At 35.8% G+C, this 55,794-nt stretch overlaps 2 protein-coding genes across 3 annotated transcripts; both read left to right on the top strand.

The window, feature by feature from the left end:
- The first annotated feature begins 7,102 nt into the window (after positions 1-7,102).
- EMB2785 (elongation factor family protein) lies at positions 7,103-31,314 on the top strand. 2 transcript variants are annotated; one of them, XR_016056391.1, is made up of 19 exons: positions 7,103-7,455; positions 7,973-8,047; positions 8,172-8,322; positions 8,888-8,956; positions 9,042-9,214; positions 9,645-9,782; positions 9,976-10,101; positions 10,223-10,321; positions 10,434-10,554; positions 10,967-11,030; positions 12,375-12,432; positions 12,548-12,672; positions 23,429-23,502; positions 29,393-29,442; positions 29,729-29,840; positions 30,424-30,474; positions 30,576-30,659; positions 30,850-30,900; positions 30,987-31,314. XR_016056391.1 is itself a non-coding variant. In XM_006852477.4 (19 exons), the coding sequence occupies exons 1-19, from the start codon at positions 7,120-7,122 to the stop codon at positions 31,068-31,070; spliced, it is 2,016 nt and encodes a 671-aa protein (XP_006852539.3). In that variant the 5' UTR covers positions 7,103-7,119; the 3' UTR covers positions 31,071-31,314. The 2 variants fall into 2 exon arrangements, 1 of the variants encoding a protein (XP_006852539.3); XM_006852477.4 differs by having other exon boundaries at positions 29,754-29,840.
- A 10,995-nt stretch (positions 31,315-42,309) lies between these two features.
- On the top strand, positions 42,310-44,273 carry LOC18442253 (pathogenesis-related genes transcriptional activator PTI5). Its single transcript, XM_006852476.4, has one exon. It carries the CDS (start codon positions 43,475-43,477, stop codon positions 44,114-44,116), a length of 642 nt encoding a protein of 213 aa, XP_006852538.4. The 5' UTR covers positions 42,310-43,474; the 3' UTR covers positions 44,117-44,273.
- The last annotated feature ends 11,521 nt before the right edge of the window (positions 44,274-55,794 follow it).

Below are 55,794 nucleotides of genomic sequence, written 5' to 3'. Positions count from 1 at the left end.
GTTTTAATGATAATGATAAGATTTGAAATCAAAAGGCTTAGAATGACCAATAGAATAAATATTACAAATATTCAGATGCACCAAATGCCATCCAAAGTAGGCAGTGGAGCACATTTGTGCACATGATAGAATCCTTATCATCATCATCATTATCATTTTAGTTTTATCTCAATTTATTGGGTCGGCCACATGAATACTAGTTCTCTATTATGCTATATTAAAGGTCATATCTTCAGTGATGTCATAAGTCCCAATATCTTTTCGGACTACTTCCAACCAACATGTCTTTTTGGGCCTAACCCTTGCCCTTTTTCAATCTTTCCATTTGAATTAATTCATACTTCCTAACAGGCGTTGTACTTGATGGGTGCCACACATGCCCAACCCATCTAAGTCTACCCTCTTTCGTTTTATCGCCTATTGATGCCACGACTAATTCTCTCGAATAGATTTATTTTGAATTCTATTCCTTTTTGTCTTACCACTCATCCATATCAGTATTCTTATCTCCGTTATACTCATTCTATAAGTATATTGTTTTTTGTCCACCCAATATTCTACCCCATAGAATAAAGCTAGTCTCATCGTTATCCTATAGAACTTTCCCTTCAGTCTCATTAGCTTGCGGCAATTATATAAAATTCTTGTTGCACATCTGTACTTTGTCCACCCAGCTCTAATTTTGTGTGCAACATCCTTCTAGATTTCTCCATTTTTCTAGAGTATCGACCTAAGATATCGATAGTGTGGTTTTTTTTGTACTTTTGGGCTGTTAATCTTAACTACTTCATAGGCACCTTTGTATTTTTGGGCTGTCATCTCTACTCTGATTATTACTAAACTTGTATTTCATATACTTTGTCTTGGTCAACTAATTTTAAAATATTTAGATGTTAGAGCATCCCTCCAAAGTTCTAACTTTGTGTTGACACCGTTTTGGATCTCATCCATCAAAACTATGTCATCTACGAACAACATGAACCACGATACCTCATCCTGTAGGTGCCTAATTATGTCATCTATAACTAAGACAAAGAGGTACAGACTCAATGTTGATCTTTGATGTAGACCTATTGCTAATGAAAACTCACTCTCTACTAGTTGTTCGTACACTAGTTAGCGCTCCAGTGTGCCAACAACTAATGGAGGGCATGGGATGGGTTAAGATAAAGTTTAATGTCATCACCCTTCTTAAACTTATATGGTAGAACCCTTATAATGCACCTAAACTAACTTGAGAGAAATACACCCAAGTGTTAGAGTAAAAAATCCACTTTCCTGAATCCATATCCATCGAAACGTGGATGTCTTGTGCAAATTTTTTTTCGAAGGTCATTAAAGATGGGAATTTCAATTTGATCTAGATGCTTTATATATTCCTTAACAATTATTATTAATATGAAGGTTAAATAATTGATGTTTTCCAAAATATTTCTCGTTCCCATGGGGGAATACTATCTATTTACTTCCTCGGTTAAAATATATGCTAGTGATACTTTTAGATCTTAAATTTTTGGGATGTAATCTCTACAACCCATAGAATAATATTAGCCAAAAAGGTTTCAGAAATAAACTCTCTATGTACTAGAAAGAAACTAGCACCTTAAGGTTGAATAGAGACCATCTAATTTTGAAGGGCTAGATCTAAGTGTCACAAACCTCAAAAATTCAAATTATTCTTTTAAAAATAATCATCTAGTAATTTTTATATGGTTTCCAAATTTTTAGACTAAAAAATTTAACCTAGTTGTGCGTTTAGATTGAGGGAGTGGAGACACAATTTGCTCCCACCCGAGCATAGTATACGCAATATTTTTTATGGCTAACCGTGAGGATTTCAAAGAGTCATGCTCTCCATGTTGAGTTTATGTGGCCATTAAATGCCTTATAAGAGCTTGTATAAACATTTTATATTATAAAACATAAATTCAGTAGGAGTGTGGTCTTATTGTGGATCATACTAAGTAAATGTTATATGTGATACTCGGACTTAACTCGACGTGCTAGGCCAGTTGAGTTGGAAAACCCAAGGTACCTGAGCATAGAGCTAAACGGATTGGGATTCTGTGAGGCATTCCTTGATGAGGTTGGAGTTGCCTGAATGAGCGAGACGATAGACTGTGTGGCCCCTGTGTATGATGGTTGGGCTTTAGAGACTGGGTCAAAGCCTCATCCATGAACCATCACACAACATATACATTAATAGCCGTATCGAGAAAACAATCCACTTTTAAGGGTGAAGTGTATATATGTGCGAGAGATTACCCCTATGCATCATGGAGCTATGGTTGCATCATAGTCTGGGGGACCATGAATTAGTTTATAGGGGAGAACTTGTAGCCCATGGGCTGAGAGTACGTCCCCTAGCCTATTGACTGAATTTGGTGGCTCAATCATGAATCCTTGCAATGGACTGTGGGTCATGGGAACCGCTGGGCCAGTTTGAGCAGGTGGAGTGCTCGAGTATATTCATAATTTCTAGACCTATATGGATCCAATTCCCATCAAAATTAATTAATTTTATATTATATGATTTTTAGAATGATTAGTTGAATTTTTTTATTATCTTGATATTTTATTTTTTTCCATTCAAATTTATAATATAAGAGAGAATCAATTATCAATGTTTTAAATAATCAAAGAGACATAAAAGCTTATTTCTAAAAATCATTTAAATATTTTACTCACTAAATATGTGGAGCTATGGGCCCACCTTAAATAATAAATCACATGTTGAAATTGGGTGGGGCCCATGAGGGGCCACATAGGGTGGCACTCCCAACCCATAGGAGATTGACCTTATTATTTTGTGGATTGAGGCCTCTTTGCAAGTTGGGTTTTTAAATTTATGTTAAGCCTTTTGTTTTAGTATTTAAGATAATAAATTACGGTATGTCCTGCGAATCAAGATATTTAATTATTCAAAGATTATGTGAGATTATCCATAAAAAGAAAAAGTATGATTATATTTTTTTATTTGAATATTTGATAGTAATAAGTTTTAGAAGTTGAAGATAAAGTTCTAACACTTTCTTTGAAATCTTGATAGTGGATCTAAATAATGAATGACTCACATCTCTTACTCAATAAGTCTCTTTGGATCAATGGTCTAAATTTGATCTCACTAAGATAACAAACCCTAGACATTAGAAAATCTATAAATAGGGGTCCTCATTCTAAATCTCTACACCTCTCCTCTTATCTCTTATCTCTCTAAGCTCTCTCTATTTTCTTTCTGGGAGTGGGAAGGGGACATGCCCACTAAGGTTTTCTCTCTCTAAATAGGGCACGCTCCAACCACTAAGGTTTTCTCTCTCTAAATAGGGCACGCTCCAACCAAGGGAGGTTCTCTCTTTTTAACCTTCTCTCTAACAAGGTAGAAGGGACATGTCCCACCTAGGAGATCTCTCTCTCTCTCATCTCTTTAGGCTAAGCCAATGGGTTTAAAGTAGGCTGAGACATGGAGGCCTTAGTAGTTAGTTTCATATGCTTTTGGAGGCTTTTGCCATACTTAGTAAATTCGAAGATCGACTATTGATCCTGAGCAATATTGGAAGAAGATGAGATTCAGTATGAGGTGTACTAAACCCGATTAAGGTAATCTCTGACAACTTTATTTGTATTATTTTATCTATTTTATTAAGTTCTTTTATTCCTATAAAGCAATGTGTCGAACTTTTATTTCTTGAATAAATGAATTGTATTTAAGTAGTAGTAAGTGAAAACTGCGTGTTTTTATTTGTAATTGGACATTGTAGGTGAAATAAAAGTTAAATCTAAAAATCTAAATTTATATGCACCGTATTTTATAACATAATCCAACTTTCACTCCATTCCATCAAAGTTGCGAGTATAGTCTAAGTTAATTAATTGTCTTGCATTTGTTATGTTAATCATCTCTCTTTCCTTGCATAAGGATGCAACCCTTACATTAACGGTACAATAAACATTTGGATTAATATAGTACCAGCAATTCCTCAACCATCAAAAGTCAATAAGAAATAGTAAACGTGTATAACTCATCTGATCGAAGTCTGGCGAAGTCGTTAATGGTTGAGGCTCTAAACAATAGAACCTCGGCTCTATTCAAACCGCACCCATATGTAAAGTGTGCATTCTTTCTTTAAATGAATTTTTTTTTTTTTTATAAGTGTGAGGCTCTAAACAATCAAATTACGGCGCACTTCAAAAATTTCACTAGAACAAGTTGTTTTGATGCTAAAAAATCCTCAAATTGGTCATTTCTACTTCAAGATGTATAGACAAGATAAAAAAATGGATTTCAAATTTTAGAAATGGTGTATCTTATAATGCATTTTTGGTCCATCAATTTTTTATAGTTTCAAGTTTTTATAAATTTGATCAATTTACACTATTTTTTAATCTTTAAATTTTATAATTAGAGATAAAATAAATTTTAAGATTATAACAAAAATATCCAATATTGAAACCACATTTGTTGATACTATTTGAAGGTACGCTTTACTTCGATTGTTTAGAGCTTTGGCTCTATACAAACCACACCTCTCTTTAAATATCGATGTTATAAAGAGATTTTTATATAATTTTTTTCTATTTATGTTTAATAAATAAGATAATGATGGACACCCATTAAACTTTTTCATTTCCCGCTAGGACGTGTGTATATATGTAAGGTTTTTTTTCTGGAAAAGTTTGTCTGATGAATTTTCTTTTTTTTTAGTGCTTGTATTATACTTCCTTGGGAGCATACACTATACTACTCCATCATGAGGAAATTTTGCCAACAACCTGGTAAGTAATAGATAATTATTTTTCAAAAGAAAAATTTTGGGTTTTGAGTTCTTTAATATTTAGATCTCACCTTCCAAGAACCGGATAATATCTATTCAATTTTGAGGCATTATTTTTTCAAGCATATAGAAAGTGCAATTTTAGATTTATTTTTTAAGGGATTGTTTATAAAGAAACCTTTTATCTTTGGTATTATTTATAAATCTTTGGTATTATTTTTAAAGAGACTACTTATTTTTTGTACATGGAGGTCCCAATCATTTCTACTCATTAGATGTCAAATTAAATTGCTTGAGGTGTGAGTTGAAGAGGCTAAATATCAAAATTTTTCGTCTTAAAAGCATTATTAGATTGAGTTTTACGTGGGGAATAGATGCTTATTTTTCAAAAGAAAAAATTTAGATTTTGAGTTCTTTAACTTTTAGATCCCGCCTTCCAAGAACTGGAAATATCTATTCAATTTTGAGGCATTATTTTTTCAAGCATATAGAGAGTGCAATTTAGATTTATTTTTTATTTATTTTTTAAGGGATTGTTTATAAAGAAACGTTTATCTTTGGTATTGTTTACAAATAGATTACTTATTTTTTGTACATGGAGGTCCCAATCATTTCTACTTATTAGATGTCAAATTAAATTGCTTGAAGTGTGAGTTGAAGAGGTTAAATCTAAAAAATTGTAGTCCTAAAAGAATTCTTAGAATGAGTTTTACATTAGGAAATAACAAGGGAAAATAGAAAAAAAACCCCCCAAAATGGACTTTCTAATCAATTTATCCAAACCTAACTTTTCCTACCAATTTCCTCTAAAAAAATAACCATGTTTCTTAACAAAAACCCTAACTAAAAACCTTCACTTTTTTTTTAAATTTTTTTTTTTTTTATGAAAATACCCTTCTCTTACATAATAAATCATTTTCCCTAGAGAGGGCGGTCCCGCTTTTGGATGAGGTGGTACGGTGATTATATTTGGCTGTTTCGCCTTTCATTGTGGCGGTATGGGGATTATACTACTGAAGAAATGGGTAATTCGGCATTTTGAAAAAGCAGTCTTGCATTTTGAAACAGCAATCCGACGTTTTAAATGGTGGTACGCCATTTTGAAGGGGCATTTCGGCTTGAAGTGGTTGTACGACATTTCGAAGGGGCAATCCGGCATTTTAAAGTGGCAATCAGGCGCATTTTGAAGGGCAGTTTGGCATTTTAAAGTGGCGGTCAGGCGCAAATGAGCAATCCGATGTTGTACAAGTTCACCCGGCATTTCCTTTTATTGGAATCGAAAAATGATTTGTTACGTACAAAAAGGATATTTTCATAAAAAAAAATAAAATTTTTGTATCGGGGTATTTGCTAGGAAACATGGTTTTTAGGGATGAAGTTGTTCGAAAAAGTTAAATGAGAGTAAATTGATTAGAAAGTCCATTTTGGAGGATTTTATGCAATTTTCCCAACTAACTATAGGGAAAGTATAGAATGATACCATTGTACCTTTGATACAAGGTGGTTACTATAATTTTGACCATTCGACGTCAAGTTGAGTGATTGTAATTATTACATGAAAAAGTTTATACGAGGATGTTATCTTATAATGTAGAACTATGGATGCCCCTCAAAAATCCACCAGAAAAGGTAGTTTTAATGTTGAAAAACCATTTGATTGATCATCTCGACATCGAGATGTATGACTAAGAAAAATAAAAAGATTTCATGTCTCAAAAAAGTACATTTTATAACATTTTATCTACACCGTCCATTTTCAAGATTTTCATATGTTTATAGGTCTACTTGATTTTAACCATTTTTAAAATTTAAAATTTTATAATTATATATAAAAATAGATTTTGAGATAATCCTAAGAACATTTTACATCAAAATTATATACCATGATAAATTTTGAAGGTGCACCTTACCTCTACACCTACATTCGTATGCAAACTGCACCCTTATTACATTGACCTAGCTCAAACTTTAAAAGAAATTTTCACGTAACGCATCCAAACTATCAAATTTCATATCAAATAGTTGTAAAGAAATGTGAGGGCCTTGTATCCACTTTTATTTATTTATCTAATATATATGGTTATTATCAAGTAGGTCATAAAGATCCTACATGACAGTGTTCGACGATACACAATTGAAACATCCACCATTCGTTATCATGTACTGTTTCACACATTTTGGGATCGAACGGTTACTAGATGCTGTTCGTACATGAGACTCGAGCATGGGTGGCTTGTGAGTTGTTGTGAAGGGAGGGCACGAACTCAGAGCCCGCGTTTGAGCTTCTGCCTCTCTCTATTTGGTGGCCTTTTGCCGCCTCTATTCCTCTCATCTCTCATTGATAGTAATGGCGGCTCAGCTGCTCCGCTCGGCCTGGCATGCCAGCCGCAGGGTCACCGCCCCGCGTTTCGCGTTGGGCTCCTTCGATCAGCGGCTTCCGTCTGTGTTCTGGGGCCGCAGGCTACTTTCTGCCGCGCCGCAGGTCGCGGCTTCGGGCGCATCGGTGGCGGTTGAGGCGGAGGCGGCGAGGCTGAGGAATGTGGCAGTGATTGCTCATGTGGACCATGGAAAGACCACGCTCATGGACCGTCTGCTCAGGCAGTGCGGTGCCGATATCCCTCACGAGCGAGCCCTTGATTCGATTACGCTCGAACGTGAGCGCGGCATCACCATTGCCTCCAAGGTAATCTACTACTACTACTAATTGCTCCTCTGTCTCTACTACCCTCTCCTCTGTCAATTGTTGACACTCTTTCCAGATTCCTCTATGTCCATTGTTGAGTGTAGGAATTGCGGTATCACCATAGCCTCTCTCTCTTGATTGCTAATAAGTGTGAGATTGAGGTCACCTTGATAACTAGGAAGTGTGTAGCATTGAAGTTCTCTCTTTTACATGAATTTCAAGTATGGGAATTGGTGCTCACAATGGCCTTCCAGGTCCTTAGCTTTGTTTCTCTCTCAACCTGGAGGTTAATACAAATAGCTTCTTCTTTCTACTTTGGTTTCTTCTGCAATTGAATTCTTTTGATCCTTTATTTCTTTCTACTTTGGTTTCTTCTCCAGTTACATCCCTTTGAGTATTTATTTTTTCCTCTTTTTTAATAAAATTGTTTCTTTACTTGGGGGTTAAATGTTATTTTATTGTTCTTCCGTGTAGTTTACCTAGTTTAAACTTCCTTTCTGTTTCTGTTGATTTGCAGGTGACTTCTATATCTTGGAAGGAAAATGAACTTAACATGGTTGACACTCCTGGACATGCTGATTTTGGCGGTGAAGTATGTCCCTTGACAAACAACTGGGCATTGTCGATCGCGTTGTATTTTTGTACTTCATTCCATTATTCATTAGTAGTCCAACTTCTGAATAAACTGTGTTTGATATCCATTACATCAACTCTAGGTTGAGCGAGTTGTTGGTATGGTGGAAGGAGCAATTTTGGTTGTAGATGCTGGTGAAGGCCCACTTGCACAGACAAAGTTTGTTCTTGCAAAAGCTTTAAAATATGGGTTGCGCCCAATACTACTCCTCAACAAAGTAGATCGACCATCCGGTAGAAAAATTCATGCCATTTGTTATCATGCAACTGTTAATCACCAGTAGTCTTTGCTCAAATGAATGATGTGATAACTGCATAAGTTCGTCTTTTAATTTCAAGAGCAGCCTTTTTTTTTTTCCCTTCTTTCTCTTGATTTGTTAATCATGCAACTGTTAATCACTAGTGGTTGTTTCTTCATATGAATGGTGTGATAACTGCATAAGTTCTTCTTTTAATTTCAAGAGTAGCCTTCTTTTTTTTTCCCTTCTTTCTCTTTTATTTGTTAAACAATTACCTATCTTTTTTACCAACAAAGGGTCCAGTTTTTGTGGACTCAATTGAAGTTGGGTCAGACGAGAATATAGTCTTTCTATTTTAGTGCTTGATTGGACTTTTAAGTCATGCTCAGTTGATACCAACAAGATCCGCTTTTTGAAGTTCTGGTTGGAAAAGTGTGGGCACTTTATGTGTTCCTTCATTTAGAGAATGCATTTATTGGATCTCAGATCTTCACTCACACACTTCATTTTTTTATCTTTGCTGATGGTATGATATTGGTTTTCTTCTTTCGTTTGTACAGTTTCAGAAGAGAGGTGTGATGAGGTGGAGAGCTTGGTGTTTGATCTCTTTGCAAATCTTGGCGCCTCAGGTGCATCCTCTAATGTTATTATGTTGCTTCACTGTTAAGATAAATAAGCCTTAGTGATGATTTTTTGTTTTCTTCCATCATGCAGAGGAACAACTAGATTTTCCCGTTTTTTATGCATCTGCGAAAGAAGGTTGGGCTTCTTCCACCTTCACTAAAGCTCCTGCTGATGATGTGAAGAACATGTCACCTTTGCTTGATGCCATTATAAAATATGTACCTCCACCCAAGACAAATGTTGATGCTCCTTTCCAGATGCTGGTATGTAAAACACATTTGTCTCATTTCTATTTGGTGCACAAATCTTTAAAGTGTTGCAGTAATTTAAGTTAGTGAAGAAACTGTTTCTTGCGGATTTTTTGTTGTTGAACATCAGCTTTGTACCAAGCACATTACCAGTGGGAAACTAGACCTCAGATATAAATACTTTGCCACAAATGACAGCATAGCAAGAACATGGCAAATACTAAAAGTAAAAAAAATGTTGAGTTTACATGTTGCTACTACTAGAATGTTCCAAAATTAAGTAATGGCGGTGCTTGATTAATGGTTCAATCTGCTTTATTTGAACTTTTTTGAATTTTTCTCCATAAATGATATACAATTGAACAATCACCTTCACCGGCAGTGAGCATTGGTCTTTAGTTACTTGAAAGTATTGGATAAATATGTTTCAGATTGGTCCTTGCAGGTGTCTATGATGGAACGTGATTTCTATCTTGGAAGGATATTAACTGGTCGCATTTATTCGGGAGTCATTCATGTTGGTGACAGGGTGCATGGCCTTCGTCAAACAGAAACAAGTGTAGAGAAAATTGAAGAAGGAAAGGTTTGTCAATAGTGAAAGATAAATAGGAATTTCCATTTTGAAGAAAACTTAATAGGATATATAAAGATTGTCACTTTCCTGTCTTAGATGTTGAGTGATGATTAGATTTCTTCAAAAGGTTATTTTTTACTGAGGAACATTTTTTTAATATGTTGTCCCTTGATTATTAATGAAATAGAAAGTGTTTATTTAGGTGGTAAAACTTATGAAAAAGAAGGGCACAAGCACGGTTCTCATCAATAGTGCAGTTGCTGGTGATATTGTTTCTGTGGCTGGATTGACAAGGCCTTCAATTGGCTACACATTGTCAAGTGTGGAGGTATATTACTGTCATTTTTATTGTCACTGCATTTCTCAAATGATGGACATTGATCAACTTGTTTGTTGTTCTTTAAATAATGGTTCTCTGTAATCGTGATGAAACACAACGTAACTTTCAGGTTATGTCTGCATTGCCTACTGTTGAGCTGGATCCTCCTACAATTTCCATGACATTTGGTGTCAATGTTTCTCCACTAGCTGGGCGTGATGGAACTCATGTAAGAGATATCTTTCTTGCCATCTTCTGGTTGATATCATGTTTGCTTAGAAGAAAATATGTGAGGTTTGTCAAGTTTCAGATTTCACCAAGTTCTTTTCCTAATTTTGCAGCTTACGGGAGGAAAAATTGGTGACCGGCTAGTGGCAGAAGCTGAAACCAATCTTGCCATAAACGTGATCCCGGGCTTGTTAGATACTTATGAAGTTCAGGGGAGGGGCGAGCTTCAACTGGGTCGGTGCTTGAAAAGTTACTTGTCACCTCATTTCACTTAAATTGTCTTCTATAAAAAAGCTATGTTCTAATTAAGAGAAACTATTAGATGTAATACCAATTACCATGTACATTGTACATCATAGTCTATAAGTAGCCAATTGAGTCTTTCTTTGTAGCAGTTCTCTATATATTGAATGTTAACTAACAAAGTGATGATAACATTCACAATATATAGAAACCTGTCTTAACTGTTGCAACGATTCAAAACTCTGACTTGGCTTAGGACTTGGCCTGGTCCTGAGCTGCCAAGACCATTGCAAAACAGCATATGAATGGCCTGACTCATTCTCATTTACTTTTTGCATGTAACATTTGTTGCAGGTATAGTTTAGACTTCGGAGGATACTTATCTTAATTTTCTCTATTACAGGTATTTTAATTGAGAACATGAGGCGTGAAGGATTTGAGCTTTCTGTATCACCACCAAGGGTCATGTGAGGCTTTCCCACATTCTAGCCAAAACTTTTCATTTCTCAAAAATCTCAAATTATCTCTATTTTGTTATTTTCCTTATTTTTCTATGTGATTAATTGTCTTTTTATCTTTGTTTTCGGTAATTGAAAGAACTTGCTTTTCTTTGGCATTATGAGACCAATGATGAATCCTTTTATTTATTTATTTCCCTTAAAACAATTTCATAGAAAGAGAAAGTGCACAAGAAGTTGCATCCACAGGTGCTAAGGGATAGATTGACAAAGTGAGGAAGAAGAAGTAACCAGCTAACTTGCTCTACTTGGAAGCAGTGTAGGATATTTTAATGACGGGAGTGATTGACTGAGAAATTTTGCTTTAGTTCAGCGATTAAGAACCAGGACCGGGGTCAGGGCTCGGTAGGGTCCCAATTCCAAGTCACCTGGTCTGACTCGGGCGAGGCCTGAGTCAGGCTGGTGATATTTTAACCCCACAAGAAAAGAAAAATTTATATAAAGGTGAGACTACGGGAGATTCGAGGGTCTTTCCCCTGGAATTGCTAGGGTTCGATCTGGGTTGACTCTGGTGAGGCCCAAGTTGGCCCCACAATTTTCAATCACAACTTCAATTAGAAGTATCAATAAGTAGCATCACGGTTTTGATGGTTTGTTTATCTAACACAGCTAAGTGTTGGAAAATTTTGAATATTCTAGAATGCAAGCCCAGGCTTCCTTGTCTATTGGAGAGGTCTAGATAAACAAAACATGCCAACTGATATGCGACTCATTTTCCTATCAAATGTGCGCACTTCACCTGGAAATTGGTAATTATATGGAAGTCATAGCTGCCTTGACACTCCCTAGTCCCTACTTCTTCTCTTTCTTAACATTTGCTTTAATTACTTCAAAACGATTACAGGAAAAAAAAGATAGCATGAGGATTTGAGGGTAGATGTTATGCTTGAGTTGGTTAGGAATAGAACATAATCCGTCAAAACACAACTCATGTCCATTTCTGGTAGATTTTAATCATTTGATCATATTTTCATCCAGCATATGTTTTGCAGTTGACTTGCATCCTACGTGCAAAATAATTGTTTCCTTGTCTGACCTTTATAAATATGTCCCATTGGAACATTTTTTATTTTGATTATTCTTTTATTGCATTTAGAATGGGTTCATACTTATTGTACCCGGGCATGTATTTTTGAAGTCCAAGAATCAAAGAGATAGGAGTTATATGAAGTGTAACTTCTGTTTAACCTTGTACAAATTTGCTCAATTTGGTTTAGTAAACTTTCTCAAAAAGTTTTTGCTCAATTTGTTATTAGATTTTACTGTAAGGTACTATTTTGTCTGGTTGCGTAGGTACAAAACAACCGAGAAAGGTGAGAAGCTTGAGCCTTTAGAAGAAGTGACAGTTGAGGTACTTTAATTTGCCTGCGGGGATCTGATATTGAAGCACTATAATCTTCAAATTTTTTTCTTGATCCATGGGAGGTCTGTCAAGACATTGTTCATGAACAAGGCTCTTCTTTCAGGTGAATGAGGAGCATGTGGGACTTGTGATGGAAGCACTATCGCATAGACGAGCTGAAGTTGTTGATATGGGTCCTGTTCCTGGTCATGTTGGCAGGACGAGGATGTCTTTGACTTGCCCATCACGGTGTGGAATTCTTTATCTCTTTCTTAGCTATTAAGTCCAATTTTATGATAGTTTTAATTGAAATTCAAGTATTAACTTCCAGAATCATTAAGTAGGACACTTGTCTTGCATTTCTAAGTTGTCTCTACTGATCCGCAGATTGTTGCATTTCGTCATTTTATTTTATTACTCTGCGCTTAGTATTCAGTTCTTCACTAAGTTGAATATGTGATTATTTGAAAATATATTCACCAATTTTCTTAATCCTGTGGTTGAAGCATTGTTTCACATCCTAATTAGTTTTTAGTTCTTCTGCATACCATTGCAAACAAGATCTGCTCCCATAATCCATTTCAAACCCAATTTTTTGTTGTTGATTTACATTCCATGGTAGCCTCTATTGTTATTAACTCCTCTGTCCTAAACATCTTCATTGACTCTCTTAACCATCAAAATGAAGGGAAAAAAGAATAAACTCATATGCTCTCTTTTGAGTCTGAAACTCCTCCGTTGATCTTTATATCAGTTTTGTTAATCGGTCCAAAACCTTTGGATTCCCTTGGAATAATTTCCAGGTAGGGCTGACAATGAGCCAATTGGTCCAGACTGCTGGGCCTGAGAAACCAGGCCCGGCTTGGGCCTTAGAAATTGGGCCTGGCTTGGGCCTGAGGTATCATGTCCAGTTGCTTATGGGGGCAGGCCTGGCCTAGCCAATACTTTCATGCATATATTAAATGCTTGAAAGATTGCATTAGTTGGTCCGCACACTCACTGTTTTTCTGCAGCTGCTACATCTTATTGTTGGATCCTACTATAAAGCCTAGATGGATTTGATACTTTAGGGTTTTACAGTGCAGAGAAAAGTAAGATAGAAAATGAAAACTGGACCAATTCACAGTTAAGTAGTGTTTATAGGGAATATGATTACATGTTTGCCCTCTATTCATGCACACTAAGTACATGGGTTCTTGGACTACAGAGATGCTCTTAAGTGCTACAATACATATTATATTCCACCAACTGTATACAGCATTATCTTGTATTGCTGCATGGATGTCAAACATGCCCATCTTGGAACTAAGTGTGTACATTCCAGTCTTTCCCATCTCTTCAATAAAGCAATCAAGTACCTGATATGAACTTGCAATTGCTTTCTCATGAACAAATTGACAATCAACTTCAATATGTTTGGTGCATGTATGGAAACTTGGTTTTATAAGTTATTTGGTACCATACTACGCCACACTGCTAGACTAACTGCTATATTATATGTACTAAATTATTCGACATTATTATATTATATTATTTTGGTATTCTATGTTACTAGCTAGAGACAGTGGAACCCTGTAACTTAGGATCGCAACCCCTAATAGAATAATCAAGAGTCCAAAGTTTAAAAAATGTGGAGTGGGACTCCTTCCTTGGAGCGCAAGAGTGAGATTTTGGAGCGTAAGCGACTGCTTTATTGGAAGATCCTGGTAACTGTGGTAGGAACCATGATGCAATGGTCCACCTCTGTATTGGGACAGTGTTCTAGGCCGCAAAATTGCCTCTAAGAAAACTACAATATCGTGTGGTAGAATGTTATTAAGTTGCCCATACCGTACTTATGGGGGTCCTTCCAAGGAGGGGGTAGCTCCTTGTTTGGGAGCTTGATCCCGTACTCCGAGACACAAGATCTCAATTCCGGCGTTTCATTAATTTAAGGATCTGGATCTAGGAAATGGAGGAACTAAATCCTAGGTTAATGGGATCTAGATCACTATGCCTAAAATCATGGTTCCATGAGTAACTGGAACCGCGATACCACCAATTGGTAATTGAATGTCTTCCACTTTGGGATTGAGTTTCACCTTTACATTTTCAATTTCATAGACAATGGAGTGTGGATCTCCAAATTTTTTTTAGCCGATAAACTTTCTAAAGGCCCTAATTTCCTATATAATTTACCAATGAACGAAAATTTGGCTGCCTTGCTGCCTATGCGGCAACGTCTAGGCTATGTCTGTAGGTGGTGGGTATGCCTAAGGCTCTAGGTGGTGGGTATGCCTAAGGCGCCTGCCTAGGCGGGCTCAAGGCGGGTGCCTAGGCGGCAAGCTCAAGGCGAGCTCCTAGGCAGTCTGGGCTCCCACATAGTGCCATCCTTTAAAAAAAAAACAAAAAAAGGAAATTCAAATCCACCCAAACAAAATTAAGGCCTAGTATTGCCCTTCTCTCTCTCTCTCTCTCTTTCTCTCTCTCTCTTGGGTCCATGTGCTCTCTCTATATATGAGAAGAAGAAGAAGAATATGGATTCCAAGTGTTCGATGCGCGACCTATCTCTCACGCACACACATACACGCACAAAGATATACATGGGCCCATAATCTCCCTCTTTACATGTAAGAAGAAGATGACCTCCAAGTGTTCGATGCGAGATCCCTTTCTCTCATAGACTCTCTCTCTCTCTCTCGACATATCCTCCAAGTGTTCGAGACCTTTCTTTAACAAATACAGAGCCAAAAAAAAAAAAGAAAAAAGGAGGATGAAGTTTAAGAATTTCATGCGAGACCTCACACACATACATGTGCATGCTCTCACACACACTAAATGCATACACACACATTCACAAAACACACACACACACACAAAGCAACATATGGCCCCTATCCCAACTCCTTCCCTTAGGGATGCCTTTGTGTCTGGGCACCCTTCTAGGTGGCCCAGGCCCGTGGCCACCTCCGCCTTTTTGAACATTGTAATTTACAATTTACAACTTCACACGCCTTGTGAATCATGACTTGTGACTAGTTTCGAAGAAAGGCAATAAGAGAGAGCAGGGAAAAAGAAGTAAGAAGATGGAAGGAGATAGCGAAGGTAGTTGAGTTGTGGTTCTATTCAAGGAATGAGGTTGCGATCAATAGGCTTAACTTCCTTGGGGCTAGTTCATTGGGTCATGTCCACCTCTCAAGGTACACCTTTATTGCTTGAGTGGTAATCCAAATTGAGCCACTCATGGGGTTGCCTTATGGGTGATGGAATAACATTTATGATTAGTAATGGAAGGTCTCTCATGTCTATATGTTATTGAGTCCCTAGCAATCTTTGACAAAGGAGAGCTATTGAGAATTATATATAGCAATGTCTTTCCTTTTTTTTCAAGCTTATCTATTGCAGCACTTCTTTTTTGAAAACAATACGTTGCAACATTTGTACATGTAATCATCAATTGATAGTCGAGGGAGAATTATCCGATCCAACCGATTGGTGCAAAAAATGATGCCGTGTGCCTATGTAGGCGGACCGCAGACCAATGTAAGTAGGTGTACAAGTTTTTTAATGGACCCACATGAGTAATTTTTTGGAGCGAATTTGCTTAAATAATTGTTTGAAGGAATTCACTCTTGAAATAGAATACTGTGGATAAGTGATCTTTGGGAGCCTCGATCTTATGCTCGACGGACCGCGATCCCATTCGGTGCATTCATTCTTGGGAAGTTATGGAATGCACTTCCTTAATCTTATGGATCTCCATCCTGTTACCTCACAAAATACAAAACTCGTTCCTTCAATTACAGATCTTTGAGTTTCTCTTGCTCCTGCTTTCCTGCTTCTGAACTTGGAGCCCCCTCGCTCTCATTCCTGGTAACTATGACCCGGACGACATTAGAGTTTCCTACTAACTGTAGTTTTGCATTACGAGATGACGTCAGTCCCTTTCCAATAGGTCACTTGGGGTAGTGCAAGATCCTGGTGACAATATTCCTAGGTGTAGATCGGGGTGCATGCATGAATTGACTAGCCAGATCCACAACATGAGTATATCAGGCCTAGAAATAGTCAAATAGTTGAGTTTCACAATAAGTCCCTGACATTATTCTACATCTTCCACATGAGTGAGATCCAATGTTATATGCATGCATTGCTGAATCATATATTTCAATCCCTGCCTGGTTTCTGTAAGTAGATCAAGAGCATAATTATGCTAAGAAATGAAGATCCCTAGTCTTCACTGTGCCGCCTCAATACCAATGAAGTATTTGAGAGAGCCCAAGTCCTTGATGTCAAGCTTTCGATGTAGGTATCGCTTGAGACTTGCAATAGTCTCCTTTTCATCACCCATAAGGAGAGTGTAATCAACATAAACTAGAAGAATAGCACTACCTTAAGGTTACCTTTTGACAAACATTGAGTAGTTCAACACTACTCTTATAAAATTCATCACTTATTCAAGGCATTGTGAAACGTCTCAAACCATGTCAAGGTGATTTTCATCAACCCATAGAATTCTTTACGAAGCTGGCAAGACAAGGAAGGATAGAATTCGGTGAATACATCCAAAGAAATTTAAGGGTAGCTCTAACAGGTGACCAAATGATGGAAAGTAGACTCAGGTGGTCTGGTCATGTGCAGCGTTGAGCGAGAACAACACTAGTTAGGAGGGAGATTTGGTTCAATTGGAAAGCTAACCTTTAATATCTTCTACTCAATGTTTAAAATTTCATCGATCTAGATTGAAAATCGCCGATACAGGTCGGGAATAGCCCAAGAACTATCTGGTTCTTGGGCTGGATCGGTGTTAGCATGCTCCAACCTTACATGCTCATGGTTAGCATGCTCCAACCTTACAGTCGAGGTTTGACATTCAAACCCCAAAGTGTGTGCCCTTCTCCTTTTAAAATAAAAACCTCACGTGCACTTTCGAAAAGGTTTACTCAAATGAATTTTCCATTAAAGGCTAAGATGCAAGGAATCAAACCCCTGACCGAACACCTCCAAAGTGCACAGTCTAGCTGGGAAAACACCTTCACTTTTTGTTAAATTTGTAAATTATATATTGTATACTCCCCAAAATTTTTTGTTTTCCCTTTTTTTGTATAGTTTTGCTGGATCACCAGTTCGGCCGATCCAGATAGCTGATTTTGCCAATCCGGATTGGGATTGTTAAGGGATGATCCATCAATCTGATCCATTTTATCTCCTACCTATACCAACCACACAACCAAATACTTGTGTTGACTAGAATTCTGCCGGACCCTTGGATTCTCCATCAATTCTTATAGAATATTACTTGCATGGGATACTTGCAATTTTGTGCAGCAGTATACTAATGTTGCAATTTTGAGCATTTTGATTTCGCTATCAAGCATACTCATTATCTCGTTGCTTTTGTGTGTGTGTGTGTGCGCGCTTGTAGTGCATAGGAAAAGATCATGTAAGCCTTCTAGCCCAATGAATAGTACAAGCCCCCTAGATTGAAGGCTTTAGAAATGGATGTCAATTGTTGTGTGTTAGAAAATTGTTTTCTAAAAAGAACAGGTTGGGCCCCAAAATTTGCTCACGTTAACCTCAAGTAAGGGGTCCAAATAAGAATGGAAACTGGATATGCCCGAAAAATGTGGGGCAAACAAATAACTAGTTTGCTAAAAAAAAGGAATGTGAAGAACATGAGACAGTATGTTTAATTTGTGTTGAGCGCTGTCTAGACTAGCACCTTATGTTTAAGGTGCCTAAAACAGAGAGAAGGGGTTAAAGCCTCAAATTTTTTTCCTTTTTTTCTTTTTCTTTTCTTAGGGGGTGTGTGGGGGGTGGGGGGGCGCTTTATAACAAACTCCCATAATTAAATATATTTATTAAATAATAAAAAAATATTGTTACGTTGTTTTCTGTGCATTTTTGTGTTATGCATTACATGAGTTTGCAACTCGAACTTGAAAGTTGAAGTTTAAGACAAAAACAATCACTTCTGACTCAGTCATACAACAGTGCATTTTGAATGGATCTATGTATTAAATTGTTAAATTGCTATCAATCTGTCATTACATGCCATAGTTAATCCATACCATCGCCCTCGACCATCATATTCCAGAAAGTAACAGAAGTCAGTGGACTTAAAACAGCAAAACAAGAAAACAAATCTCATTATTCAAATTGCAAATTGAGTTTAATCATCATCACCACCACCACTGGGTCCACCACCATCTCCATCTTCCTCACCAACTAACGTCTGAATTGAATCTGCTTATTCCAAGCCATCATCAGCAAAGTCGTCCCCCTTCTCAACATATTTCTCTTCTTCCTTTATCTTCTGTGTCAGTTTTCTTCTTATCCTCCTCCCTTATTGTCCTCATGCTCTTTGTTGAAGATTTATATCTAGTGGCTGCTCAGAAATATTATATCATCCCCGGCACCAGCCAACCGCTCACTGAAATGATCCATAACTCTCACAGCAATGGGGTTGATATCATAGAGCTCTTATAACCTCTGATCAATGTTAAAAAAAGGAGGAGGCGTGTGCCTAGACGGTGCCTTGCCTGCCTAGGCAGGTGCCTATTGACTGAGGCACCCTAAAAAGAAAAACTAAGGGGAAGGGGTGGTGGGTTGGTTGGGGGTAGTGTGTGTGTTTTATAAAAAGATAGTGGAAAGCGAGGGAGAGTGAGAGTGCAGAGACCCATCATCTACCCCTTGCTCTTTCTCTCTCTCTCTGTCTCTGTCTCTCTCTCTCTTTATATAATTATACTATATTATAGTAAAATAATAGTACTAATTAATAGTTTTACTATTATGCTACTATGCATATAACAATGTTATAGCACTATAATGTATTACTAATTTGCTATAGTACTAATGTATTGCAGTATTGTATTATGTATACCTATAATAGTAGTATCCTACTATACTATGAAGCTCTGGGAGAGAATGATTGAGCAACGACTAAGGCATTAAATGAGTGTGTCATAAAACCAATTTGGTTTTATGCCAGTGAGGTCAACAACCGAGGCTATGTTCCTACTTAGGCAACTGATTGAGAAGTTTAGGGTGAGGGGAAAGGACCTCTACATGGTCTTTATTGATCTAGAGAAAGCTTAAGATAGAGTACCTTAAGATTTGATTTGGTAGGTGTTGGAAAAGAAAGGAGTATCCAGGCACTCCATCGGCTTGGTGAGAGATATGTACAATGGAGCACTAACTAGTGTATGAACTAGGGTTTCCACTTGGTCGGGTTCGGACCGGCTTGGCCCTGGCTCAGTAAAAATCTGAAAAAATTTGGTCCGGCCCGGAACTATGATTGATCGGCTCGGCTTGAAATATATTTATTAAAGCCTGGCATGGCTGCCTCGCACCCAGCCTGGAAGTGTGTTTTTGGCTAGCCCAAATATAAGCCCCGCCCAGCCCAATTAAAAGCTTATTTTATTTTATTTTTTTAAATCTCTCTTCAAACATTGTTGTTTGTAAGCCAAGAAAAAAAAAAATTCTATAAAGCAATTATACTAAAATATTTTTTGAGAAATTTAAAAGCCTAAACTAACATTGGGAAGTGAAAAGTATTAGGAAGAGGGGTGGGAACACGTGGCGCTTACCCACCTCATTCCCCACCCCCACCTTCCCCCTCTCTCTCTAAAAATCCATTCATTTTCTATCTTTAAAAACAAGGTTTCTCATTCCATTGCCTCCTCTCTTTCTCTGTCTAAGAACCCATTCTCTCTTTAAAATACCCATTTTCTTGAACTTTTTTATATCTCTGTCCAGAAAACATTTTCTCTCTCTAGTTTTTTTCTCCACCATTGCAGAGGAAGCCCACCATTGATGTGAAAATGGTTTCTTCATTTTGTCACAAATGGTCCTGTCTCTCTCTACAACCTCTTTTCGTATCCTGCTCCTCTGTTCCTTCTCTCTCTCACCACCTTCTCTCCTCGTTTCTCCTCTGTCTGCAATCTCCCACTCTCTTTCCCTCTCCTTTTCTATTTCTTGTGGTTTTACATATTTGGGACATCATTCCATAAAATGGTGGGGCCAAGCAAATGCGTATGGAAGACATGCAGTAAGAAATGGCAGATGGGAGAGAGAGAGAGAGAGAGAGATGCAGGAGAGAGAGTCAAAGAGACCCACTTCTCTTGTTCCCACAAGGGGAGAGAGAGAGAGAGAGAGAGAGAGAGAGAGGACTTCCGGCAAGAGGAGCGAGAGAAAAGTGGGGGAGGGTTAAGGAGGGTTCCAGGCTTTTCGGCCTCGCCCGTTAAAAGCCCTGCCCTGCTTGGAAAAAAGTTGCCCTTTCATGGCTTGAGCCCCGGCCTAAAGCACGCATTTGCCCTGAAATGAGCCTAAAAATGGCTCGAAGTTTAGGCCCGGCCTGGAGCTCGAGGCGGCCCTCCCCTCCCGGACCATTGGCCGCTCTAGTACGAACAACTAGTGGAGAGACTAGTGAGTTTTCAGTAACAATAGATCTACATTAGGGTCAACATTGAGCCCATACCTCTTTGTCTTAGTTATGGACGACTTAGTTAGGTACCAACAAGATGGGGTACTGTGGTGCATGTTGTTTTGCAGATGACATAGTTTTGATCGACGAGACCCGAAACGACAACAATATAAATTTAGAACTTTGGAGGAATACTCTAGAATCTAAAGGTTTTACAACTAATCGAGCTAAGACAAAGTATATGGAATGCAAGCCTAGTAATAATAGGATTTGGTACGAGGAAGTAGTTAAGATTGACCACCAGAAAATACCAAAAAAGAATAAACTTTCGATATCTTGGGTCTATAATCCAGGAAAATGTAGAGATTGAGGAAGATGTCGCACATAGAATTAGAGCTGGGTGGGCGAAGTGAAGATGTGCTACCGAGATTCTATCTGATCGCCACATACCAATAAAGCAGAAGGACAAGTTCTATAGGACAATTGAGATCAGCTTTGCTCTATGACCTGGAATATTGGGCTGTCAAAAAACAATATACCCATAGAATGAGTGTAGCGGAGATGAGGATGTTGAGATGGATGAGTGGCAAGACAAGAAGGATAGAACTCGAAATGAAACATTTAGAAAAATTTAGGTATGACACCAATTGGCGATAAGATGAGATAGAGTAGACTTAGATGAGCTGGTCATGTGTGGCACAGGCCTAGTACAACACCTGTTAGGAGGTACGAGTTAGTTCAAGTGGAAGGCTGAAATGGGTGAGCCGCCTAAAAGGACATGGTTACAAGTAGTAAGAAAATATATGGGGACTTATGGCCTCACAAAGGGTATGACCCTTAATAGAGCAGAATGACGGATCAGGATTCGTGTAGCCGACCCGAATTAGTTGGGAAAAGGCTTTGACGACCCGAATTAGTTGGAAAAAGGCTTTGACGATGATGATGATTATTGATTTCTTCTATGTAAGATAGTTTGAACCTTGTGAGACTTCTTTTGTGTTGAATTCCTCTAGTTTCTTGTAATGCTTAAATTTTCTGATTGTGATTATAATTTATTTTTTAATCTTAATATTTTCGTATTAGGTTATGTGTCACCCAGGCAACATGTTATTCAAGCTCATTAACCAGTTATATCATAGTGACTCAACTCCTACATACCACGCAAAGAACCATAACATGCAGTCACTATACATTCATCCTTCTTGCAATGGGCCAACTCTATTACACTCTTATCACTTATATCCTGATGAGAAAATTTATCTTCTACAGCATCCCAGATTGCTTTTTATGTACCACGAAAAATGAGTCCATCCTTGATATCTGACTCCACCGAATTCAAAAGCTACACCATTATAATATAATCAATGGATCCTAGGTCTGTTGAGCTAGGTGATTTTGAAGATGACAAATATGCCCGCACGTCTTCCAAGCAAGAACAATTCGGGCTTATTGACACATGGCACATAATTGCTCCATTCAATGTACGACTTATAAAGTTGCACAATCTTAAACCGAAAGGTAGCAAGAGTTTTGGGGCCCTTCGTTTAGGTAATGGAATCTTCTGTAGATCGAGATGGTAATGAAGTTGATTGAATTTTGAGTTAATGAAAAAGCCAAACAAATGCAAGATGTAGAGAAAAATCAGAAAACAGGTTCTCTAAGAAATAATGATCCATAGGACCACGTTTTAGTGAGCTAAATGCATAGATAATTCCTTAGAAAGATGGATCAGGCTAGGATGGCTCAAGAGAAAGGGATCTCGATGTCATCTTTTTTGGTTGGGATATTGAATGTCCAACTAACATATGTCAAAAGAGCAAGATCTGCTACAAATGGCTTGTTTTATCTCAACTGAGATTTGAGTTTCTCAATCAAATCCACTCTAGATGATGCCCTTGTATCTGGGTTGTTGAGGCTTTATCTAGGGACATTGAACATACTCTTGGAAAAAGCCTCGATCTAACTGAAAAGCTTCAAATTGTTCCCAGAACCCCTCAATATGAGTATCAACATTCTCAGCTTGACAAGCCAAGTAACAATCCTCAAGAGATTTGTGGGTCTGACACTCTCCATACAGATTATGTTGGCCTTGTGTGATGACACCAGGCCTAGGTCATACTGGAAAAGTACTCTTGTGGTAAGGATGAGCCGCTTCTATGAGATTGATCACCATTCTGATGCCGTGTAAAGCCTTGATAGATATGATACTTTAGGGTTTTACGGTGTAGATAACGGTAAGAAATTATAGAGAATGAAATGTGCCGAGTCACAGTCCACTACAGTTACAGCAGAATATATATGAGATATGGTTACATGTTTGCCTTTTGTTCATTTACAGTAATTCTTGGACTACAATGAAACTCTTACTGCTATTTATGGCACTTTATGCATCCATTGAACTTTTCTTGACTTCTTGGCATGGCATAAAATTTGATATTCCCACTAAGTTGTCAATTTCTGCTATGGTAGGTTCTAAAGAGGAAATGGCATTCAATCTTTGTGGAGAAAATTTCAATACTTTTTGTGCCACTAAATGATAGCCTTATTGCCTTGTCTTCAAGACGAAACCGGAATTGACTATTTTTTGGTTTGATTGTGCAGAGGGCTGGTTGGCTATAGAAGTGTTTTCAGCAGTGATACACACGGCACTGGATTCATGCATCGTGCTTTTCTGAGTATGAATTCTTGTGCTTCCATTTGATTCTTGATTTCTGTGCCATATTCATATGAAGGTATATATGATAGTAAAACCTTTATGATGGATTATCTCTCTTCAATCATGTCATTAAGATACTTGTGATGACTTCATTTGGATGCAAGATACTGAATTAGCTAATTATTTGGTGTATATGTGAGGAAAGGTGTTACATTTAAGCATTCATTTTTTATGTGTCTGTGGATGCATGCTTATGTAAGCGCATGTCCGTTCATATGTGTTTGTGCACATGTCTATTGATGAAGACACCCTTCAGGGAATGGAAGAAATGCAAATGGAAAAAACACACACAAAAAAAAAATAGTGAGCTCACAATTTGTGATTTGCTGCTTGCTCATGAAGTGTGAAATCACTTGAAGTTATAAGCATGTGTGTATATGTGTGTTGCAACATATGTAAGAAGGACATGCGTATCACGCGCGTTTAGGAGAATTCAACGTTCCAGTGCATGAGGCATGTGTTTTGACACATACGGACATGGGGAATTTGTATAGATATATATGTATGGATTTCTTTTTTCTTTTCTTTTTTTTAAATAAAGATTCACAAGCCCAGTGCATTTGCGAATCCACAAATTGGACAAATAAGGGTCATGTTTCCATTTTGTAAGACATGCAGGTCAGCATTGTAAGACTTGTCTATGTTGTGAGAGACATGTGTTTACACTATTGGGTGCTTGTGTTCCTGATTTTGACACGTGTATTTTGACTTGGATGTACATAATCATTATCATCATCAACGCCTTTTCACAAGTAATTGGGGTTGGCTACACGAATTCTGGTTTGTCATTTTGCTCTATTAAGGGCCATGACCTCAGTGAGGCTATAGGTCCTCATCTTTTTTTTCACTACTTCCAACTATGTCCTTTGGGCCTGCCCTTTACTCTTTTTGAGCCTTCCACTTGAGCTAATCACACATGGCCAGCCCATGTAAGTCTACTCTCTCTCATCTTATCGCCTTTTAGTGCTACACACGTAAATTTTCCCTAATGTATTCATTTCAAATGTTATCCCTTCTTGCCTTGCCACTCATCCATTCCAAAAAAACCCGCCAAACTACAGACTGTGGTGTTGTTTTTTATTTTTTCTCAATCAAAATGGGGGGCTTTTGTAGATGATAGGGATAATCAGACGATTGAACTCCTAATTTCATCAAAAATCAGAGATTTGGGGCTTGATTTGTATAGAATAGGCCTTCCTCTGAGTTGAAAAAAAAGAGGGTAAGGTTCAACCTGAATTAATACTTATTTTTTTGAATTTTATGATTATGGTTTGTGGCAGTTTTGGGGTTTAGGTTTGGTTCTTTTGTTTCTACTTGGATCTTTGTTTAGTTTTTTGGGTTTTTGGTTTGGATTTCGGCTTTTTTGTTTGAATTTCCCTCTTCTTCTTTCTTTTTTTTTTTTTTTTTTTTGAAAAAAAAAAAAATTAGAATTTGGAATTGTCCAGATTACTTACAATTCCTCCATTTCTGTTATTTTCTTTAGGAAAATCAGTTGGCTTTGTTTCTTCATCTGAACTCTATTTGATTTACCAATGATTTCAAGTTTTATTGAGTTTATTTCTTATGATCAATGTGAATTTTAATGGGATATTCTGTTTTTCTTGAGTCAGATTCTGATTCTAGTATTTTCCCCTTTATATGTGGTTTTCTCCTCCATGTGTGATTTTGTTTCAAAATTCAACTTTTTTGACATGTAGGCTGCAAGCTTTCTGATTCTAGTATTTTTCTCTCCCTGTCTCTCTCTCTCTCTCTCTCTCTCTCCACTTTCTCTTTCTGTCTCTGACTTAAGTTCATCTTTATGTTGGGTTGTTTGTTGCAATCCACCAAAAGAGCTGCAAGCTGTGGTCTATAATGTCCTGTTTATGTAAAATCTCTTTTTCAGTTTCAGAGGTTTACTGAGAATATCACGAGTTAAATTGGTTGAAATTGCCAAAATTATACTCTACGCAATGGGATTTAAAAAGGGAAAATATCTCCATATCTTCTAATTTTAGGTTTCATTTCTTGATAAACCCAAGGTTTCAAAAGATATCTTCCAACCCCCTACCCACTTTCAATCTATTTTGTAACCTAAACAAATGTGAGGAAGACATACTCTTTTTAAACCCAGTCATTTCTCTCTCTTCACTTATATACCCCAAACTTCTCTCTTTTTCTCTCTCCCTTGTCTCGCACTCTCTCTCTGCTCCCTTGTTTATCCAAACACCTCTCTGTCTCTCTCTCCCAATAACCTCTCACATCCATGAAGCCCTTCTCTCTCTCTATCTCTCTCTCTCTCTCTCTCTCTCTCTCTCTCTCTCTAGAAGTTTGAGAGGATGACTTTTAGAAAAGGCATGTCTTTTATATTTGTTTGGCCTAAAAAAACAGGTTTAAATTAGCTCAGGGGGTTAGAAGAAATAATATCTACAATTTTTATGCCCTAAGATATATTTTAAAACCTTGGGTCTATTGTGAAATGAAACTTAAAAATAAAGGGTATGAAGATATTTTCCCATTTTAGAATTGGTTTGGAATACTACTTGTTAGTTTTGATTGATTTTAGTATATTATTAATAGTTGACTTTGGTAATGCGGAACTGGTTTAATACCTAGCTCACCCCTCTTGATCAATGTTGTTCGGGGTTGCTTCGATCAAAAAAGAAATACCTATATAAAAGTATTTTTTTATTTTATTTTTAATATTTTCATTATTTTATATACTATATATAATATCTAATTTATATATTATTTTTTTTAAAAAAAAGTCTGAAGTTTTCCCTTGAATTGGCCGAAGCACCGAATTGCTTCATTTTTCTCACCAAACCTAAGAAGACTCTGAAGCGAATATGACAACATTGCTCTTAATAAAGGTCAGAGTCTCTATAAGCCAGAAACTTTTCAAACCAGTTGATGAGGAATCTCAGTTTGTCCTTGGCTGCAATTCATAAACAAGAGGAACGGAGATGTAACCGTCCTCATTGATTGGAGATCATTTCAATTTTGTTCATTTTCTCAAAAAACAACTTAGGAGCCTGATAGCTGATTTAAATTTAAATTGGATAACAAGGAGCCTAATGTTGGCATTTAAACTCATATTGAATAAGAAAGATGTCATTTTTTTAACAATTTTTTTGCTGCTACAATACTTCGAGTACCCAATTAGAGTCGTTACTTCAATATATAAATTGTCTTGCATATCTCCATAGTATTCATATATTAATTTATATAAAAATTTGTTTCAATTTTTATTTTTATATTTTTTAAGATAAATGTAGGTAATAAGATAGTATACAGTTAATCTATGTTTTTCTATTTTATTATTATTTTTTTTGAGGTTTTTGACCCATTAAAAAAAAATTCTATGAGACCAAACCTGTCCAGTTAATCGCCCGGTTCCGGTTCTAACCACCTCCGGCCCCATGTCTGGTTAACCGTTCCGGTTCTATTTGGCGAACACTGCTCTTAACTACTTTCTCGTCTCTACTCCTATTATTACAAAACTTGTCGCATACTTTATCTTAGTCCAGCTAATTTTAAGACCTTTAAATTATAGAGCGTTTCTTTAGAGTTCTAACTTTGTGTTGAAGCTGTTTCGGGTCTCATCAATCAAAACGATGTCATTTGCAAACAACATGCACCACGGTACTTTATCTTGTAGGTGCCTAGTTGAGTCGTCCATAACTAAGACAAAGAGGTATGAGCCAGTGCTCAAAAATGTGGCTTCGACCGCCTAGCCGTTTTGGGTGCCTGGCTGCTTAGGGACAGGGTGCCCTCTCCAAAATTGAAACCCCTCCCCCAAACAAAAAATAGGGGAGTTCTTAGGGCATGGTTTTAAGCCTTGGGGAGTTTTTAGGGCAATTTTAGAGCCCCAAAAACATAAAATTAAAGAATTAAGTCATTTACTATTACTTCACAAATTACAATAAGATTTAAATGAGTATATAAGATCTAAATTTCACTTTCACATAAGACTTAACTCATTAAGCTATCACATAATCAATTATTTATCAAATAAAGTAAAGCAAAAATAATATAATATCAACACATGACACATTGTACAAAAAGGGAATCAACTATTCATAAAAGAGATATATGCTCAATTTCATCGTCCAAGTGAATAAAAATTCAATTAATCACAACAAATGTAATCTTTTAACTACAAACATGTAAATATATTGTTAAAAGAAAAAACATATGATTCACAACATAATATATTGTAGTAAACTCAAATCAAAACCCTCTTTCAAATATGATAATACATTAAAATAGCATAATCAAATCGATGCCAGTGCAAACCTCGTCTATTGGGTCGCCAAAAGTCCTTAAAATCAACTACTAGAAGCTTCAAATCCACCCACAAACTATTGCCTTTGTTTTGAGAAGAAATCGAAAAGATCCAATAGTTATCGATCTTTTAATAAATCTCAAAAGATTGGGTTTTGGGGAGTTTTTCTCATCCTAAAAGCCTCGGTTATGGTTTGGGGATTTAAAATACCCCCCAAAACCCTTTTTCTCCCTTTTTAAGGGGGGAAATTGACTTTTTTTAACACTCAGCGAGACCCATTTTTCGCATTTTCTCAACTTGTCATGAGGTGGCGCCTAGGTGGGTGCTCAGACTGTAGCCGCCTTGCTTCGCTAGGAGGGCGCCCAGACGCAAAAAGCATACTGACCCCACCTAGCACATGCCTAATCTTTTTTAAAAAATTTCCGCCTAAGCAGGCATGCGAGCGAATTTTCGAACACTGGTATGAGCTCAATGCTGACCCCTAATATAGACCTATTGCCACTGAAAACTCACTCGTGTCTCCACTAGTGGTTCGTACACTAGTTAACACTTCATCGGACATATCTCTTACCATGTCGATGTAGTGTTTGGAGACTCCTTTCTTCTTTAGCACCCACCAAATCAAATATCGAGACACTCTATCATAAGCTTTTTTCTAGAGACCATGCAAAGGTCTTTTTCTTTCGCCCTAAATTTCTCAATCAGTTGCCTAAATAGGAAAGTAGTCTCAGTTGTTGACTTCTCTGGCATAAAACCGAATTGGCTTTTTGATACACTCGTTTCATGCCTTAGTTGTTGCTCAATCACTCACTCTTAAAGCTTCATAGTGTGGCTCATAAGTTTGATCCCTCGATAGTACGCACAATTTTGTATGTCTCCTTTGTTCTTGTAAATAGGTATTATAATATTTTTCCTTCGTTCGTCTGCCATTTTCTTTGTTCTGAACACCTTGTTGAACAACTTGGGCAGCCAATCTTCCTCATGCACTTCTAAACCTCCATCGGGATACCATCTGGTTCTAAAGCCTTTCCTATTTTCTTCATTATTAAAGCTTCTTTCACTTCCGATATCGTAATCCTACATGTTTAATTTTTTAAGTTAATTTTATCATTGAAAGTCACAAATTAATTTTATATGAAAATTTATAGACATGTATGCATTATATAGACTTGTATGGGTGTATCAGACTAGATTACGCAAAATATGGATTGGTGATTCGGAGTGTTCGAATCGAAGTTTGACATGGATTCTCATCTCTGTGTCCTTGTCGCATATGTTAGCACTTGATCATGATAATTTCCCCAGGGCCTTTAATGTAGTTTTAAGTTGTAAGATTAAATATCATCAAACTTTAGGTTAACAAGTTTATTTCGAAGTATCATTGACAAACTGCTTGAAAATGAATCTCTAATTTAGTGAAATCTGCATGTTAGATTTTGGGAACATGGAAGATCTCCTGATCATATTATGTTGACATGTTTTTAAGTTTTCTAACATATTCCAATGACGCAATTTTAGTGATACATTATTGAGATTGCACCTTACGGATGTTTGCTGACTAACGTTTTTGGTCATGTGGCTACAGCCCATTCAAAACATCGTGGACCTCTTGGAAATGTTAGGAAAGGTGTATTGGTAAGTCTTTCTTATTCACTTTATAGGTCTCTGTAGGTTCTTATATTGTCTTTATTTTTGGTAGAGTAGAGCTAAATAACCACCCAACCCCAATTAATTGGGAAAAGGCTTTGATGATGATGATGATAATGAGCAGAGCTAAATAACTCACTGCTTTGGCACACTGTCAGCATTTTATGAGCTAGTTGTCTATCAGTAGTTTGATGGTTGTTTTCAACTAATTAATATTCATGTATATGAATTATGCCATACTCATGCCATGCCTTGTTCATTTTATTGACTACAGATTTCTATTGGGTTTGGATGACTAGGTATCAGTGGGGAATGGAACCATCACTGCTTATGCACTAATGAGTTTAGAAGCAAGAGGAGTTATGTTTGTTTCTCCAGGCATGGAGGTTGGTTTTCTATCTCTTGCATCGGACTAGGGATATTTTTGGGGATATGTCAGAGGACACCCTCACGAATAATGCAGGTAGGCTTGGCAATGGAGTAAGTGGCCCGACCCAGACAGGCCCTAAAAAACAAGGGTCTGGCCACAAGATGTGGCCTAAGGGCCGAGCCGGACGATAATAGTAGACTATGACAGGGCCGGAACAATTCAGCATAGCCTGATCCTTTACTTTACCTTTTATTTTCTCGATTGTATTTGGCCTGGTCCGGCACAGCCTGGTCCTGATTGGGCTAGTGCCTTGTCAGGACAGACCTGTAGGGATTAGGGTTGGGCTAGTGTCAAGGCTTCATTCTTGTAAATGTTTTGAGGGGAAATCATCTAAAAAGTTCAAACGGTTCAAAATGCTAACCTGATATTCAAAGTTGTTAGACCCCGTGCACAATCCATACAGGTGGTCATACCACTGCCTGATATTTCCCGTTGTGTACCATTTCGTCATATTCTCAGTAATGTAAATGGATTCTATATGGCTTGCTTTATGTTTTCATGCTTGTAACCATTTTGTATGTATGGCTTGGGTCTTGCAGACGTATGATGGAATGATTATTGGTGAACACTCTCGTGACACTGATCTGGATGTGAGATTCTGGCCATATGTTTACCCTGACTTGATTTATGTCTGTGAAATCTCGTCAGCTTCAATAATAATTAACCTTGTACTCTTTATGGTCTTATACAGGTTAATCCTGTGCGTGCAAAGGAGTTGACCAATGTACGTGCTGCTGGGAAGGATGAAAATGTGCAGTTATCCCCCCCTCGTCTGGTATGTGTTATCTTCATCGATGGCCCTCACATCTTGCCCTCATCATTTCACAATTTTTATCTACCATCTTCTCTTTAATGTGGCAGATGTTTTAGCTGTAACTTTAGGGATGAAACATGTCATTTCTTTGTTTTATTTGATAATCATTCAAGATTAAGGTTTACTAGCTAACATATAATGGGCTATGCAGATGACTCTCGAAGAGGCAATCGGGTATGTTGCAGCAGATGAACTTATCGAGGTAAGGAATATTTTGATCTTTTATTCTTGCAGTTTTGCTTTCATCTGCAGTGGTACCATAATCAAGTACCTTTGTGGGTGTTGCAGGTTACACCTAAAGTAGTGCGTTTAAGGAAGAGATATTTGGATGCTGGCAAAAGGAAATTGATGCGAAATAAGCCAATGGACTGAAGATTTTCCCTTGAGACAATTTTGATAATTCTTTCCTTTTCAATTAGGAGAAAATGAGAGAAATTTTTTTAATTTTTGTACAATGTTTTGCTTCACATTTGTCCAATGTAACATAATAAGTTTTGAATTGGTTCCAACGGACATTAAATTATAGGAGTTATACTCTGTAATATTGACCTTGTTCCCAAGCATGTAAAATTTTTACATTCGTATAAAAATTCAATCTAAGTGATACATGCAAGAACTAGGTCGAGTTTGGTGCTTCTAGACTGAACTTTTTAAGTGTTCCAAACCGAGGAGGATTCTTGCAAATTCCTCGGTGCATTAAAGACTTTAGTTAGTGTTTGATTTGATGCACTCACTTTCTTTGCTCCTATTCTTTCCTGTTTGAAACGGGACGAAGAGGAGCAAGGAAATTATTATTGATTTTTTTTTATTTTTTTTCTTTTGGGTAGCAAGAATCAAACTTGAGATGTATCTTGATGTTAATTGTTAACCGCTCAAGCTCAAGCCGATGCCTAGAGGAAAGTTGCAGAAGTTATACTTCTACTTTTTGTGCTGGAGCCAGGAAGAGATAAGCGCTCACACCCCCATTCCAAGAGTAAGATTTAAGATTGGTTTTGAGGATCGCCAATTATGACAGTATATACGGTTTGTATAAGGTTGAGGCTCTAAACAATCAAAGTAATGTGCACCTTCAAATAATGTTGAAAGATGAAATTTCAGTATTGGAATTTTTTGTCAAATAATGTTGAAAGATGAAATTTAAGTACTGGAAATTTTTGTAACGGTGTGAAAATTTACTTTAGTCTCTAATTATAAAATTTAAAGCTTCAAAATTAGTGTGGATTGAGATCTACAAAAACTTCAAAATCTTGAAAACTGATGGCCTAAAAAATGCATTACAAGATGTAATATTTTCAAAACATGAAATATATTTCTTTTTCATGTCCATCATCTTGTGGTTGAGATGATCAATTTGAGGGATTTTGGGCACTGAAACAACCTCTTCTAGTGAATCTAGTGAATTTTTAAAGTGCTCCTTAATTGATTGTTTAGGGCCTCATTCTTATATAAACTTTATATATATATATAGGAAGAAGTTTCTATAAGGCCTAGGCTTTAAGAAAACAAAATAAAGTTTCCCCTCAAATCCTTGTCTAGAAAGCACTTTCGGCAACGGAAATCTGCATGATGGCTTTAAAATCAATTTCTATCATTGACAATAAAATTTAAAACTAAAAAATGGTACAGATCTTGCTGATCTATGAACTTTTATTTTTAGGGTGAACGGGGCGGTCTAGATAATTTGTTACAATATACATTCCTTTTAGAGCTTGAAATCCTATTTTTTTTCATAACTAAAATGTTCAAGTCGAGATGATCAATGTAAAGGTTTTCCAACTCTTGAATTGCAATTTTCAATGAGTTAGGAAGGAAGGCTTTACCTATTTTGATAGGGCTGCAACCCTATTAAACCATTTTCCTTATAAATACTATACTTCGCATTTGTTTTATTTTGAAGGGATTTTTACATATGGATTGGGTAAAATTACTGAATTTATCCTTTGGTCTATAAGTTTGATAATTTTACCGTGAGGTCCTACTTCTATTTCAAACATCAAACCATTATATATATATATATATATATATATGGAAAAGTCTTCCCTTCCCAACACCTATATGTGAAAATAAATAGTGATTTCGCTTACCTTCATCACCATCTGAATTTCATCTTACGGTCACAATTGTCCGGTAGTGTTATATTTTTCATTTTTTTTTTTTACAAATCAGAATGACCTAAAATTTGGAGGGTATGTACATCTTATTGAAGCACATTTAATAAAAATATAAAAAAAATTATCCGTAAAAACAAAATTAACCAAAATACCCCCGAAAGTATTTTGGTCAATTTTTTTCATGTAAATTTTTTTTTATATATTTTTCAAAGATTCATCTATATTTTATGAATATATATTATAAATTTCAGTTCATTTTGATATGTAGAAAAAAAAAATGAAAAATGAAACACTACCAGAAAATCGTGACCGCACGATAAACTTTAGACGATGATGAAAGTAAGCGAAATCGTTGTCTATTTTTTCCTATAGGCGTTGCGTAGTGTTTTTCTATATATATATATATATATATATATATATATATATATTTGTGAGGCAATTCGATGTCTGAAATATCAAACTATTCCATTTCTAGGACGTTCGGATAACTAAAAGATCGGTCCACCCTACATTTTTGGGCCATCCTTCTTTATAGGGTTGTTCCGAGTTTTTTGAGCATAAGATTGTAGATACTTAAAAAAAGTATAAAAATCAGTCTGATGTTTGAATCTCAAACCCATAAAACATTTTAAAACTATGAAAAAGGGCGATTTGTGGTTTGTAGTATTGGATTTCCCATATACAACGGTGGGCAAAAAGTGTAGCGTGGTTGGATATTGCACTTTAAGAGCACCCTGTAAATGGGCGGTTTGATATATTTGAACATCAGATCGTTAAAAAAATATCAAAAAATACAAAAAATTAAAAAAAAGTTCGATGTTTGAAACATCAAATCATATGAAAAACAAAATACAAAAAAAAAAAGTGGGACCTAATGGTAAAATTACCGAACTTATAGACCAAAGGGCAAATTTGGTAATTTAAGTCTGTCCATATGTAAAAATCCCTATAAAACGTATGATTCTACAAAATAAAAATATTAACAAAACAAAATACTAGTAGCTCCTAGACCCCAGCATTTTAAAAAAGCCTTTTTCTTAAGATTTTTTTTGTATAAGGTGTAAACCGTAAGGCGCACTTCTAAATCTTGTTAAAAAATGCAATTTGATTGCTGGAAATCCTTATGATAGTCTAAAATCTATTTCACCCGTAATTATAATACTTAAAGCTTCAAAAAACTTGTTGATCGAATAAATCTATGAATACTTTAAAACTTTAAAAAATAGACGGTGTAGATAGCATGTGACAAGATGCATTAGTTTTAGGATTTAAAATTCTTTTTTTTCCATGTGCATTCATATCGAGGTCAAAATGATTAATTATAAGATTTTTCAACATTGGAACAATCTTCTTTGGTGGATTTTTTATGTGCACATTCTTTCTATAGTATAAAGTTTACACCTTATATCCTCTAAATGGAGATTTCGGACTTTAAGGATACAATTGCTCCATAGGAAAGAAATTTTCCGAAAACTTCTTTCTTGATGGACTATCTATTTTCTAGGTTTGTTTCAAGGGAAAGCAACAGATATTAACAGATTTGAGAAAGTTTTTTCTCAGCCTTTCCGAACGTGCAATTTATTTTACTATTTATTTTTGTAAGAAAGCCACTTTGAACCTGGTAGGTATAAAAGCGCTTTCTCATGGGACAAAAAGCCTCTCCATTAAGCGAACTCTCCCAAAAAGCTCGAGAACCACTTTCCAACGAAGCAAACCTACTTCAAGATACATGTTTCTAACTCTGAGTCATATACGGTCTTAGAGTATCGAAGTATATGTAGGGCAATATGGTGACGGATGAATTTGCCAAGTGAGATGCTTTTATCTAGCGACAACTATTTGGAGGGCTTTGCCCCTATGTGCAAGTTTTATTATTATTATTATTATTATTATTATCATTATTATTATTATTATTAAAAACTTTTTATGTGTCTGATGTCCGTTTTCTAATAAGGAAATGAAATAGCCTTGCCTCCTTTCCCTATTATTTATTGGGTGTGGTTTGTATAAGTATGAGGCTCTAAACAATCAAATTAAAGCGCACCTTCAAATAGTATTGAGAAATATGGTTTCAATACTGAAAATCTTTGTGATAGACTTAAAATATATTTTCATCTCTAATTATAAAATTTAAAGCTTCAAGATATATGAAAACTTGAAAATCTAGAAATTGATAGTTCAAAAAAACATTATAAGATACATTATTTCCAAAACTAGAAATTCATTTTGTTTTCATGTCCATGTATCTTGAGGTCGAGATGATCAATATGAGGATATTTAGGCATCAAAACAACATCTTCTAGTTAAATTTTTGAGGTGCACCCTAATTTGATTGTTTAAAACCTCGTACTTATATAAATTTTTCCTTCTTATTATACTAATCTTGGACTAGAATCAGGATCTTCAACATCCAGACTGTTAGGTTTATATTAACAGAGTGTGTACTATGAGACCAATTATTTGTTATATAAGGAGGCCACACTTATTTTTAGCTATTGGATGTGAAATCTAATAGATTAAAGTTTGTCAAAACATTCGAGAAATTTTATTTTAAAATTTGAGCCCAATCAATGACATATCTTCAACCACTCAATTTTACATCAAATGGTCAATAATGATTGTGACCTCCTGATATCAAAAGCAAATGGTCTCATTGTATGCATTTCCCCATATTAATCTCCAACCCCATGTTAACGTACGCATATGGTCCGATGAGATCAAGTAAAGCTAAGAATAATAATATAGATCTTCGATACATAATTTTGTTCTATTTTAGTGCTCAAAAGTATGCTTGACAGTGAAAGGAGGCCAATGAAAATATCAAATAGCGATGTTCTAGACTTTTCTATTGTGGTTTTTTTTTTTTTTTTGGGCTAAATGAGCAAGGTTATTATTGGACTTTCTTATATTAATAATGATAGAAAGAGAAAAATAGGGTTAAAACCTCTAGCACAATCATTGAGGATAAAACATTTCTCAATCAGGTTTGCAACTTAAAACAACCTAAATTGCCTTTGCTCTGAGGAGGTATATTTTAGTAATTTGACTTACTAAAATGTTCCTCCTTATACAATGAGGCAAGTATATAGAAAGAGTAGAGATAAAGGAAATAGAGAGAGAGAATACTGAAAGGGGGAAGAATCAAAAGAAGAAAAAAAAAAAAAAAAAGGAAAAACAAAGAAAAGAAATAAGATGAAAAGAAGAAGAAAAAAAAATTAAGAGTAAGTACAGAGGAAGAGAAAAGCAAATGAGAGAAGAGAAATAAAAGAAGGAAAAGAGGAGGAAAAATGAAGGAAAAAAAGAGGAGAGGGGAGAAGGAAGAGGAAAAGAGAAAGATGAAAGAAAAAAAGAGGAGTGGGGAGAAGGAAGAGGAAAAGAGAAAGATAAGAAAGAAAGAAAGAAAAATGAAGAAAGATAAGAAAGAAAGAAAGAAAAATGAAGAACAAAAGAACATGAGCTAGTTCTCACAATTAGCTCTTCTAGGCTGAGTAATTACATGGGCGCTGTTTGAGTTTGCTCTGGCGTTTAAGTTAGTATGCACTGATTGCTAATTTTTTGTTTTGTTAGCAAATCCGCAATGTCATTTATCTCCCGATTAATTTGGGTGAACTACACATCTCTCCCCACTAATTGATTCATCTATTACTAGTCTCAATTCGAGTGAAGACAAGCAAGAAAATAGATGCATTAACATGCAACAGCTTTCGCTCTAGCCGTTGCTTCTTGCTTTCGAGCCAGTAAAGACACAAAACTTCGCATTCAAAGAGAACCAGTTTACTAATTTTGATTAATCTCCCTCTATGATTATACAATTTCTATTGGGTCTCTTTTGGGGCTTTAAGCTTCGCTTCATTGGCCATACAATCCTCACAAGGCTCGGAATAGGAGAGTATAATGGCCCATTGTGGTCCCTATAACTCCTACACCTAATAGCCATGGTTTTTCCAAGACACTGACATCAAAATTGAGCTTATGCCATCCCAGGGAAGGAGTCTAGGTCCCAGGTTATTGGGTCGATCTTCCTAACTTTTAAATGGCCAACTTGCTTGATCTTTATCATTAGATACCCCTCTGAACTAGTACTTCTCCATAGCCATGCGGCGATTACTACTTGAAAATGTCTCGTAATTGGTCCAAAGTCCTTACTCTTCCCTTCAAGGGACCATTGGATTTGAAATTGGTGGCCGCATTTATTTCATTGACAAGCTCAAAGTTTAAGAGAAATTTTCTCAAACTTTGTAACTCGCCTAAGCTATTGGATTTCACATTAGATGGTTGTAAGTAATTGTTGTTGGGTTTATGTGGCTTTTAAATGCCTTATGAGTATGTATTGAAATACTTTTATTATAGTGAAACATAAACTCAGTGGGAGTGTGATCTTTCGATGACTATATTAAGCATATAGTGTTTGTTTATGCCGGACTGTACTTATCGATCTAGGCCAATTGGTTGGAAAACCCCAGGTACCTGGGCATAAAGAATTAAACTGATGAGGGTTTTGGGTTAACCCTTGATGAGGTCAGAGCTTATGCCTAGATGAGTAAACCGATGGACTGTGTGACTATTGTGTGATGGTAGGCCTATTGAGACGGGGGCCAAAACCTCATCCACGTTCCATCACACAACATGCATATCGATAAATCGTTCGGAAAAGTCAGATATCCACCTTTGGGTGAAGCGTATGCATATATGAGAGATACCCCTATGCACCATTGAGTTGTGGTCGCATCAGGTCGTGGTGACCTTGACTCGTCTCTGGGGGGAGGAGTCCCTGCTTGGACTGTGTGTCATGAGTCCCTGCTTGGACTGTGTGTCATGGGAAACACTGGGTCAGTTCGATAAAGCTAGTGTGGTCTGTAGTACACAGTTGAAGGTGGAGTACTCCATTATTACAAGATTGAATTCCTAAAACCATATGAATCATTTTCCCATCATATTAATTTAAATGTGTTCATTTTATTATTGAAATGTTTTTAGTTTTATTATTTGAATTTTTATGAATCTCTCAATATTTTATTTATGTTTTTTGGACTTATAAAAATACATTTATTGATTTTACAAGATTGTAAAAATTCATATATTAAATTGTTTAATTTTAAAAATTCCATGAGGAGCCCAAAGTGCACATGGGCGCACCATGTGGCATGTGGGTGGGGCCCCATATGTGCCACAAAGGGGTGGCACGCCCTACCGCTTGGATTCTCTTGTTGCTTTTTGTTCAAGTTTGTTATATATAGTAATTTTGATTTGTGGCATGTGGTCAAATCTTATAAGGGAAATATTGACATTATCTAATTTAGTAGTATTTATTTGCTTAATAATTATTGACATATCTTTATAGAATATGTGACATGGATCATGCAATTTTATAGAATGCATGATATTTAATTTTATTTAAATATATTGATGGGAAAATGGTTTAAGGAAAGGGGAATAATGGTCCAAGCACCTTCCAAAATATTGATGGCCCATCTATGGAATGGATGGCTCAGATCTCTCACCCCACAAGTCACATTGATCAACAGCCTAGATTCAATCTCATGAAAGAGGCAAATTATGATAAAACCTTAAGAAATCCTAAACCTAAATATCCACTATAAATAGGGGTGCTCTCCCCCCAATCTTTACATACAATCTCTCTCTCTCTTCTCTCTCTCTCTCCTAGAGGGGCATGCCCCACTCTCTCTCATCCATATTTATCTCTCTAACTTTCTCTTTCCAAAACCCTAGGTAGTACTCTCTCTCTCCTCTCTAGACCTAAAAAGAAACTAAGGGTTGGAAAAATTAGAGGGAAGCCTAAGTTAGTTTTGGAGGTTAATGTTTAATAGAGATTTTAAAGTTGGTTACATAGTTAGTTTTGGGGGTTAAGGTTTAGTAGAGATTTTAAGGTTGGTCACATAGTTTGGCCAAAATAAGATATCTCGATTCGAGATTGAAGCTAGACCACAGATCCCACACCATTAGATGTGGTGACTCGGTGTGGGATGTAAAAAGCCCGGTTGAAGTAATCCCCGGCATCTTTTCTTTTATTTATTTGTTCTTTTATTTTATATTCTCAAGCACAATATTAGGTTGTTTGAATGACATCTAGTAGTTGAGATATTTATTATTGATTTGTTGTTTATTTTTGGAATTTCTATTGTTTGTAATAAGATCATCTGTGAGTGATCTTGTTGCCAAAATTATAATGGGTGATTTCAATTGTGACCTCATTATACTAAAGGTAGATAGTTTTATTGTATACAATTCCATATTTAAATATTATTTTCACCATTAAATGAATAGAATGGAAAGCAAACACTCAAACATGAGACAAGCTCTCAGTATTTATTTAATTTTAACAAAATAATAAAAAATCATAATGCAATACCTTGTTTTTTCGGAAACCTTAAAAACTAGATTTTTAAGAAATTCTAGTAATTTTTTTGAAATTTTTTTAATACAATCTCTTGCCGATTCTGCCAATTTGCCTATCCGAATTACCGATCCACCAATCCAACATGATTTTTGGAATGGCCGATTTGGGTCACAAAACCTTGCTCTCAACTATTGTTTCCATTTAGTCTCTAAAATTTGGAATGAAAATAGGTCGTCCTACGTTGGCCAATCATCTAATTCAATTTTCCAATCATTCCTCGAATGAGCTTCTACTTCATTTAATGAAATGTAAATTAAAAATCCTCTAATGCATGTGGGTATCTATTGAGCCCCTCAATTTTTTTGTAAATTATATATTCTCTATAAAAAAAAGAGTAATGATCTTATGGGATCTTTCTACACCCATGTGTGTAGGATCCCAAAGGATCACCATTAAATTTAGCACACAAGTTCTTTAGAAAAATCAAATCTCACACCCATGTGATAACTTTTCTAAAGATCTGTGTCAAATTTAATGGTGATCCTTTGAAATCTTATAATTAATGGATTTGGAAACTGTCTCATAATATCATTACTCAAAAAAAAAATTCAACTAAATGGTCCACGACATTATTACCGTGTTCGAAAATGGCGTAGAAAAGGGTTTGATGTTCCCATGACACCAAATTGTATATTTACTTGAGCCTCAATCAAACCTCATGGAAAAGTATTTAGCCGACTCACACGATTTTTGTGCGGTCTCCTTACAAACTCAAAACTATGCCTTCGATCCAAAATTTTAGCGTTCGATAATCTCAAACATGACAATGAACTTAATTTGGAATTTTTATGTTTCAAAAAATATAAATGTTATTTTGTGATTTCCTTTCTTCACCATCCATTTACTGGATGTAACATTTTTTTGACGTCCATCTTAAAGATTGGCGTTAGATTAGACAAGGGACTGCATGGTAACAGATGAGTCGGCTGACTCACCAAAACCGTGTCCAAACTTAATTAAGGGATTCCAAAACACTCTAAATCATTTTTAATCACATCAATGACCAACATTGCAAAGAAGTAATTATGAGTTAAAAATTTCCATAAAAAAATAATTGAGTTCAAAATTTCCATAAAAAAAAATACTTAGTTAAAAATTTCTTAATCAAGTTCCATTTTAAAATTGGCTATGGAGTGGACGATCAGACCCAAAACTTCAATTTTAAATATTAGAATACCCCTTACAAAATCAAAAAATAAACAGTAAATTTCATGTTAGGAGAATTTTTTTTGGGTAATTTAGAGAGAAAGTAGCCCTATCTATATCTTTAAATAGTTTAAGAGTAAGTTATTTTTTGAAGATGTTAATAGGGTGGTGTCGGTGGGACTGTGGGGGTGCTACTACTACGACCCAAATCTTACGAATTAAAGTTTACATGCTGAGTCAAACACAAAATTTATTCCCGTTGCCTGCTAGATCAAACACACAATTTATTCCCGTAGAATGCCACATGGACGTAATACTTTTCTTAATAATTTATTCCCATAGGATCAGCTTTTACGCCACAATACTTTTCTTAATTTCTCCCACATCATTCACAGGTTCATTGTGTCATAACCACTCAAAATCGCCCAGTATTCTCGCATCGTTTTTATGGGGTGAGGTTTGTATAAGGTGTCAACGTTATATTATTGTAGTAAAGTGTACTTCAAAACTATATTGAAAGTGTAGTTTTGGTGCGGCAAAGCTTTACAATATTATAAAAATTTATTGTTTTTTTTATTATGAAATTTAAAGTTTAAAAAGTAGTGATTATTAAACAGAGCTATAAATATTTAAAAATCTTGAAAATAGATAGTCCAAAAAATGTATTAGCAAATGAGATATTTTTTAGACTATACTCATATATAAATCTCAGAGTTCGAGATTACCGATTTTAGGTGTACCTTACTTGCACAATGTAAGGTTTACACCGTGTATAAACTTTTTCCTGCATTATATTTGGAAGAGAGGGAGGGGGGAATTTGGTTTTCTCCAGTCTAGAGAGAGAGGGAGCCGATGAGAGACGACATACGTAAGCATTAGAAAAGCTGTCCAAGTTTCGTCCGTTAAGTGGGTTTTCGCAATGCACGAGAGTTTTACTTTGACCCCCCTCTGTAGACTAACATCGCACATGGACACAATCTGTCCCCACCGATCATCATCATATCAACAACCGCTGCCTAATATTCAAACTTTTCTTTGACCCCTTGTGTTTCGCAAAAAGGCGAACCGGATCGGATATGACCAGTTCGGATTGGAACGGGCGGTTTGGTTACGCTAAGCTAGTAACCGACTTATTCTTTGACATTGGAATTGGCTCGTTCTATCTGAGACCCAATCTCAATTTTATTTTTTAATAAGTTTTCAAAAATTTTCATCTATTTGTTAATTTTTTATTGACCGGTTCACTGAGCGAAGTTGCTGATCCGTTGACCTAGACTGGTGAGCCATCGAGTCGGACTGGTTTTCTTGGCCCAAGGTTGAGCGGAGTTCTCTAACTGAGTCCGATTAACTCGGCCTGAGTTGGGCCGAGTACTATTCAAGCTAAATAATGCTAAAAAAAAATAAAAAAAATACAACACAAAAGTAAGAAATAGGAAATATATATATTTAAAGGGCAAAGTTTGTATAGGGCCTAGGCTCTAAACAATTAAATTAGAGCCTACCTCAAAATTTCACTAGAAGAGGTTGTTTTGATACTCAAATATCCTCAAATTGATCATCTCGTCATCAATATACATGGACTTGAAAAAAAAATGGATTTCAAGTTTTGAAAATAGTTGTAACGTATTTTTGGATTGTCAATTTTAAGTTATTCAAAATTTCATAGATCTGCTCGAACTACACTATTTTTTAATCTTTAAATTTTGTAATTAAAGATGAAAATACATTTTAAAGCTAGTCAATGATTTCCAATATTGAAACCCCATTTCTCGCCACTATTTGAAGGTGGGTTTTAATTTGATTGTTTAGAGCCTCTGCTCTATACAAACCGCACCCATATTTAAAATAAGATTAAACAAAACAAATCTACATAAGGCTAAAAAAAAGTAATAAAAAAAAGAAATTTTTAAACATCACTTTTTGACATCGAGTACTTTATAAAATGATTGTACAAAGAGATCATTTATCTTTTGTACAAGGAGGTCACAATCATTCTCACTCATTAGATGTTAAATTAGATGGCTTGGGGTTAGTCTTGAAGTCTGATAAATTTTTTTTTTTAACTTTATGTTTAATCAATGACACTCATGCAACCACCCATTTTGAAATCTAAAGGACAAAAATGATTGTGACCTATTGTACCAAAAATAAATGGTCTCTTTGTAGATAATCCCTTTTTTAAAGGGAAAAATTTACGTAGAGCCGAGGCTCTAAACAATCAAATTAGAGCCTGTTTTGATTCCCAAATATCCTCAAATTGATCAACTCGACATCAAGATGCATGGACATGAGAAAAAAATAGATTTCAAGATTTGAAAATAGTGTATTTTGTAACATTTTTGGACGGTCAATTTTGAAGATTTTCAATTTTTCATATATATGTTGATCTACACTATGTTTGTAGCTCTAAACTTTATAAATAAAGATGAAAATATATTTTAGGGCTACCACAAAGATTTTCAGAATTAAAACCACATTTCTCAACATTTCTCAATAGTCTTTGAAGGTAGGCTCTAATTTGATTGTTTAGAGCCTACGTTCCATACAAACCGTGCCCTTTTCTAAATAATCTACAAAAGATGGAAAAATGTAAAAAAAGTTTTCATAGTCTTTGTCAAAATGATTAAACACATATAAAAAAAAAAAAAAACATTTTACAAAAAGATTTTTTATGTTTTAAATTTTTTTTAAAGTTTGTTTTAAAATCCCCAAGTTGGACATCTAACTCATGGGTAAACTCGCTCGCCACCCAGGCAAGTCCGAGCGGACTCGTCAAACACTAATTTTCTAGATGGGCGATCCGGGTCACTGATATTTTTTAAACCTTGTCCAATCCGAAAACCGTTTTGATGCGGAACCCATTAATAAGAAACAACAATATCTCATCGATGACCTCATTGCTTAAACGTCACATTGGTCAAGCAATGCGAGCGAAAGTGAAAAGAGAGGTTTCCGCACCTTCAATTTCCTCATAAAAAAAAAAATACTAAGCAAAGAATGGTGGAAGCTTCCCCTCATCTTCCCCATTTTCACACATGTTCGACTTGATACAAATAAAGTAGAAGGGGAGCATAACCAAAGGATTGAAATCTGAGAGAAAAATGGTTCCCCTTAATAAAGCCTCCCGCGACCCGCACATGCGAGTTTCTGAGCTTCCACTTAACGAGAACGACTCTCTCGACATGATCCTCTTTGATGTCTTGAATGAGGCCATTGGCAAAGGGTGGTCACCAAAGAAGGAAGAAGAAGAAGAGGTGCAGCAGCAGCAGCAGCAGCATCAGCAGAGCAGACATCATGAAGTCTCGGTAGGAGAGCATACGCCGACGGCACACCAGACCGGTCAGCAGCTCAACAAGCGGCATTACAGAGGAGTCAGGAGGAGGCCGTGGGGGAAATTCGCGGCGGAGATACGCGATTCTTCGAGGCAAGGCGCCCGTGTATGGTTGGGCACCTTCGACACCGCGGAAGAGGCGGCGATGGCTTACGACAAAGCGGCGTTCAAGATGCGTGGGCCTAAGGCTCTTCTGAACTTTCCGGCCCATGTCGTCGCGACCGCGTTGGTTGGCTCCCGAGGAAAGCCGGCTCCCATTGAGAGGAAAATAAGCTCGCAGCAGAGGCAGAGACTGGGGAGAGACTGCTCAGTGAGCTCAGCTAGCTCGAGTAGCAGCTTTGAAGGGGAAGGGGAAGGGGAAGGGGAAGGGGAAGGAAGGTTTTGGGGTGGAGCTTCAAGGCTTGGGGTCTGATTATTTTGAGAAATTTCTTTGTTTCTCAGAGACAACTCGGTTGGTGTCTAAGCGTTGATATTGTTGGTTTGATTTGGGGAAATTTTTTTTCCAAGGTGATTGTGTATATAAAAAATAATTTTAGAGAAATTATCACAAATATATCTTAATTTTTGTAGACGACGGTTTACGGCATTTCAAGTGCCGTATAACATGGGTTAGCTTTTACTGTATTTTTTGGTGCCGTTAGTTTTTATCGTACTTAAAATGCCGTGGGTTAGCTTTTTACTGTATTTTTTGGTGCCGTTAGTTTTTATCGTACTTAAAATGCCGTATTACATGGGTTAGTTTTTACGGTACGTAAAATGCCATATTACACGGGTTAGTTTTTACGGTACTTAAAATGCCATATAATAATTTAGTTTTTACGGTACTTTAAGTACCATAATTGTACTTCACAGTAATACGATTACCGTGAAGGTTATTTTGGTTAAAAAAAAAAAGCCAAATTGAAAAAAAAAAAATGTACACAAGGTTTATAAAAGTTTAATGTTTTTTTTTAAATATACGAAAAAATAAGATATATTTATGATAATTTCTCATAATTTTAAGAGGGGGCTTACGAGGCACGTGTTATGTATTCGATGTAATAAAAGAAATGAAACAATGGGCATTCCTTAAAACATGATTTATTAAAGAAACCAAATGAATAATAGCATTTATTAGTTTAGGGCTGGGAATGGGGGAAGGGGTTGGCGTTGTCGTTGTAGAACCCCCACACCTTAATCACTGTATTGTTGTTTTCATTCGCATTGACACCACCCCATTATTACTTTTAAAAAAAAGTGACTCTTACACTATTCTAAAAAATAGGTAGGTGATTGTCTTTTTTATTGAATTACTCTAAAAAAGAAAAAAAGTTTTAAAAGCGGTAATGAGTCTCGTGGCCCGGTCTAGCCCGATCAGACTGGCCCAAAAATACTAGGGCTAAGACTGATTAGGGCCAAGGCTGGACAACCACAGCCCAAGGTAGGGGTTGTCTATTTTTTCCTTTAATAAAAGCGCAAGAACCTTACCGAAAGTCTACCGTCACAATGAGCCACATGCGCCGGTCCAACTTAGGGCCAACGCTGGGCAACCACAGCTCGAGGGTAGGGGCTCTCCATTTTATCCTTCTCTAAAAGCGCAAGAGCCTGATGACTCACAATCGTTCATCCTAAATATGGACATTGTGTAAAGTATAATCGTTCATAAATAACATATGAACAGTGCACAAAAAAAAATCAAAAAATAAATTTAAAATTTTATTTGCCTCCACATTCATGATCACCTTGCCCTAGATAATGAATCGACAAAAAAATTAGATAAAAAATCCATCTTTAAACTGCATACGTAGAAACCCCATATTTTATTAAAAACTTAAAATACTTCTATTAAAAACAGGCCCGGCCCATTGCTAAACCAAATTATTAATAGAGAAACTCATACAGTTTATTAAATATCCGTATACTTAAGGAAACAGACAGATTAAGTTTCTTATCCATAAACAATAAGGTTATTAAATATGCACATACCTATCCAAACAAACTCATTGGTTTCTTAAACTTGAAAACAAAAGCACCTCGAAAGTCTCTTATTGTAACAACGGGGATGCCTTGTTTTTCTAGAAAGTGCCATACCTCTTCAAATTAATCTCACCCTCTTCTTTCTCTCCCGTCTTTTTATGGGAGAGCATGTGCGTATATCGTCATCTGTGATCACAAATATGCCTTAGGGAAAAGGACACGGTTTTGTTATATTTATGATATTGAACTCTTAGTTTTTAATTTTGACTATGGTCTCCTATAGACACGTGGCTTTTTCTAGAAGAGCAACTCATTAATTTGCCCATCTTCTTATTAAAATTTCATAGGGGTGCGGTTTGTACAGGGTTGAGGATCAAATTTAAGCACACTTTCAAATAGTATCAAAAAATTTAGTTTTAATACTGGGAATTTTTGTGATGGCTTTAAAATATATCTTTATTTTAAGTTATAAAATTGAAAGTTTCAAAAATAGTATAGATCGAGTAGATCTATGAAAAATTGAAAATCTTGAAAATTGATGAAAATGCATTATTCTAAAACTTGAAATCCATTTTTTTCTTATGTCCATGCATCTTGATGTCGAAATGATATATTTGAGCATCAAAACAACCTCTCCTAGTGAAATTTTTGAGGTGGTTTCGCTCCTCTCTCTAGCTTCTTTGCTTCTTTTTCGTTCTCTGTCTTTTAACTGGTTTTTGGTTTTTGCCGGAAGAGATGTGAGGTTTTAAGAGCGCCCAGGTGATACCTTTTAGCTGAAAAATGAAAGCTATTAGCTAGTGGAAAAAGTTTATATTAGAGTCTGGCCCTAATCAATGAAATTAAGACGTACTTAAAAAATTCACTAGAAAAGGTTGTTTGGATGACCAAAAATCATCAAATCGATCATCTCCGCCTCAATATGTATGGAAATGAGAAAAAATAGATTTCAAGTATTCAAAATAGTACATCTTGTAATGCAATTTCTGGACCATTAATTTTCAAGATTTTTAAGTGTTCATAGATATGCTCGATATATATTATTTTTAAAGCTTTAAAATTTGTACTTAGCTATAAAAAGAAACTATAAGGCTATCACAAAAATTTTAGTATTGAAACTACTTTTTTTTTTTTTGTCACTACGTACTGAAACAATATCTTTCAACACTATTTGAAGATGCACTTTATTTTGATTGTTTAAACCCTCATACTTATACAAACCACACCCTTAGTTAATTGATTAAGCTTAATGGTTTTTTCTTGGTTATTAGCATGGGCTCTGTTTTCTATAGAGCAAGTGACTATGCAATACAAAGAGAACAAGAAGTTGTACGTGTTGAGATATGGATATCTCGAGTCCATATTGATATACATCATTATAGATATATATGTATATATCTCTTGATAAGATTAGATATTTAGAAGATAGAGACCAAGTTACTTGGTCATCAAGTTATCATACCTCATACCATAATTATCTCCTGTAATTGTGTGATTGTCCTCTATATATAGAGGCACTTATTGATGTAACCATTTATCCAAAATAAATAATGAAGACATAGCCAGTTAGGCTTTGGATTTATGGACGTAAGGCTTCAGCCTGAACCATGTAAATGTTGTGTTCTATCTTCTTCTCTCTTCATTCAATGTTTGTACATGTATGCTCGCATGAATTCAAACATGGTATCAGAGCACAATTCCCTCCGAGGACCCATCGATTTGATCTCGTTGGTAGTGCTGTTGTCTTCTTTGCAGAGAGCTAATTGTCCATCTCCAATGAAGAAATTGGCGCAACTTTATGAATATGAGGAATTTGTGAATACGAGGAATAAGAGCTAGAGAGAGAAACAATCTCCAAGAGGCACCTCTCCGTTATTGAACCCCCTTGAGCCTTACCCCCACCCGAAGCTTCCCGGGTGCCATCTCCAATAGGTACAGGGGAATAGACTGATTTGCAAATACGACTCCAATACAAATAGGATGCGGCCTATGATAAGCATGGTTACATCTTTTAGTTGCGCCATTACTGGCGCGTAAACGCCATCGAAGAGCATTGAAGGCTTCCGATCAAACGTACGAGTGACCCACTTAAAAAGGAGGTCTAATGAAGCATGCCTCTTCGTGCCAAGGAAATACTGCAAAGCCTTTCTAGCATTATCTGTAAGATGTCGATATACATGATGAACAAAGGGTCTAGTAGTCCCTGTCATAGACTCCCTAAAAGTAGGAAATTTTGAATCTTTCAATGAATCACCACGTTTCTCCTTATGCAAAGAAGACGACAATGAAGAAGCTCATTTGACCCAATCAAAGCACTGTGTGAGGAACAACATCAGCGTACAACTCCATTACGATGTGACCAGAAGACCTCTACATCAATAAGTGCCTCTATATATAGAGGATAATTACACAATTACAGGAGATAATTATGGTATGAGGTATGGTAACTTGATGACTAAGTAACTTGATCTCTATCTTCTATATACCTAACATTATCAAGATATATATATATATATATATATATATATATATATATATATATATATATATATATATATATATATAATGATGTATATCAATATGGAGCCGAGATATCCATGTCCCAATACTTCCCCTCAAACTCAAGATGCTTTGACACAAAGTAGTTCGAGTTTGAATAATATTAAGTTGCCAAAAAAAAATTTCACATGTTACCATGGTCTTCCAAGAAACAACTTTTCTTGGGCACTCTACTTTCTTCTCCGAAGATCTTCTCTCTTCAGAGGCTTATCTAAAGATCTTCTATCTTCAGAGGCTTCTCTGAATATCTTCTATCTTCAGAGGCTTCTCTGAATATCTTCTCTCTTCATAGGCTTCTCTTCTTTCTAGAGGATTTCTTTCTCTAAAAGACAATGATTTTTCTTCTCTCTTCTTCGGAACATCACAGGATGGAGCAACGGAAAACTTGATCATTAAACAAGATCAAAAAACGGAAAACTTGATCATCAACCAGGATCGAGAAATTTGATCATCACATAAGATAGAGTAACGAAAAACTCCATCATCAAACATGATCAAGTAATGGAAAACTTGATCATCAATCAGGATCGAAAAATTCAATCATCTTCATCTCTTCATCTAGAGAGGGAACTCTTGATCATCAACTCGGATCGAGAAATTCGATCATCTTCATCTCCTCATCTGGAGACTGGAACTCTTGAATCAATATGATCATAACTTCCCTTTGCACAATAGTTGGACTGAGCCAGAATCTGGATTTCCTTGTCCACATAGCGGTTACACTAGAGATGTTGACTTCATCTCTACTTATCTCATCTCCATATCTCTTATACTCTCCCCCTCAAGATGGGTGTGGATGCGAAGAAACACCCAATTTGCAAAATACATTTTTTTTTCTTTTGAGTACAGTTATATAAAAAAAAAAGGCTAATGAAATTGAGCTCTTAAACAATAGCCCACAGCTTAAAAAAAATACCACCTTTTTTTTTTTCTACTCTACTTCTTCATTTTTTTTTTCTTACGAGATCACCACCGATCAGCATCGTGCTTGAGCATATTCTCTTGACATCTTATTTGCTAATGTCGAAATTTGTGACGGCGGAGACACCTCGGAACTTAATGGCCGCGATATCGTAGGCCTCTCTTCTTCTAGAGAGAGAATTTCCCTGCTATCATTGGATGCATATGTACCTTCTCCAGCCTCAAAACCTTTCCTACTTTTCTTATGATTATTTTCTCTCTCATCAGTGGAGCTCTCCATCACTTCCAGAGAGAGACGATAAAGACTCCTCTGATGAATGATGTGGCTTTTTCCTTCTTGATCTCTTCTTCCACCTCTCTTCATCACTTGAGCTATCATGGTGAGATTTCTTCTTCTTCTCTCTGTGGGTGGACCGGAGCAAACCAAAAGTGGGCTGATGCCGAACCCACTTGGCACTGCACGAGCCCAAGTGGGTGTGGTGGAGCTATCTTTGTGTGTGAGATCGGAACATATATGTGGGTCTGGGACAGGGGTGTGTCGGCCTAGACCATTTTCGAGTGGGGAGTGTCGTGCTCGAGCCGCGTGATTGCAGGGTTGCCGGCATTGGCCTTCTTCTTCGGTTGCTTGGTTGGTGAGTTTTGATTTGATCTAATTATGTGTCTTTGTATGGAAAGGTCTTCTGGTCACATCGTAATGGAGCTGTACGTCGATGTTGTTCCTCACACAGTGCTTGGATTGGGTCAAACGAGCTTCTTCATTGTCGTCTTCTTTGCAGAAGGAGAATCGTGGTGATTCATTGAAAGATTCAAAATTTCCTACTTTTAAGGAGTCTATGGCGGGGACTACTGGGCCCTCTGTTCATCATGTATATCGACATCTTACAGATAATGCTGGAAAGGCTTTGCAGTATTTCCTTGGCACAAAGAGGCATGCTTCATTAGACCTCTTGTTTAAGTGGGTCACTTGCAGGTTTGATCGGAAGCCTTCAATGCTCTTTGGTGGTGTTTACGTTTTTGGCTGGAGCCGTATTGATATACATCATTATGGATGTATATGTATATATCTCTTGATATGGTTAGGTGTCTAGAAGATAGAGACCAAGTTATTTGGTCATCAAGTTATCATACCTCATACCATAATTATCTCATGTAATTGTGTGATTCTCCTATATATATATATAGATGCACTTATTGATGTAAACATTTATCCAAAATAAATGATTAAGATGTAACCAGTTAGGCTTTAGATCCGTGGACATAAGACTTCGGCATGAACCACGTAAATATTGTGTTCTATCTTCTTCTCCCTTCATTCAATGTCTATACATGTATGCTCCCACGAATTCTAACAGTGTGGTAGGGAAATATTTAGTACTTGAATCAAGAAATGCAAATTTCACTCTCCTTGTTCTTTAGCCTGATAGCCTCTCTACCTAGCACACAACTCTCTGCCTCTCTCAAGTATTTTTGCCACTCTTTTCCCCAAAAATTACTTTATATGAAGTGCTTTTGCCACTCTTGTCCCCAAAAATTACTTCCTCCTCTTAGGGAAAGCTAATGAAGATGCAAAGAGTTAACTGTTTTTCTTTGGTGGTTACTTTCTTCCAAGAGATATTTTCTTTTTTCTTGTACATCATGAAATTTTTTTCTTTGGGATTAATGGAAATTCTATGTTAATATTGACAAAAAAAAAAAAAGACACTGAACTCTCTCCTCTAAAAGTAAGTTCTTTCCAATGGCAAGCTAATGGCTGGTAAAGAACCGTTGAATCTAGCCAATAAATTCAGCCCTTCAGCTCAAAAATTTCATCCATTTGATTATTAAACAAAGAGGCAAAGTAGTTCGAGAGAGGAGAGTAAAGAGGATAGGGGGAACCCAATAACGAAAACAACTTGGAAGCTTTTTGGGCATTTCTAATAAGAAAAGGGGCATATTAGTCATTTGCCTCTTAAAAGATCCTACTTGGAGGTGAGAGAACGTGTTTTTGGCTGGTGGCAACAAGAAATTTAAGTTTGGTTTGGAGGGAGAATAAAGAGAACTAAGTTAGGTTCAGATGAGGGTGTGTCTCCCTATTGAATTACTAAAAAATAAAAATAAACTGAAGGTCTCAAGGTGTTAATCTAATAGTTGGGGGTATTATTGACTACACCAAAAGTTGGGAAATGAGTTAAGGTCGTGGTAATAGCACATCTCATACTTCAATTATACGTTGTGGTTTTTATTCTACTGACAGCTTCAAAATCTATTGACTAATTCAAAAAATGAGTAAGGGCCAGTCATCCCCACTGAATTACCGAAAAAAAAGAAGTTAAGTACCTGTGAACAAAATTAGGATGACATGAAGGAAGCTTTGCCTAAGTGCCAATCAATAAATAGTTCATGGATTGTGTTGTTCAAAATCATAGAATAAAATATAGGTTCATTACTGCATCTAATATACAGTATCAATAACTGAGGAAAATCGAATAGAACTAACGGTAACATATTAACAAGAAGCTGATCTTATGTGTCCAAGAGTATATGATCTCTCACCACAAACGTTTATAAATAACTCAAATTTAAATTTTTTTTTTTTTTTTGAAATATATTTTTTAAAATTGATTTTCATGTTTAGCATGTATAAAGTATTATTAATAAATATTTTTTTTGATAGATCAAATATACAGTGTGTTCTTATAGATGTACTTTAGACAATATTCTTTTCCATCTTCCACCTGACTACGGGGGGAGTGGTGTACAATAATAAATGCACTACAAAACTTAATTTTCATTCTTCCAAAATAACAAATAGCTTTATTCTAAAAGACAATACTTTTTTTATATAGTTAATAAAAGTCAAGTCCCACACTCATGTGATAAATTTTTTAGAGATCCGTGCCAACTTTAATAGTGATTTTTTGGTGTCCGACACACATAGTTGAAAAAGGATCCTATTAGATCATTACTTATATATATATATATACATATATATATATACATATATACATATATATACATATATATACATATATATATATATATATACATATATATATATATATATATATATATATATATATATATATATATATATATATATATATAATTACGGAATTACTTTCAAGTTTTCATGATTACACCTATTCCCGTCTTGTCACTATCTTAACAATTATTTTTAAAAAAATAAAAATATCCATTTTCGGTTTTTCAAAAACTGAAATAAGATTGAATACGATTTTTCAAAAGTTCAATTGTTCAAGATTTTCACATGAGAGAGAATTTCAGGCTGGCCCACTCCATCAATTTATTGCAAGTGTGTGCGTCTACATCGGTCATGAAATGGGCTTTCAATTTTTCAAAGAAATTGATCTTTTGACAGTCCCTTTTCACATACCCTTTGTTTTTTTATTACGATAATAGCATCATGTACTCTATTTGGATTCCGATTTGGATTTTCCTTCTTGCCCCTTTTTACTTTTTTTTTTTTTTTTTTGCCTCAGCCAATCTCTCACTAGCTATTAAATGTTCCAAAATCTGGTTGAGCATTACCCCACCCCTTCCTCAAATTATTTGAGGGAAGAGTTGCAGTCACATCTTCCATTTCTATAGTATCTTTTCTAAAGTGCGACAACAATATGATCATATGGCTAAGGAAGGGAAAGTAGCATGATCATAGTATTTTCCTTGTTTTCCATTTCAAAATCTGACACTAAGTATCATGCATGTAACTTTAATGAATTGATTCAAATGCTATACCTTAATTCATCCACAAGATGTATCATTCTTGCTTCCAATACAACTGATTCATGACGTTATTTATCATATATATAGAACCTCAACATTTGACTAAAGCTTTACTGTTGAATCCTGATTGATGATGTTTTTTGCTTGACATGTACAATCACATATAGTGCTTACATCCTTTAAATCTAGGTCATCTTAAACCTTATTTGAGATGCACCCAGGTTCCTTCATTTTTCCTTTCAATGCTCGGTGTAAATCTTATTGTACTAGCAAGTTCCAGACATTGATTAGCCAGATTTTATAGTTGTTTTTGGCGTCACATTTCTCCACCGCAAAATTGGCAAAAGGAACCTTCACTGCTATCTCGACAACCCTAAAACCATGTTTTGATACTACTTGTTGGGCATGGAAGCGTTAAAATCTAATGAGTTATTCTTTGGCAAAAAAATGAGCGTAAAACTAACAACCACGACCTAGCATGAAGCACAAGAAAAATAGCAAAGCAAAAAGTGCATAACAAAAAGAATTTATGCACCTCATCACAGATATGACTGAGACAACCCTAAATAGTTGAAAAAAAGCTTTGATGATGACGATGTCACAGATATGACTACATCTATAAGTAACGACGATTGATGATTTTTCACTAAGAAATAAAAAAAAAAATACAAGATGACTCTTACCTAAAAAAAGTTAGAAAATACAAACTTAATTTCTTACTAAGCCTCTCCCCACATACACTCCTTATTACCCAAATTTTCTTTCTACATTAACCCTCTCTCCCTGCATGACACTTATACTTGGAGAAAGAAAGAAACCGTAGAGAGACTCATGTGAGATCCACCCTTATCTTCCTATCTAGAGAGCCTCATGTGAGGTCCACCCTTATCTTCCTATCAAAAGCATGACTCCAACTCTATAGGAAAGATATTAATCCAGGAGATAAGGATCTAAAGAACTAGGAAACTTTAATGGCTTTTTATTTGAGTTGATTCTTGGGATCCAAGACATCCAGGTTCTTGCAATCATTCAAAGAAAATAAAACCATTTGGTGGTACGTATGATCACCAAAAGCACGTGTTCTATACCAAGAGACATAGATAGGAAATTTTATTTGACCCTTAACTCTCAAATTATTTTTACTATTTTATCTTCAAATAAATTTTACACTAGATAAGTTTCAAAAAGAAAGTTTTGCAGCTTAAAAAATAGGAAAAATTATGTCCGTGCCATATGGTAATTATGGACTGGTCCACAAATATGCAAAAGTTTTGTAGAGGTCCACTGTTCCAATATTTATAAGGGAAACTTTCGTACAGACCCCTAATTCCCCATTTTATTTCACGGTAGACCCTCCTTCTACTTTTTTTTCAAGTGTCATAGAAAAGCCCTTAAGTATTTCAACATATCCCTCATCTCTTCTCTCCCAGTTTATTCACTTTTGGCAACAAAAACTAGCCCCAACAAATTGTTTTATTTCATCTCAATCCAAAAACTTTTTTAACCATATTTTACTCTTTTTGTAAACTCTCTCACTTTCGTGCACACACAATTTAAACACAATTGAATTCTTCTTTTTTTTTTTGAGAAAATCAACATAGAATTGAAGGAGTGCAAAATAGGATTAAAAAGACTTTTGGATTGAGATAGAATAAAATAATTTGTTGGGACTAATTTTTTGTGGCCAAAAGTGAATAAACTTGGGAGAAAAGAGATGAAGGGGTACAATGAAATACATGAGGGTTTTTTAATACCACTTGAAAAAAAAATAGAAAGAGGGTCTACCGTGAAACAAGATGGAGAATTAGGGGTCTGTACGAAATTTTTCCTATTTATAACATACCACCGCACCCCTTTTTCTATTTTTTCTTTTTTTTCCCAAAGTCCGATAGTTATAACCTCAGATGAATTTTTATATTTCTTTTCCTTCATTTTGTGTAAGGCATGTGGTATATGATGTTTTAAACATTTGACATCCCTTTGATTATAGGTTGTTTGGCACTTGTGATATCATACAATGTGTTAAAATTCTATCTGATATTAGGAATATCATACTATTTTCTCTTAGCTACAATATAAAATTAATGATATCGGGTTTTGTTTAAATGGCAGTCCGATGTTAGAAACATTGGACCGTAATTTAGATATATCATGCAAAGCAGTTTGAGTTAGGGTATATGACGCAGGCTCAAAATTCTCAGCACAAGCCCAAAAATCAAGAGGAACTCACTTCAAAAGCTCCAAATCTTCATTGTCGTCATCCAAGTATGTTTCTGAAGTGTTTTTTTTTTTTCTCAAAAATTTATGTCTCTATGATGTGATTATTATATTTTGTAAAAAGAAAATTTTGAGAATTGTAATGAAATCTACAATAATGTGAAAAAGTATTTTTTATCCACGATCGGCAGAAAAAACAAAAAAAAGGAAATAAAAAACCAATATAATGTAGCAAATGTCAGATCGAGAAGGAGTGTATGGGTTAGTCCGATATTTTTATCATCGAACTTGCCAATAAACACACTGCAGTAATACGACATTATGAAGGAAAAAGTTTATATAAGGTTAACCTTAAAATGTAGAATTATAGATGCACCTAAAAAATCCATCAGAAAATGTTGTTTTAAAAGTTGAAAAAAACTATAATTGATCATCTCAATATCGAGATGTACGAATATGAAAAAAAGAAAGATTTTGAGTCCCAAAAATAGTGCATCTTGCAATACATTATCTAGACCGTCCATTTTCAAGATTTTCATATATTTATAGATTTACTTGATTTTAACCTTTTTTGGAGTATAACAATTTATAATTAGATATGAAAATAGATTTTGAACAACCCTAAGAACTTTTTTTACAAATTACATGTAAATTAGATTACAACCTTATAGAAACCAAACCCTAGTATAAATATTAATAAAGTATTCCGGTTAGTGA

Source organism: Amborella trichopoda, chromosome 1 (genome assembly GCF_054954075.1).
Source record: "Amborella trichopoda isolate Santa Cruz 75 chromosome 1, AtrichopodaSantaCruz75HAP2 v2.0, whole genome shotgun sequence".
NCBI classification, from domain to species: domain Eukaryota; kingdom Viridiplantae; phylum Streptophyta; class Magnoliopsida; order Amborellales; family Amborellaceae; genus Amborella; species Amborella trichopoda.
The sequence above is the reverse complement of the archived record's forward strand: the minus strand, read 5'-3'. Positions and strand labels throughout refer to the sequence as shown.

Excerpts from the sequence above, each read along its gene's own strand:
- LOC18442253 (XM_006852476.4), top strand. The coding sequence starts at position 43,475 with ATGGTTCCCCTTAATAAAGCCTCCCGCGACCCGCACATGCGAGTTTCT.
- EMB2785 (XM_006852477.4), top strand. The coding sequence starts at position 7,120 with ATGGCGGCTCAGCTGCTCCGCTCGGCCTGGCATGCCAGCCGCAGGGTC. Across the intron at positions 7,456-7,972 it reads GCATCACCATTGCCTCCAAG|GTGACTTCTATATCTTGGAA; the intron begins GTAATCTACTAC and ends GTTGATTTGCAG. Across the intron at positions 11,031-12,374 it reads GTATCACCACCAAGGGTCAT|GTACAAAACAACCGAGAAAG; the intron begins GTGAGGCTTTCC and ends CTGGTTGCGTAG.